General features: G+C 39.6%; 1 protein-coding gene across 1 annotated transcript; it reads right to left on the bottom strand.

The window, feature by feature from the left end:
• Positions 1-34,684: 34,684 nt before the first annotated feature.
• LOC145122233 (uncharacterized) lies at positions 34,685-35,783 on the bottom strand. The gene is made up of 3 exons (XM_079057869.1): positions 35,667-35,783; positions 35,362-35,458; positions 34,685-35,277 (listed from the first exon to the last, which is right to left on the bottom strand). The coding sequence occupies exons 1-3, from the start codon at positions 35,781-35,783 to the stop codon at positions 34,685-34,687; spliced, it is 807 nt and encodes a 268-aa protein (XP_078913995.1).
• Positions 35,784-72,089: the final 36,306 nt, after the last annotated feature.

The raw sequence follows: 72,089 nt of genomic DNA, 5'->3' as shown, positions 1-72,089 counted from the left end.
CTAATAGCCACCATATAAAAGAATCCCATGGCTCAAGAAATCGGGCACTAATGTGTGAGTGTGAGGGCTAGACGATTTCAAGGAGTGTTCAAGTTTCTCTCAAGTTATTCCAAGTGTATTTGGTGTTGTGTGAACCATTTGAGGTGTCACACTTGGGGCACTAGGCACTCAAGCTTCATGAAGACATTCTACATCAAAGAGGTATGTATTCTATCTTGTTATATTTATTATTTTGTATGCTAGATTAGGATAATACCTTGGATGTTCATAATTGTATGTATAATAGAGAAAACATAGATCCAAGGTATTTAGGGTTGCATGTACACTTAGGAGTGTTAGAATGCTCATAACCCAACAAAGAAGACATAAAAACATTGTTATTTGAATTAAGTTAAAACAAATGTAGTTATACCCATTACAAAAAAAAGTCAACAACCTTCACAAAATGCAAAAATATGTATTACTCAGTTTAGACTTCGAGAATGTTTATGACTTTTGTTTCACTAAAAATTGGGTTCATGACATTGCATCTGATTTCTTTTGTTTCTATTGATAATTTGTTGAATATTAGGGTTTCAGAACTCTTGAAAACCAAAAAAACATTGAAAACGAACCTCATGGATTGTCGAGCTTCATTCAGTGACAGTTCTTAACACACTTCCCTATACCAAGTTCTGCAAAATATCAATACATAAAGAATCAAATTTTTATATTATTTTTGATTATGAGAAGCTAACAAAATAATTATACTTATTAGACATTATACTTTTGAAATCTAGCTGAATATGACATATGTACCTGTGAGACGATGTTAGTATTCCACATCCAGAGCAGCAACCATTTATTAGTGAGAAAATTACATTCACGGGAGCAAGGGATCTGTTAAGATTAAAAAAAATATATTAAACCAAAAACGACCATTAAATTAGTAAAAAAAATCACTTACTTTCAATTGTCCTATTTGAACTTCAACATATCAAAATGTAGTTGTACCTATCGCAAAAATCATGTTTTTGAGCATTATCTTGAAATTCAAGCTCTGCATCTTAACTTGATTCATGTGTTTTTTTTTTTCAAATGCCAGTTCTAAACTCTTGTATAGTAGTGAAAAAATAGACAGTTGCAGGAACGATGAATATAGACATAGATTTGAGACCTCCAACAAATATACAATTAAAACACATCATTTTGAAGACCGTGAAATTGGAAAAACACTAACGCTTAAGTGGTAACTGTAAGACTTTGATTATAAAACTAACGCTTGATTCACCCTTCTATGGTTACCCTTTTTATCAACATCTTCACTGCCACTTTCCATATCCTTGCCAAAACTGTTATAATGAAAAACATTAATTTTGTTATCCAATATGTTCACTTCAGTAAACATTAGTATGGTATAATTTTGACTCACAAACAAATCATAATAATTTAAATGGGCCAAAAACAACTAAACCAAATGAAGAAAACACACTTCTCTTCACTCTACAACTTCAAGACTTCAAAAACGGCCCAGAAGACAAACAAAGCTAAAATATCAAAGACGGGCATAAACAAAGCACTATTTCTGCCAAAAAAAACAGAGAAGTTCATTGTTGCTAACTTAGGACATTTTTAATATATATATATATATATATATATATATATATATATATATATATATATAAGGAAAAGGAAAAGGAAGGGGGTTTTAATCACTTACAGCCTTCTGCACGGATTCGTTTGTGGCTCTTGGGGAGGACTTCCTTGAAACCTGAGCAACAACATTGGCTGAGAAGAATGCTTCGTCTTTGTGACCAGCTAGAGAACCAACAAGATCATTAGCCCAGATGTTCCTTCCATCAACAACTCCAGCAAAAAGGTATTTCCCTGATGGGAAGCTGCTCTTGATCAAGTGAAGAGTCTTTTCACCACGGATCAAATCAAAAGTGAAACCAACAACTCCAGGCAATGAAGTTAGGGTTTTGAATGCTTTAGCTGGAATATCAGCAAAGTAGGTGGCAACAATAACATTAAGACCAGAGCAGGTTGATTCTAGCTCAGAGTAAGCCTTGGTGAAAGCTTCCAATTGGTACCCCTCAAGATCCTTCACAAGGGTAGCCTCGTCAACCTGGATCCATGTAGCACCTGCTTCCTTTAACTCAACAATCACTTCCCTGCAGGGGTAATTATTGTTGTAATGAAACTGGGATTCTACTTTATTGTAAAGAACATGAAAATGATTAGGAAAAAGAAGCATACTTGTAGATTGGAAGGATTTTATCAAGAAGAGACAGAAGATCAAAGGTTTTCTCGACACCCTTTGTAGGTTTTGACAGCAATAAGTAGCTGACTGGGCCAACAAAGATCGGGACAGTTTCAACTCCAAGCTGCATTACAAACAACCAACCAACATATTAACAAAAAAAGATTACTAAATCCTGTTTAAAAGAATCCGGAAAGAGCATATCAAGAACACATACAGCCTTAGCATCCTTGTATTCGGTCACAACCTTGTTAGAAGCATAAGAGAACTGCACATCCAAAAGCCTTGTATTCAGTCACAGCCTTAGCCTTGTGAGAAGCATCAGTATTAATAATTCTTTCTTGCATTCTTCTATTAATGACTCATATACTGCCTTCACTCCCTGTTTAATAAAATGTTGAGAAAAAATCAATATTTTTAGAAAACAGGACCAAAGGGTTGTTTCTTTTTTACACACTAAGCTCATTAAGTGAAAGAAACACAACCCTTAAATCTTTAAGAAAGATCAGGGAGTAAACCTGAGTTGAGGTTCTCTTTCATATGTTCCCAGTTATGCATTCCACAGTACTTTTGTAAGCCAAATCTTCATGCATACCATCTTGTGTATACCTTCTAAACAAACCCTAGACAATGCCATGCATAACACCAAGCAAAAAAGATTACCGATTTTATATGTTATACAAAAAATATTAACCTCAATTCAGATTGTCTTTCAGTTTACGTAATTATCTGTGTAGTTCAGATAGACTGTTCAACATATAATAGAAACATATTACCTTCTCTTGAGCATTTCCACAAACACTTAATGTGCACTTTACTTTAGCATATTAACAGTTTCTAGACTATTTTTTTCAACCGAGATGCAGCCAACTAAGCTGAAACACCGACATGTACGGATAACCAGTTCGGGTTTCGCCTTGATTTTGGAGTTTTTGTTGGGCGTGTTTGATGAACTTGTTAGAATAAACCTATATATGTGAAAAGATGATGAATAAATAAGTAAATACCCAAAATAAATGACGATGAAGATGAGAAACACATGGATTGCAGTTACCTTCCCCTGCTACAACCAAGAAACTTGTCGACCTCTTTCACCATTTTCCCTCAATACAAGCTACAATAAATAACGACTCACAGCCTTGCTCCCAGAAAAAATATAATCGTATAGTGTAGTTTGTACTATGTAGTGATTGTGTGCGACATATCAAAGCAAAAAGAAAACGTAAAGTACTCTAATAAGAGAAGGAAGAAGATACATAACAATATAAGAACAAGTGTGGTGTGGACTTACAAGTATGGTTGTAGAGGGTTGAATAGGAGGCTGAGATCGATCCCGAGTGATGAAAGAAGTTCAGCTACCCAGGAAGATGCTAAGACCGAAGAAGAACTCTTTTATGAAGTTCAGCATCACGAGCGATTACAAGAAAGGCGCGGGTGTTTAAGCCCTTTAGGGTTTATATTTTCCTGTGTGTACTAAAGATTTTGCAAGAAAGGCGAGGTGAGTGACCGAAATCCTCAACCTCTGTGCACACAGCACGTTCATCCGACTCCAGCGTATTAGCGACAGATTGTTATTACGATTTAAGTGAGATATGCGAAGGGAGATCTTTATGAAATCGCAGGTTGGGTTTTAGGTTAGAGAGAGAGAAAGGAAGACGAAGACCCTAGGCTTCTTTCTTGATAATTGGAAGCAGAGAGGGTTTTAATTTTTCAAGGCGGGGTTTTAGTTTTTGGGATTTCATTTCCCGCTTAAAACGCGTGTTTTATTAAAAAAAAAATATAAAGCGACAGTGTTACATGACGCACATTTTATGATGGGCGTCCTCCGTATTTCTTTTTTTTTTCTTTTCTGACACTAATTTCAGGGCACGCACAAATGCGTGTCCTCTATCATTCAAATTTTAGAAGAGATGACATTATTTTTAGGGCGCACGCTTTTGCGTATCGTAAATCACTGTGTGTCATTGTTTGCGCGTCGTAAAAGGCTGTTTTTCTAGTAGTGATTGAAACAATAGTTGTCCCATGCTCCAAGCATGTACACTATGTTTTCTGAACACTAGTCATGCCATACACCAAGTATACACACTATGTTTGTCTATGATCTTTACTTTGTGGAAGAGATCGATTGAACATAATTCCAATGATTCTCATTTCACAATCCTAAATCCTTACCGCAAATGCAAGAATTCCAAATTCCTGCCATTTACCGAAATCTGTTAGATTTTAAACTTATATGCACTGATCCTCTTGTAATGATTATGCACAAAGTCGCAAAGACTTGTCACCAGTCATTACAGAGTATTCCAATGGAGATCAACTCCATGGAAACAAAGTCTCATATTCAAAGTACACTGCTTTGAACATCCTTCTTGCATTAAGTTTTCCTAATCTTACACAGATTGAATAACATCCACCTATCGAAACATTTCCATATTCCCATTTTGACTATCACTTCTGAACAAGAGTTGCCTCTTTTCAGAATATGTCAATATGGTCCTTCCAAAATTAACAATATACTTCCAACTGTCCATGAGAAACCAATCTTTGGTAAACCTTAGAGTTTCCTCGACAATTGCTTAATCATTTTAGTCATATCCAATTCTAGACTTCTCCCCTCTTAATGCCCTAAGCATTTGGAAAATTTAGAAAGGATGAATATTATAGCACATGCAATCAATCCTATATCTGAAGCATATGGGATACGATTCATGATGTCTCACATAAAGACATGATACTAGACTAGTCTTTTTGCTATAATATTTCTATTTGTCATGTTCTCATCATTCAGATTATGAAAAGGAATGCCGTAATCATAATCGAATTTTAGAACACAAATAATGTTCCCATATATAGAATTTTTCTTATGTTGAACCATTCCAACATAACATTCATATATATACTTGACTAAATTTGATTAAAATCTCACGATCTAATCTTTTAGATTTGAAATGAAGTATAATTTCCTCTCCCTTAATTATAGCAAAACAACTTTTCCCAATTGAACTTTTGTTTTTCTATAATTAACATTGCTAACTTACAACACTTATCATAATTATCATGCTCCCACTAACATGATAATTGTTAGCATAACACTTATGCTCCCACTAGCTTTGACATGTACTCAGAAATCAGCTGGACTTCTAGAAATCAATACTTTATTGACTTTGTTACCAAAGTTTAGATTTCTGATACGAAATGCTTTGATAAAACTTTATCAACATCATACACCTTTTACTTAGATAGCTCACATGTGTGTCTAAACAATTTTAGAACTATGAAAAGAGATGCCGTAATCATAGTCTCAATTGTTTAGACCTTTGCCATTTCTCACAAGTCCATGTTAGGGTGCCGGTTAAAACCACACGCTCCACTAACGACTTTGAGAATGCAAATATCACAATTGCTACCTACTTAAAATCTACTTAGTGAAAGTGTTTCCTCACCATCATTTTCATGAATCGGAGAGAAACCTTATGACACTTAGATTTTATGGTGTATGAGTTCCTATCCATGTGAATTTGTCGAAACCATAATCACAAGACAAGGTTAATGACAAATCCAAACTCATATGGACTGAACTTGTGCAACCCTAACTTCTTGCCACGTGGAAGCACAAGGGCCTGCCATTGCTTCCAAGTTGTTATGCAACCAATTGAGAATTCTCAGAACTCATATGCAAAGCCAACTTTAACTAGAATAGGCACAGAAATAGGAATATGTCAACACGATAGGTTATAAAGCTCAAGTCGTGTGCTAGTGATAAACTACAGGTTTTATTCTTGATTAGACTCTTTCACGATCTTTTAGACTCCCACTGTCCTTTTGACATATAAGACTCTCTTGCCAAGACCCATTCCTTGACAAACAAATATTCAAGAGATAGTGCGGATTCTTATCAAGACAAACACATCACACAATTGGCCTAAGTTGGTCTCTGTTTTATCCAAAACATCACAACTTACCAATTTCAAATGTACAAGAGTAGGACACATTTTACTCTTACATTTGACAAGTGTTAATAAACCTTCTTTAAGATGTGTCACTCAAATTACTATCTTGGAGTATGACTCTAAGACTTGTTTTGGAACGAAGTATGTATTACCTTCTTGATTTAACCATTTCAATAATTCATGACTCCTCTTCTTATCCATAAGAATGCACTAAGATGTCCCTAGAGGATGAATTATGATATGGTCTCACAGTCATTAAGATGATAATAAAACATGATACTGAAGTACTCTCCCATCTTTTCAGATTTGAGAAACTTTTATCTTTCTGCCAAATTTAATTCTTCTCATTCGTTCTGCCATACATCGAAACTTTTCCAATGCTTAAGAATTATACTTAAACTTGTAAGTATAACCATATTTACTAAACTTTAGTAAATCATGACGAATAGTCTTATCGATCTTTTGTGGTGGACTTGACCAGTGCACTAGAATGTGTACTCGATCCCTTAGTCCTTCACTTGACTCACATATACATGTGAACAAGGAATTAGTCTTAATTTTCCAAAGGTGAAGATTTTCATTCATCATACTAAACAACTTGCATGATTCCAAGTTTCGGTCCAATTGAAACTTGGGTGATGAGAATCTTTCCTTATTTGGTAAATTTAGACACTACCACAAATGAAAGAATCAAATTCAGATTTCCATTATTGCTAGAAACATACAAACATCAATTTTCCATAAATGTCATTGCAAGGAGATATAAAATAAAATAAAATTTTATTTATTTATTAAAAAATACGGAAAACATTTTCCTTACAATGCAACTTTAAATGAAAACTATGCTATTACACATTTCCTAGCAATCTATCATAACTCCTAAGTAGTAGCTCAAGAATATGATCTTCGAACCATGCGATTGAAATCTATCTTCGCGATCAGATTCAACATACTCTTCCTTTAAGCTTCCTTCCCTTTGCTTGATCCTGCCAAACATCAAAATGTAACCGCGTCACATTTTGTATTAAGAATCATCAATTAGGAACTTAACAGAGTTAGATAGTGGACTTACCTGAAGCAGAATCAAACTTTTTGATTTGACCTTCTCTCAGATCTTTCAGGTAGTTAGGGCAGCTTCGCAACCAATGCCCCTTCCTTTGGCAATAGAACCATATGGACTCTTTGGTAATAGTACATGGGACTATATCAGACTTAGCCTTTCTCTTTACCATTTGGTCAACCGATTTGACTATGACCGGTCCCTTTCTATTGGGAAGAGAATGCTTTTCTGGATATCCAATGTTACCATTGTCAATGTCCATGGAGGTTTGAGAAGTTGATCTTCTAATCAAATTTGCTTTACCAGTCCTCCAAATTATTGCTGATTCAGCAGCACCAAGCAAATAGATAAGATCATTAAGGGTCATGTCATAGTCTGTTTCATAGTAGTCCCAAAGGAACTCACTATGTGACTTATAAAGTGATTGAACAACCAACTTTCTCAAGACTTTGACACCCAACTCTTCCGGCTTGTCAATATGTGACTTTATCTCCAAGATGTGAGCACACATAGACTTTGCTTGCCAATAGGGCTTTAGTGACCTTGAACTTTTCAAAAAACTTGTGGGTTAGGGAGAATAATTGGAGGAGGTGAAGTATGATTTCCATGAACCAACCATGGGACATCATCTTCATTAGGAAAGCTTGTTCCTAGGGATTTGGGAAGATCATAGTTGTCTGAACCAGACATCTACAATAGGAGATATTCAAGTTAGTTGTTTTAAGTCCTTAATATAACACCCAATATGAAATATTAAGGATAGGACCCAACACAATAGTTTTATAACTTGGAAGAGGGATGCCTTAATCCAAGCTATAAAATATTTGAAGGTAGGCGAATGACGATTCACCAATTTCCACCATGAAAAACGAAATAATTTATTAGGTTTTAATTGGTTTTTGAAACTCCTAGATCTTTTGAGATTCATTGAACTTTTCAATGGCATGTTTCAATCTCGATTGTGCCCTCTCAAGTTTTGTGACTGGGATGCCGAGGATCACAAAACAAGGTGTGAATAACCATGTAAATATACTTGGTACCCTTAATATTTATCACTTAATCGATGTACCGGTTGACCACACGCGCTCCACCGATCCTATAATAAACATTAAGTTACCCTTTGCCTACCTTGTTAAATCCAAGTTAGCGTGCCGGTTAACCACACGCGCTCCACTAACGACTTAAGCAAGGTGCAAAGTGTAATTTCATGGGTTAGCACCAAATTCATATTTTCCTAAGTAACTAAGATTGAGAATTTATAAGTGTTTAGTTACTTAGTATTTATCATTATACTTTTAATGAAGGGATAATTATAGTCCTTGTCCTACCCATTCGGCTAACGACCCTCCACCAGTAAAGGAAGCTGGGTGAGAGTGGACACCCATTAAACTGCCATTTTATAGGCAGTAACCTTATACCCCCCTTATAGACCGGCTTCGTGAATGAGGCCTACTAACGGTAAGACTGACTTTGTTCTTACACATACATATATATATATATATATATATATATATATATATATATATATATATATATATATATATATTATTAACTTATAATACTATAAAGTATAAGGGTTGAATTTTAACTTTTAAAACTCTAGGGTTTGGAATTAAGTGTGTGTGAGACTTTACAAATTCCAAAACTTGAGGGCAAGTTTTGAACTATTCAAAAACTTTTGGATTTTCATAAATTATGAGTTTAATTAAGGTTTTAAAAAAACCTTTAATGAAGAGACTCTTGAACATCCATAACTTGAGGACACGTTATGGAGTTCATAAAATAAAAAAACTCTTCAATTTTGTAACCTATGCATTTTAATGAATCTTTAAAAGAAATGTCTTTTGGTGATCCATAATTTGAGGACAAATTATGGACTCCATTAAAATACATTTTGATCATGAATTAACTAACAACCAATTTGCAAATAATTCCTATGATCTACCAAAACTCATAAGTGAATGAACAATCATATCAACAATTTCAAGAATTACATAAACACACATAAAACTTGAAATTTTGATAACAACCTTGAAATTGGTTTACCATAATCATTATTACATCAAAAACAAGTTTTATAAGTCCAAAACAGTTTAAGGTAATGATTCTAGACCAATTCCAGCTTAAAAACACGAAAATCTGCAAACTGGAAGACCAACTCGTCGAGTTCTATAAGGAACTCGTCGAGTTCATGCTTTAACACATGAACTCATCGAGTTTTTGGCCAGAACTCATCGAGTTTTTAGTCTGGGCAGATTCTGGGTTTTTGAAAAATAAGTTGCATCAAGTATAAATGAAAACAAGCCTAGGCTCCGATACCATTGATGGGCTTTGAGCATTCTAACACTCCTATGGTGTACATGCAACCCTATAAACCTTGGATCTATGTTTTCTCTATTATACATGCAAATATTCAATATTCCAAGGTTTCATCCTAACTAGCATAATATGGAGCAACTATACTACAAAAGCCTAGTTAGATGACATACCTTTTGATGGAGCTTATGGTCTTGAACCTTTAAGAGCTTAGCCCCAATAGTGTGGAAGCCTCAAGTGGAATCACAAATCACCAAAAAAACACCTTGGAAAACTTGAGAGAATAGAAAGCACTTCTAGAAATCGGCCCACTCTTGTATCCTCACACACTAGTCCCATTTCATGTGCCAAAGACTTCTTTATATAGTATGGAGGATTAGGGTTCCATCAATGTAAACCCTAATACCCATGACCTTTCATTTCCATAGGATCCATGGGTTAAACACTCCATGGACTATCCATGAAATCTTAGCCCAACCTAAATGAACTTGGCCCATTCCATATATATATATATATATATATATATATATATATATATATATATATATATATATATATATATAAGAGTCCATATTTAATTAGTTCCTTTTTGATCACTAAATTAATTCTTGATCAATACTAATTAAATAATATGATTCCATATTAATATATTAGAACTTATAATATATTAATATAAATCATAAACATACTATTCTCAAAAGACTATCCATATAAATTGTTCTGGTGAAGTGCAACCCAAATGGACCATGCCAAGTCGGGTAAAGTACATACCAATTATAGTTATGGGCTTAGACACTAATCCAACACTAGTAGCCTACTCTTTCAAGCTTCTTCTTGCATATTGGTGTTTGTGAACCAATAAAGGCATCACACTTGAGCTGCTCAAGTTTTCAAAGGTCAAGAACTACAAGTCCTGCTAAGAGGTAAGTCATCTAACTAGTTGTATCATTCAATTGTTCAAATGTATGCTAGCTAGGACAATGCTTTGGAAAATTGAACATATGCATGTATAATTAGAGAAAACATAGAACCAAAGCATTTAGGGTTGCATGTGCACCATATGAGTGTTAAAGTGCTCAAAACCCAACAGTGGTATCAGAGCCTAGGATTGTTTTCTATTATATTTGATGCTTACTAGTTTTTCAAAGCTGAAAAAGTCGAAATTTTGGCCTCTGACTGGTGAACTCGTCGAGTCCATGAACAGACTCGACGAGTCCACTCAGTAACAGAGCAACTCGACGAGTCAGTTCATGCACTCGACGAGTTGAAGGCTCTCTTTACAGAATTTCAAGTTTCTTGGCCTGGTTTGGATTGGGAACACTACCACAAACTGTTTTGCATCATTGTAAATGTTTTTTATGATATGGTAGTGCTTGTACTCATCCAACCACAAGATAATTGTCAAAGTTTTAAAAAATAATTGCTTTATATTTTATAAACAAAGTTGCTTGCAAATTCTTGACTTAGAATTATCATGTTTATGAGTTTGGTTAGATCATCCATGAATTATGTGATAATTTTTTGTAACATCCCAAAAATACAGTCCAAAAAATTTCGTTTTATATCAGTAATAAAACCATAGTCATCAGATACCGTATAAAAATCATAAACAATGTATCTCAGAATTTTATAACAACTGTCAAGTATATCAGAGTATAAACATCCCAGGCTGAGCAAATGGTGTGTGCACTGCAACCTTCCCGAGCTCCTCTTTTGAAAACTGAAGTACCTGAAACCAAACTGAAAACTATAAGCATGAAGCTTAGCTAGTCTCCCCAAACTACCACATACCATACAATAGCTCATATAGCACATACTGGGCCTTGCCCACTGCATCGGGCCCCGCCCGGCATCGGACCGAAGTCCGGACTAGCTTGGGCCCCGCCCACTGCATCGGGCCCCACCCGACATCGGACCTAAGTCCGGAATGACTTGGGCCCCGCCCACTGCATCGGGCCCCGCCCGATATCGGACCGGAGTCCGGAATAATCTGGGCCCCGCCCGGCATCTGACTGAAGTCCGGAATAACTTGAACATAACATAAACATATAACATAATCACATATACTGCATCGGGCTTGCCCGTCATCGAACCGAAGCCCGGAACATATAACACATAACACTAACATGCATGAATCACAAAGACATCAAGCATACATAACTACTTCTCGGGACCACCCCGACATCAGACCGAAGTCCAGAATAAACTGAACATATAAACTGCATCGGGCTAACCCCGACATCGGGCTTACCCCGACATACTGTAACTACATAAACGGGCCGACATTGGTTCCTTAGACCCATTCCTACTGGAGGAAAACTCACCTCACACAGCTGAAGTACCGCTGATAAAACCCTAGCTGCTGGATGACAGATTCCCGAATCTGTCAACATCAAAATAACACCCAATTAATAATTGGGTTTCATCACATATACTCATTAGTCCATGCTTGGGTAAAGGCTACTTTACCCCTAACTTAGCTTGATTCAAGCCCAAGACCCAATCCAACGGCCCAAAAGTCTAATAGAGAACCTAAGCCCATCACATGGCCCAATTTTCCAAATTGGGCCCAAACCCTTACATGGTCTTACCTTAAGGCCCATTTGTTCAGTCCAGTCCAACATATCTCATTCTAAGGGCCCAATATCATACAACCATCTAGGCCCAAACTATGGCCCAATTTTCCAAATTGGGCCCAAACCCTCATATGGGACTTACCCCAAAGCCCATCTAAATATTCTAGTCCATAAAATTATTCTTGGATGGCCCATTTTGGCCCAATTACCACAGCCCAATAGGAAAGCTCAACTCAAGGTCCAAGTGAAATTAGGGTTTCACATAAAATGATAATTAGGGTTAAGTGTTTCTCACTTATCCCATTAAGGACTTAATCCATTAAGTCCTTTACTCTACTAGATAATGATATGGAATAGTTTGGGCTTAATACACCATCCAGTCCCAATGGCCCAAAAGTGGGTCCCAATAAGACCAAGGCCCACATATCTAAAATTAGGGTTTTCTAAACCCTAATTAGGGTTTCCACCCAAACATGGCCCAATAGGCCCAAAACTAATCTTTAAGCCCATTAGGGTTTTGCTAGGTCCATTAGGGTTTTGCTAGTGGGGCACCACCCACTACCACCTCGGGTAGTGGTGGTCAACGGCGACTCACGGCGGCGGCCACCACCTCACGGTGGTGGTTATGGTTCTTTTCATTACATCTTTTGCTAATTACAATTACAAGCTTTTAATCCACAATTAAACACACAAACACTAACCACTCTAACACACACACACAACCACCCTAGTGGTGGCCGGCGGTGGCTCGTGGTGGCGGTGGCTTTCTTGATCTGTCCGGCCAACAAACCCAATCATACATCACTGAAATAACACACACCCCCCCTATGCTCGGAAAAGTAACACAGCCACCACATGGTGGCGCTTGGCGACGGTAGAACCCCGGAGAGACGGTGGCAGCAACGACTTTTGCGATAACAGCCACCACCTCACGGTGGTGGCGACGTTTTCTCATGGACATCAGCCCGGAACAGGACAACATACGCGAGTGCCCGCCAGAATGCATCTAACCACCTCCACCCTTGCGGTGGCAGGCGGCGGGATGAATAGAAGAGGGATACGGAGGGAAACGCTCTAGAACAGCTACAACCGTCGTGATGGTTGATTCGGGAACCCCTCAACAGTGGCGGCGGCACCGGGGATTGAAGAAACGAAGGTGGCGGCAGCCCATTAGATGAAACAGTCGCATGGCGGCGGCTGTGTGCTCTAATGGTCGGAGATGGCGGCTATGATATGCCTCCTAACGCTACCGACTGAACAGCAGCGTCACACTATGGTCTCCGTCTTCGGCGGTGACGAGAAGGATCTATCCCATAAAGGGGGGGTTTAGGGTTAGGGTTGACCGATAATGAGGTTATATACCCCGTTATAAGCATCTATCCCATAATTACATTAACATCCCCTCCATCCTAATTCCTTTCAAATTCAGTCAATATTTTACCCTTTGAACCCCATCTTCTGAAATCCTTACAAATAAGGTCCGGAATTTACCAACCAGCCCCTAAGCTTCAAAAATATCTTCTATTGAATCCCAATAATTCACCAATTAGTCTCCGCCTTCATAATTATTTATGAAACTAACCCGAAACTTACATTTAACCCCCGACTTCTAAAAATATTTACAAAATAAATCCCGGATAATCCAATTTATAACATTTGGCTCCCAGAACCAACATCTCACTGATCATTATGAATTTTAAGGCTACTACTCTTTCATAAATTTTATCAATTTATTTATTTAATAAACGAGGTGTTACAACTCTCCCCCACTTAAATTAGATTTCGTCCTCGAAATCATTCCTTACCATTCCTTACACGCCAAACCACTCATATAACATGGCCACAATCCTGTGCACACCCTAGTCTTCCCCAGGGTAACCGTAACCATCCTTCGCAAGGCCCTAAATTCTGCAGATGAACGAATTCCTTGCAACAAGATCACATCTACTCCGTCTGAAATCTGTTGTCTCGAGATGGTCTGAATCCCTGACAGACCACTCCTACGAAATCATTATAGATGAACCCCACGGTGGGTGACTTAGCATTACTCATCAATCTGTTACGCTTACCTACATGAGATCCTCAAATATCATTACTGCTGGAGACCCAAAACTGTCTGAAACACTGAGTTACCTGAAACACCGAACTGCCTGAAACACTGAATTGCCTGAAACATTGAACTGCCTGAAACACTGAACTGCCTGAAACACTGAATTGCCTGAAACACTGAACTGCCTGAGACACTGAACTGCCTGAAACAGCATGCTGCTGCATGGCTGCTTTCCAACATCTATCGAGGCCTTCCCGGTATCAATTCATTCGTCAGTCATCTGAAATACCGGGTTTCGGCCCGGCTGCGGAGCCAAAGGACTCCCACTTAGTCGCCTCACACGACTTTCGGATGAAATCCTCTTCTGTCAATAATTTCCACTAGTTATCTTGCCACTGTGGCTCTAACAACTTTCTGATCTCACAGATTGGTTCCATGCGTCGAATCCTGACGTCACCAATCCCAAGGCTAAAAGTGATTGCTACATGACCATTGGTAGCCTTATGTCATGAATGACCTTAAGCAATCCCCTGCTTCCTTGCTCTCATAGTTGTAGTGGCGCTTCTACAGTCTTATCATTGGCTTAACCAGGTCTAATCCGTCTAGGTAATTCCGAAATCCAATCCGTGGATTTCCATATCCTCACTGATGCACCCGAACTGGTGGGTACTACTGTTCCTTCCGCGTCCTAACAACGCACTCACGCTATCTACCAACCTAGTGAATGCTACGGCTACACCCGCAGACTTACAACACTCTATCACTATCTGGTTGCTAGTGAAGGCTACGACTACACCCGCAGACTTACAACACTCTAACACTATCTGGCTGCTAGTAAACGCTACGGCTACACCCGCAGACTTACAACACTCTAACACTATCTGACTGTGAAACATCCCAAAAATACAGTCTAAAAATTTCGTTTTAAATCAGTAATAAAACCATAGTCATCATACGTCATAGAAAAATGACAACAATGTATCTCAGAATAATATAACAACTGTCATGTATATCAGAGCATAAACATCCCAGGCTGAACAAATGGTGTATGCACTGCAATCTTCCCGAGCTCCTCTTTTGAAAACTGAGTACCTGAAACCAAAACTGAAAACTGTAAGCACGAAGCTTAGTGAGTCTCCCCAAACTACCGCATACCATATAATAACACATACTGGGCCTTGCCCACTGCATCGGGCCTCGCTTGGCATCAGACCGAAATCCGGACTAACTTGGGCCCTGCCCACTGCATCGGGCCCCGCCCGACATCGGACCGAAGTCCAGAATAACTTGGGCCCCGCCCGGCATCGGACCGAAGTCCGGAATGTACTGAACATAACAAAGCATAAACATTTAACATGATCATATATATTGCATCGGGCTTGCCCAGCATCGGACCGACGCCCGGAACATATAACACATAACACAAACATGCATGAATCACAAAGACATCAAGAATACATAACTACTTCTTGGGATTTCCCTGGCATCGGACCGAAGTCCGGAACACATAACATATAACATGTAAGCTAAATGACTGCATCGGGCCCCGCCCGGCATCGGACCGTAGTCCGGAAACATACAATCTACATCAGGATAACCATGGTATCCTACACTACTAAATGGGCCGGCATTGGTGCCTTAGACACGTTCCTACTGAAGGGAAACTCACCTCACACTGCTGAAGTCCCGCTGACCAAACCATAGCTGTTGGATGACAGATTCCCGATCTGTCAATATCAAAATAACACCCAATTAATAATTGGGTTCCAACTCATAACCATAAGTCCATACTTGGGTAAAAGACTACTTTACCCCTATATTAGCTTGACTCAAGCCCAAGGCCCAATCCAAAGGCCCAAAAGTCTAATAATGGACCAAAGCCCATTGCCCAACCTCCACATGGTCTTGCCTTAATGCCCAATAATTCATTCTTGGTCCAACACTTGACATTCTCATGGTCCAACATCTCATAATCATCAAGGCCCAAACTATGGCCTTTCTATGGCCCAATTTTCTAAATTGGGCCCAAACTCTCATATGGGCCTTACTCTAAAGCCCATCTAAATATTCTAGTCCATATAATCATTCTTGAATGGCCCATTATTAGCCCAATTACCAAAACCCAATAGAAAGGCCCAACTTAAGGCCCAAGTGAAATTAGGGTTTCACATAAAATGACGATTAGGGTTAAGTGTTTCTCACTTAACCCATCAAGGACTTATTCCATTAAGTCCTTTACTCTACTAGATAAATGATATTGAATAATTTAGGCTTAATTCACAATCCAATCCCAAAGGCCCAAAGGTGGGTTCCAATAAGTCCAAGGCCCAAATGCTCACAATTAGGGTTTTCACCCAAACATGGCCCAATAGGCCCAAAATTAATCTTTAAGCCCCTTAGGGTTTTGCTAGGCCCATTAGGGTTTGCTTGTGGGGCACCACCCACTACCACCTAGGGTAGTGGTGGTCAATGGCGGCTCACGACGGCGGCCACCACCTTACGGTGGTGGTTATTATTATCTTTTTCATTATTCAATGCTAATTACAGTTACAAAGCTTTAATCCGAGATAACACACACAACTACTCTAACACACACACAGCCACCCTAGTGGTGCCCGAAGGTGGCTCGTGGCGGCAGCCACCACCTTACGGTGGTGGCGGTGGCTTTTCCGTGAATCCCCGCTAAACAAAACACATGTACAAGCTCATAACAATCGGAAACAGCAATAACACATGAACACACACCCATAATTACACCCACAGCTACCTCCCACAGTGGCTGGTAGAGGCGGAATAGGGCAGAAACGGCAACCACGACGGTGTAGCGGCGTTAATAGCGACAGACAACATGGCCAGCCGCCATGGTGGTTCTTCTCAGTTGCCGGCCAACAACCCAGCACGCAATAGATCTGAAAACGGCCTCCCGCCAGGTGGCGTACGACGAGCGGCAGCAGCAACAACCTTGGCAGCCGGCGACGGATACTACAACAGTGTGAGAAGGCAGCAACTGGAGTAGGCGTCGGAACCGCAGCAACGAAACACCGGGACAACAGCCCTTGCCCGTCATCGCCGGCAACAGAACAGTAGCAGTAGCGGCGCCAAATGCCGGAGATAGCGGGGGTAGGCGTTATCGGCTTATTACGCTTCATCTCCGCCGACACAAGTCCTCCATGCCGGTTCTCGCTGCTGTCGGTGACAAGGCTGATCGATGGCGCAAGGTGGTCGAAAGACGGATAGGTGGATGGTGGCGACGACGCCTGAGGCAAGGAAGGGGGTGGGGAGGGTGACGGCTGCCTCTCTTATTAGGGTTAGGGTTTCACAAGGGTTTTATACCCGCCTCCAAATAACAACTTTCCCATAATTACAGTTCTGATCCCTCCCCATGGAATCTTTTCAACTTACATCCAAAACATACCAAACAGACCCTGCCCTCAGAAATCTTTACAAACTGAATCCAAAACTTACCTTTTAAACCCTGATCCCGTAAATTTCTTTCATAATAGATCCCTAAATTACCAATAACCCTTAAGCCTTCAAATCTTTTCAATTTAAGTCCAATAATTACCAAACGCATCCTGACTTTTGTAATTATGACTTTTAACTCCTTGAAACTAACGCCTTGCTCAATTATTATTCATTTTAGGTCTTCTATACATTTATTTATTTATTTTATAAACGGGGTGTTACAGACTGCTAGTGAATGCTACGGCTACACCCGCAGACTTACAACACTCTAACACTATCTGGATGCTAGTGAATGCTATGGCTACACCCGCAGACTTATAACACTCTAACACTATCTGACTGCTAGTGAATGCTACGACTACACCCGCAGACTTACAACACTCTAACACTATCTGGCTGCTAGTGAATGCTACGGCTACACCCGCATACTTACAACACTCTAACACTATCTGGCTGCTAGTGAACGCTACGACTACACCCGCAGACTTACAACACTCTCCATACTGGGTTGAACACACACTTGACCTAACATTCAACTGAACTCATGTCCTGACTGGAATCCCCAATCTGATTCCCTAAGGACTGCTATCACGTGACCCTGCTGCATCAGTACCGCACCTATGCCCGTGATCGAAGAGTCACATTAGACCACGAAATCATCTACACCCTCTGGCAGGGTGAGAACTAGTGTCTCGCACAATCACTGTCTAAGAGTCTCGAAGGTTGCCTTTTCCTCAGGCCCCCAGTGAAAGGCCACTGACTTCTTGTTCAGTCGAGTCAAAGGAACTGCAATCTTGGAAAAGTCTCAAATAAATCTCCGGTAACTACCTACTAACCCAGGAAGCTCAGAATCTCAGTTGGAGACCTCGGAATCTCCCACTGCATCACGACCTCTATCTTGGCCGGATCAACTAGTACACCCTTCTGGTTGACAGGGTGCCCAAGGAATTGCACCTCATGCAACCAGAACTCACATTTGGAGAACCTTGCAAAAATTCTCTCCCTCCTCAAAGTCTCTAGCACCTCCCTCGGGTGCTTCTCGTGCTGCTCCTCAGTCTTGGAATAACCAATATGACGTTGTACTCTCCCAATCCCGCAATTTGGGAAATGCTCTATCACTATTCGCTAATGCTTCTCGGTATGCAATTGGCATATGACATCTCTTGAAAATATAATTCAGACACAAACCAAGGATAACTCAGGGTTACACTTACTCAAACCCTTGGAACGAAAGACTCCATCGTGCAGTTTCCCGCATGTGCTACACTGAATCTAACCCTGCTGGTCCCTCAAAGTTGATCCGAAATCTAGGGTCTCCTTCCGAGACCCCTCAATATAAGAGACTGATATGGTTCCCTCTTACCAATGTGCTCCAAGTCCATATCCCGTTCTCAAGCTCTAGAAGTCATATCATTCAGGATCTTGCACCCCGATACTCACGATCTCCCTGTTATCATTCTATAGTATGTTCTGATATCTTACCTTACTCACTTCCTCTTCTGCTGAATATTGTGGTACCATATAAGCTCTTTCCCGAGACATGGCAGTGATCCCTACCACAGTCTCAGTCGTCTGGTGGAGATCTAACAACTCTCGCGCCAACTGCTGCGCCTCAATCAACTGGGCACACTCTGCCCAGAATCTGGTCTAAAAGTCATCCAATGACATAGCATCAACTGCTTCATCACTTAACTCACTACCAACCTCTTCCTATCAATCTCGAGCTTTGTCCCTCAGGAGACAAGAAGTAAGTCGGATCTTGTCTCCTTTCGAGACAACGTCTGGTAAGAAAAGTGTTGGTGACATCTGCCAACCACCTGCTGCTAACAATAAGGTCCCTAACCCCCATGACAATATGAAGCCTCACAAACTCTGAATTCCCGAAACATCAACGTACGGGTCCCTATCATGACTGCTATCTCAGTGCAGATTGCACTCGACCTCTCATCACAAATCTCTATAATGCCCTCCTTGATCATACTAAGGATCACAACAGTCTGGTCAATGATATTACGCGTAATCATAGATGGAATGAACTCCCTCATCTGATCATTGAGCTGTCCGGCTACAAAGTCCGAGCCTGATCCCTCGTCGACACCAGAACTACCATCTGGACTACCACGTAGCGTCACTATACTCGGTAATATACCATCACTAACATCACACTACTCATCAAAACTCGAGGGATCTCACACACTACAAGTTCCCTGGTCTTATCTCAGCCTTCCTTGATTCGAGTACGGATCCTCTGCTTTCAATAGTACGGGCCCATACTACCTTCCACATCTATCCGTACTTTCCTCAAGAACTGCCTTGACTCCACCAGGTCCCTTCTACTGCTACTGCTCTCTGCTACTCTCATCCTAGGCTTGCCCTAGGGTAATCACCAACTCACTCTCCGCCATCAGCTGCATAAGAAATCCCTGCTTTCTTCCCCTAACTAGCTCGTGAATATTTTTACATATTACTAAGACTATATAATTATTCGAATGAGAGATCCTACCCTACAACGGTTGGACTCAAACAAGAGCTGCGCAATAGATCTAGACCTAACCTTCTGAAATTATTTAATCCTCGCAATATGTAACGTAACATATTCATTTACTAGTTAGTAAAAGATAACTAAGACTCCTAAAAGCACAAAGCAAGCAACATTCGGGCATCGAGTAAACATAATCAATCATACCTCTCTCGGCCTGTCCCTGACTAATCTATACTAGCATGCAGTTTTCGCAAAGCTGAAACACATAAAGCAGGCACATAAGGCATCCTCCCTAGATCCTTAGTCCTAATCTAACATGCTGTTCTACTAAAGCTGATAATCATACCATAACTTGTATGGGTAATTTGGGAGTACTTACTTGAGCTCGGCTGATTGCATGCACCACACCCTTTTCTCTTTTCAAAGTTCTTTTCTTTCTAAAAATTCTTTTCGCTATTTTTCTAAAACTCTTTTCTTTTCTCAAAACTCCTCTTTGCAAAAATTGATTTTCGTTTTGAAAATTTCTATACCAATTCCTTAGTTTGAGTTCAGACACACCCGAAAGTGTGCCCGAATCCCTCAAACCAAGGCTCTGATACCAACTTGTAACATCCCAAAAATACAGTCCAAAAAATTTCGTTTTAAATCATTAATAAAACCATAGTCATCAGATACCGTATAAAAATCATAAACAATGTATCTCAGAATCTTATAACAACTGTCAAGTATATCAGAGTATAAACATCCCAGGCTGAGCAAATGGTGTGTGCATTGCAACCTTCCCGAGCTCCTCTTTTGAAAACTGAAGTACTTGAAACCAAACTGAAAATTGTAAGCACGAAGCTTAGTGAGTCTCCCCAAACTACCACATACCATACAATAACTCATATAGCACATACTAGGCCTTGCCCACTGCATCGGGCCCAGCCCGGCATCGGACCTAAGTCCGGAATGACTTGGGCCCCACCCACTACATCGGGCCCCGCCCGGTATCCGACTGGAGTCCGGAATAATCTAGGCCCCGCCCACTGCATCGGGCCCCGCCCGGCATCGGACCGAAGTCCGGAATAACTTGAACATAACATAAACATATAACATACTCACATATACTGCATCGGGCTTGACCGTCATCGGACCGAAGCCCGGAACATATAACACATAACACTAACATGCATGAATCACAAAGAAATCAAGCATACATAACTACTTCTCGGGACCACCCCGACATCGGACCGAAGTTCGGAATAAACTGAACATATAAACTGCATCGGGCTAACCCCGACATCGGGCTTACCCCGGCATACTGTAACTACATAAACTGGTCGACATTGGTGCCTTAGACCCGTTCCTACTGGCGGAAAACTCACCTCACACAGCTGAAGTCCCGCTGATAAAACCCTAGCTGCTGGATGACAGATTCCCGAATCTGTCAACATCAAAATAACACCCAATTAATAATTGGGTTCCAACACATATACTCATAATTCCATGCTTGGGTAAAGGCTAATTTACCCCTAACTTAGCTTGATTCAAGCCCAAGACACAATCCAACGGCCCAAAAGTCTAATAATGAACCTAAGCCCATCATATTGCCCAATTTTCCAAATTGCGCCCAAACCTTTACATAGTATTCCCTTAAGGCCCATTTGTTCAGTCCAGTCCAACATATCATATTCTATGGGCCCAATATCATACAACCATCTAGGCCCAAACTATGGCCCAATTTTCCAAATTGGGCCCAAACCCTCATATGGGCCTTACCCTAAAGCCCATCTAAATATTCTAATCCATAAAATTATTCTTGGATGGCCCATTTTGGCCCAATTACCAAAGCCTTATAGGAAACCCAACTCAAGGTCCAAGTGAAATGAGGGTTTCACATAAAATGACAATTAGGGTTAAGTGTTTCTCACTTAACCCATTAAGGACTTAATCCATTAAGTCCTTTACTCTACTAGATAAGGAATATGGAGTAGTTTGGGCTTAATACACCATCCAGTCCCAATGGCCCAAAAGTGGGTCCCAATAAGACCAAGGCCCACGTATCTAAAATTAGGGTTTTCTAAACCCTAATTAGGGTTTCCACCCAAACATGGCCCAATAGGCCCAAAACTAATCTTTAAGCCCATTAGGGTTTTGCTAGGTCCATTAGAGTTTTGCTAGTGGGGCACCACCCACTACCACCTCGGGTAGTGGTGGTCAACGGCGACTCACGGCGACGGCCACCACCTCACGGTGGTGGTTATGGTTTTTTTCATTACATATTTTGCTAATTAAAATTACAAGCTTTTAATCCATAATTAAACACACACACACACACACAGACTAACTACTCTAACACACACACACACACAACCAACCAAGTGGTGGCCGGCGGTGGCTCGTGGCGGTAGCCACCACCTCACGGTGGTGGTGGTGGCTTTCGTGATCTGTCCGGACAATAAACCCAATCATACATCACTGAAATAACACAGACCCACCCCTATGCTCGAAAAAGTAACACAGCCACCACCTGGTGGCGCTTGGCGACGACAGAACCCCGGAGAGACGGCAACAACAACGACTTTTGCGATAACAGCCACCACCTCACGGTGGTGGCGACGTTTTCTCATGGACATCAGCCCGGAACAGGACAACATACGCGAGTGCCCGCCAGAATGCATCTAACCACCTCCACCCTTGTTGTGGCAGGCTGCGGGATGAATATAGGAGGGATACGGAGGGCAACGCTCTAGAACAACTACAACCGTCATGATGGTTGAATTGGGAACCCCTCAACAGTGGGGGCGACACCGGGGATTGAAGAAACGAAGGTGGCGGCAGCCCATTAGATGAAACAGTCGCATGGCGGCGGCTGTGGGATCTAATGGCCAGAGATGGCGGCTACGATCCGCCTCCTAACGCTACCGACTGAACAACAGCGTCACACTATGGTCTCCGTCTTCGGCGGTGACGAGAAGGCACCATGGTTCGCCGATGACTTGGCTGATCGGAGAAACGAGGAGGTAGAGTGGCGATAGAGAACCGGCGGAGGGAGGTGGGTGACGGCTGCAACATAAAGGGGGGTTTAGGGTTAGGGTTAACCAAAAATGAGGTTATATACCCCGGTATAAGCATCTATCCCATAATTACCTTAACAGCCCCTCCATCCTAATTCCTTTCAAATCCAGTCAATATTTTACCCTTTGAACCCCATCTTCTGAAATCCTTACAAATAAGGTTCGGAATTCACCAACCAGCCCCTAAGTTTCCAAAATCTCTTCAATCGAGTCCCAATAATTCACCAATTAGTCCCTGCCTTCATAATTATTTACGAAACTAACCCGAAACTTACATTTTAACCCCCGACTTCTAAAAATATTTACAAAATAAATCCCGGATAATCCAATTTATAACATTTGGCTCCCAGAACCAACATCTCACTGATCATTATGAATTTTAAGGCTACTACTCTTTCATAAATTTTATCTATTTATTTATTTAATAAACGGGGTGTTACATTTTTGTTGTTAGAAAATGATCTAAATGCATTTTAATGACCTCCATAACTTGTCCTCAAGTTATGGAAAATGAAAGGTCTCATACATTAAAATCCGATTAAACTCATAAGTTATGTATGTGAAGAGTTTTGACAAGTTTCAAAACTTGCCCTCAAGTTTTGGAATTTGTAAAGTCACACTAATGAAACTTTAATTCCAAACCCTAGAGTTTTAAAAGTTAAAATTCAACCCTTATACTTTATAATATTATAAGTTTAATAATATATATGTGTAAGACAAGTCGGTCTTACCGTTAGTAGGCCTCATTCACGAAGTCGGTCTATAAGGGGGGTATAAGGTTACTGGCTATAAAATGGTGGTTTAATGGGTGTCCACTCTCACCCAACGCTTCCTTGACTGGTGGAGGGTCGTTAGCCGAACGGGTACGATAGGATATTAATTCTCCCTCATTAAAAGTATAATGATTAAATATAAAGTAACTAAACTTTTATTAAAATTCCCAATCTTAGTTACTTTAGGAAAATGTGAAAATAGTGCTAATCCATGAAATTACACTTTGCACCTTGTTAAGTCGTTAGTGGAGCGTGTATGGTTAACCGGCACACTAATCTGGGACTGACAATGTGTGGCAAAGGGTAGCTTGATGTTAATCATAGATCAATGGAATGTGTGTGATTAACCAGCACAATGATTAGGTGATTTGTAACATTGGGTGTACCAAGCTAATTTGCATGCTTATTCACACCTTGTTTGTGATCCTTGGCATCCTAGTCACAAACTTGAAGGGCACAATCGAGATTTAAACTTGCCATTGAGAAGTTCAATGAATCTCAAAGGATCTAGGAATTTCAATCCAATTAAAACTTAATAACCTGTTTCGTTTTTCATGGTGGAAATTGGTAAATCATCATTTACCTACCTTCAAATATTTTACAATTGGATTATGACATCCCTCTTCGCAATTGTAGAATATTGTGTTGGGTCCTAGCCTTAATATTTCATTTGGGTGTAATATTAAGGATTATCATCTAACCTAAACTTTGTTCTTCTTCTTTTCAGATGTCTATCCCAAACAATGCTTCCAACCCAATCCCTTCAGGCTTTATCTCCCTCATGAACCTATGTGGGAGGGTCATTTTCGATGGCTCGAACTTCAATGACTGGATTCGAAACATCAGAATGGCTATTTGCTATGAGGACAAAGAATATGTCCTAGATAAAGAGCTCAAAGAGATTGATGTCACCACTGCTACTCCCGAACAAATCGTTGAACACACTACTCATAAGAGGGATGCGACAAAGGTGTCATGTCTAATGATTGCTACCATGACTGCTGAGCTGCAGAAGTCCTATGAGGACTACTATCCTTTTGAAATGTATCAAGATTTGATGGAAAGATACCATCAAAGTGCTCGGCAGGAGAGGTATGAGATCATTGCCTCCATGATCACAATCAAAATGAAGGATGGTGAACCCATCACGGCCCACTTGCAAAAGATGCAGAGATTTGTGGACCGCTTGCTTAAATTGAATGTTAGTTGGCCATAAATATTATTCTACACTCTTTACCTTCTTGTTATGATCAGTTTCGTATGACCTATCATATGAACAAGGAGGAGGTCACTCTTAGCAAGCTTCAAGGCCTTCTTAGGACTGCAGAAAGCAACCTGAAAGGCAAGTCGGTTGTGTCTACTCCTACTACTACTTCTGCCCCTGTTATGGCAATCACACATGGGAAGGGAAAGAAGAGGAAGGCTCCCTACAAGAGCCGCAAGGGAAAGTCTCTTGATGGATCCTCTTCACGTGGGACCAAAGCTGGTTCTGCTAATCCCTCTTCCAATCCGAAGGAAGCAGTGTGCTTCCACTGTCATGAAAAAGGGCACTGGAAACGAAGTTTCCCCAAGTACTTGCAGGACATAAACGATGGCAAGATCAAACCCTCCTTTGCAGGTACTTACACTATTCAATCTAATAACTCATCACATGCTAATTCTTGGGTCCTTGATACAGGTTGTGGTATTCACATTTGTTCTGATTTGCAGGGACTAAAAAGAAGTAGGGATGTGGAGCACGAGAAGATAAACTTAATAATGGGAAATAGGAAAGTTTCGTATGTGAACAAGATTGGATTTTATTCTTTATTGCTTAGTAATGGTTTAAATTTAGATTTGAATAATTGTTGTTACTCGGCCGATATGGCGAGAAATGTTATTTCCTTTCATAGTTTGAATAAACAAGGTTTTACATTTTCCTTTAATAATGAAAATGGTGGTATTTATGCTTATTGTAATGGTGCATTTTATTTTGAAGCATTACCTTGCAATGGTATATATGAAACTGTGATGATTGTAGATAACTTAGGAAATAATGTGTTGAATATTGATTCTTCCAATGATTTGGATAAGGCATGCTTGTGGTATTGTCGTCTTGGACATGTTAACAAGAAGCGCATAGCCCAACTCCAAAAGGATGGAGTTTTGGAGTCATTCGAATTAAAGTCGGATGACACTTGCGAATCTTGTTTACTTGGAAAGATGACCACGTCACTCTTCACTGGTATTTGTGAAAGGGGTGAAGGTCTGTTGGATCTCATACACTCTGATGTGTGTGGACCATTCAGAACCGCCACAAGGGATGCTAACCGCTTCTATGTGACTTTTACTGATGATTATTGTAGTTATGGGTATATTTACTTAATCTTGCATAAGTTAGAGACTTTTGAAAAGTTCAAGGAGTTTAAGCAAGAATTGGAGAATCAATTGGGCAGGAAGATAAAGATGATACGATCCGATGGAGGAGAAGAATATCTTAGTATCGAGTTCCTTGACTATCTTAAGGAATGTGGAATTGTTTCACAATTGACACCACGTAGGACACCACAACTTAATGGTGTGGATGAGAGGCGCAATAGAACCTTGCTAGACATGGTTCGTTCCATGATGAGTCAAGCTTCGTTACCTATCTCATTAAGGGGGTATGCCTTTGAGACTGCCGCCCATATCCTTAATCTAGTCCCTACCAAAAAGGTTTCTAAAACACCTCACGAGATGTGGACAGGGAAAGTTCCCACAATAGACCACATCAAATTTTGGGGTTGCGAGGCTTTTGTGAGAAAAGAAAATCACGACAAGCTCGAACCTCGGAGTGAGAGATGTATTTTCATCGGCTACCCACAGAAATCCTTTGGATATCTCTTCTATAGATCGAGTGACAATGTTGTCTTTGTTCCAGGGAGAGGAGTCTTTCGCGAGAGAGAACTCATAGGCCAAGGAAACAGTGGGAGGCAAATTGACCTTGAAGAGCTTCAAGAGTCAAGCGGTGAAGGAACCCCAAACACTAGCAATCAACCTGAGGAGGAAACTTCGGTTGATCCAATTGACGAGTCCTTACCTCTGAGGCGTTCCAGTAGAGTTAGAAATACACCTGAGTTTTATGGTTTCCATATTTCTACTGAAGGTGATACATTTATCAATGATAGCACACTGGTAAATCTGGATGAACCTAATAACTACAAGGATGCCATGGAAGGCCTTGAGTCTGTAAAATGGAAAGAGCCTATGGACAGCGAGATTCAGTCCATGTATGACAATCAAGTTTGGAACTTGGTTGATAATGTACCGGGTCGTAAGACAGTCGGGTGCAAATGGAACATCATGAAGAAGACTGACATGGATGGGAAAGTACACACATATAAAGTGCGACTAGTTGCGAAGGGCTTTACTCAAACTTTGGGAGTTGACTATGATGAGACCTTCTCACCAGTAGCGAAGATTAAATCTATAAGGGTTATGTTGGTCATATCTGCATTTCATGATTATGAAATATGGCAAATGGATGTCAAAACCGCTTTCCTTAATGGAAATTTGGCTAAAGATGTTTACATGAGTTAGCCAGAGGGTTTTGTCAATGCAAAGTACCCTAATAGAGTGTGTAAGCTTGAGAAATCCATTTATGGATTGAAGCAAGCATCTCTCAAATGGAATCTTTGGTTTGATGAGAAAGTCAAAGAGTTTGGATTTTCGAGAAGCGAGGATGAGTCATGTGTATATGTCAAAGCTAGTGGGAGTATAGTGAGCTTTCTGGTATTGTATGTAGATGACATACTGCTCATAGGAAATGACATCCCAACCTTGCAGGAGGTTAAGTCCTGGCTTGGGAAGTGTTTCGCTATGAAGGACCTCGGAGAAGTTGCTTATATTCTAGGGATAAGGATAATGAGAGACAGGAGTAAAAGACTAATAGGACTTAGTCAAAGTATCTACTTGGACAAGGTGTTGAAGCGTTTCAGCATGGAGAACTCCAAGAAAGGTAACCTATCTATCCTAAGAAATACCAAACTGAGTAAGACTCAGAGTCCGAGTATAGAGGCTGAGATAGCAGAGATGAGTCGAATACCATATGCTTCCGCAGTTGGCTCGATCATATATGCTATGACTTGTACTCGCCATGATGCAGCCTTTGCTTTGAGCATGGTCAACAAATATCAAGGGAATCCTAGTAAAGCTCATTAGACTTCAGTTAAGAACATTCTTAAGTACCTGTGGAGGATTAAGGACTGGGTCCTTACCCTTGGAGGGAGTGATGACTTGAGAGTGACAGCATATAGCAATGCCAGCTTTCAAACCGACCGAGATAATTTCCACTCTCAGTCGGGCTGGGTGTTTACCCTGAATGGGGGAGCAGTGACATGGAAAAGTTCCAAGCAGGAGACTTTAGCTGATTCAACGTGTGAATCAGAGTACATAGCAGTAAGAGAAGCATCGAAGGAGGCAATATGGTTGAAAAACTTCATCGGAGACCTTGGAGTCATTCCATCCATAAAGGAGCCTATGGAGATTTTCTGCGATAATGAAGGGGTGGTTGCCTTAACCAAGGAACCAAGAGATCATGGTAGATCCAGACATATCGATAGAAAATACCACTTCATAAGGCATCAAGTAGAAGAAGGACACCTCGTGGTAAAGGGGATAACGTCAGAGGACAACCCAGCAGATCCCCTTACAAAGGGACTGACTAGGGTTAAGCACTTGCAGCGTGCGAGGGGCATTGGGCTAACGGACGATATTAGTTTTAGTAATTAGATCAATTGAAACTTGTAATAGCTAAATTGTAATTGACATTTGATGTTTAAATAAAAGGAGTTTTATTTATAAGTAAAGTTACTGTCTTGTGTCAATTATTTACTATTGTTTCACTTTGCATGTTTTGACTTCCAGAATAAAAAAAAATTATTCAAACCATCCACAGTCGATCATACGTCGGAAGTAAGTATGAAAGAAGAATGTCATGAGTTGGCTTGTAGATTGTCTAAGGAGTTAGACATAGCAAAAGTTTGCTACACCATTCATGAGTGCTCCTGAAATAAGATTTGAGTATTGGATTCAACCCGCGCTCACCTAAATCACTTCATGGAATTTATCACGAGTGATTGTGAGACGATAATATCATATAATCTTCAAACCAAGATATATGTGTTGTTGACTACGAGTTGGTTGTGCATTGATAACATGAAAATGCATCAGTAACTTGATGTTATAAAACGTGTCGTTATGCATGAATTGATGAGTAGTTAGTACAAGCATATGATGTCGAAGTTTATTTGTTCCTTTTATCCTAAGAGGATTAAAAGCGATATCTTGGGCCCCTCGATGATTCTATTTTGACTATGTGTCGGGCCCGGTCAGAACTAAATTGCTGTGTTCAGCTGATGTTCTATGTCAGACAAATCGGAAATCGGGAAAAAATTGCAGGACAATAAGTATGACTATGTTCCATGTGTTTGTCCACATATATGTCTTGAGAACAGAGGAGTATATGATCCCTTATCTGAAGGACACGTCACTAACTAGGTCAGAGTTCGACGACGGCTTTTGAAAGCTTACGATTGCTAAGTCGGATCCTGAAGTTACATTGGCAGTTATAGTTATTACACTTATCCAAGTGGGAGACTGTTGGATTTGGTGTCTAAGCCCATAACTATAACTGGTATGTACTTGACCCGATTGTAGCATGGTCCTTTGTGGGTCTCCTTCACCAGTGCAATTTGATAGGATGGATTTTGAGAATAAGGTTACTTATGGTTTATTAATATATTACAAGTATAATATGTTAATATGAAATCATATTATCTAATTAGTATTGATCAAGAATTAATTTGGAATTAATTTTGTGGTCAAAAGAGACTAATTAAATATACGGGGATTGATTATGTAAATCTATGATTCTTGTAGTGTGGGCCAATGATCCATGATTATGTAGATGGGCTAAACTAATCCATGGATAGTCCATGGAAGTTAAATCCATGGAGCATGAGAATGTGGAAAGTCATGGGTCATTAGGGTTTACAAAGTGTAACCCTAGCATGTGTAACACTATAAATAAGCCCCTCCTAGAGTCAAAATCGGTTGCCACTTACTTTTCAAGAGGGTGAAGTTGATTTTGTGCTAGTAGCCTACTCTCTCAAGCCTCCTCTTGCATATTGGTGTTTGTGAACCAATAGAGGCATCACACTTGAGGTTCTCAAGCTTTCAAAGGTCAAGAACTATAAGTCCTTCTAAGAGGTAAGTCATCTAACTAGTTGTATGATTCAATTGTTCAAATGTATGCTAGTTAGGACAATTCTTTGGAAAATTGAAAATATGCATGTATAATTAGAGAAAACATAGATCCAAAGCATTTAGGGTTACATGTGCACCATAGGAGTGTTATAATGCTCAAAACCCAACAAGAAGTTCTATTCTCATCACCAACTCTAATAGGACAGAAAGGCCTGAGATCAAGATCACGATTATTAAGCTGCACTAGCATCCAAATAACACTGTTCCAAGGACTAATCGAACCTCTTCTCCGAGAGAGAGAGAGAGAGAGAGCTACAACCACCATTCGGACCATAAAGAGCCTTTACAATTTTAACCCATATCAAATCCGGATTACGAAAGAATATCCAGCGCCATTTATAGAGCAAGGACCTATTAAAGGAAAACAGACTACCAACACCAAGACCCCCATCTTTTATTTGAGCTAAGACTCGGTCCCAGTGAACCTAGTGCATGCATCTCTCATCTAAATCATCACCCCAAAAGAACCTACCTCGAAGAGACTCCAAGGTGTTAACAATAGAGATCGGAACCATGAAAATAGACATCAACTAACTTCCAAGACTTCCAAGAATCGATTTGATCAAAGAAAGGCGACCTCTAGATGAAAGGCATTTTGCTTTCCAACCCGAGAGTTTTGAGCAAAAACGATCAACAACTGAAGACCAAGCAGCAATCCGAGACATGTTCTGGCCAATAGGGACTCCAAGATGGATAAAAGGACAAAAATCAGGAGCACACGCAACATTACGAGCCGCCACCTCAACCTGAGCCAAAGGAACTCCCACTCCAATCAACTTACTTTTTTGTAAGTTGATTTTTAGATCCGAAGCTAAATAAAAACACCGCAGGATACGAATGATACGGGGAACATTTGCTGGGTCCCATTTCGATAACAAAATAGCATCATCAGCATATAACAAGTGTGAGGTATCAATCCTACTAATAGAATGCCTCAAAATACGCTTGCAATATGAGCTTTCCGTAAAGCTACAAGAAGCCCTTCCATCACCAGAATGAATAAAAATGGGACAATGGGTCACCTTGTCTTAGGCCACGTTGAATTTGAAATTCATCAGTAGGGCACCCGTTAACAAGAACAAAAGCCCTAGCAGATCTGAGAAGCTCCATAATCCAATCACACCACAACTTACCAAAGCCCATAATCTGCATAGTCTCCAAAAAACTCCCATGAAACAGAATCAAAAGCCTTCTCAAAATCCACTTTAAAAATCATAAGTGGATTATTCATAGACTTACTCCAAGCAACCACCTCATTAAGAAGAAAATGACCATCCAAGATTTGTCTGCCTTTAACAAAAGCAGACTGCTCCAGACTAATAATAGAACCAATAACCTCCACCAACCTATTAGCTAATAATTTACCAATAATTTTGTATTGGCACCATATTAGACTAATAGGTCTAAAATCTCTAATATTCTTAGGGTCACGAACTTTAGGGATAACCTTAAAGAAAGAAGCATTGCAACCTTTTGGAACCGAGCAGTGACCATGGAAATGTTGAATGAAAGCCACTAAATCATCAGAAATAAGATCCCAAAATTGAAACATCCCAAAAATCATGACCAAAAATTTCATTTTTAAATCATTAATCAAGTCATAATTATAATTCATCCATCCAAAAAATTAGTCATTAGTACAAATCATAGTTTCATTTCCAAAACACTTGTTCAATTATCAGAGTAAACATCCCAGACTAAACTTCTTGGTGTGTGCAATGCGATCATCCCGAGTTCTTCCCTCCGCTACCAGAAGTACCTGAAACCAAAACTGAAAACCGTAAGCACGAAGCTTAGTGAGTTCCCCAACCTACCACATACCATACACATAACCACATACTGCAAGTACTGGGCCTCTCCCTCTACCTCGGGCCCCGCCCGGCTTCGGATAAATCCAACAACAGGCTCCGCCTGGCTTCGAGCCCCGCTCGGTGTACATATCTGTTTCTCTTAGGCCCCGCCTGTCTCTGGGCCCCGCCCGCTAAACATATACAAACATATAACATATCGCATAACATATAAACTATAACTACTCTACTACATTCCTGTATTAAGGCCTCGCCTATCTTGGGCCTCGCCCCTGTCCTGCTACTGATGAGTCATGGAACCCCGTCCACGCTCCTGCTAGTAGTGAGATACGGGCCCCCGCCCACACTCACCTCCCTACTAACTCGGGCCTCGCCCCTACTCTGCTACTAATGAGATACGGAACCCCATCCATACTCGGCTAGTGATGAGATACGGGACCTCGCCCGACTCACCTCACTACCAGGCACATACAAGTATCACAAAGACAACAAGTATCACTACACATACACTACTGCCTCGGGTACCACCCGACATCATACCGAAATCTGGAACCTATAACTGCATCGGGCTAACCCCGGTAACGGATCTAAATCCGAACATATCCCAATAAGTGCCTAGGGCTAACCCCCGGGTCTTCCTACTACACATAACCATAAGCATAAACATAATGGGCTGGCATTGTAGCCGTAGACCCATGCACATAGTGAGGAGACTCACCTCACACTGCTGAAGACCTGCTGATACCCTTCTTGCTGCTAGCTGGAAATCCCTCGGACTGCTGATCCTTCGGCTCCCCGAACTATCAATACCCAAAGTAACAATTAGACCACAATAATCCAAAAGTCAATCCAGGTCAACTTGTTCAAAGTCAACGGTCAAAGTCAACTTCCAGTTGACTTGACTCGCCGAGTTGTTCTACCAACTCTTCGATTCCATACTCCTCCGATCCATTACAACCCCCGACTTAACTCGTCGATTCTAGCAAGAACTCGACGGGCTCTCCTTCAACCATTCTATCGGGACCATTCTCAACCGACTCGCCGAGTTGTATGAACAACTCGTCGAGTTCATCATCCACATATGAATGTGTCTATACTGTGACTCGCCGAGTTGTATGAACAACTCGTCGAGTCCATCTTCATAACTAAGGAGATTGCCTTGGACTTGCCGAGTTCCTTCCTGGCACTCGTCGAGTACGATGAATTTCATGACCATCATGGACTCAGATTGACTGAGTCCCTTTCCAAACTCAACTCATACCCTTAACAAAAGGGTTTTGGGGCAAGAACTGGCCTGACTCGCCGAGTCCCATAACTGACTCACCGAGCCTCTCTATGTCCAACTCTATTAAGACGATTTCAGACAAGCACAATGCATCCAAGACCCAGATCTAGCCTCCTAGGGTCGGGATGTCACACAAAGCTGCTACCTTTGCACCCATACATGACCCTTTTTTTCTCAAAAGGCCATAATAACCACTTAATCTTTGCATGAGGAGGTATAATGGCATAAAGCTTCCACCTTTATGCCTTCACTTCTCTAAACACCTCTGGATCTGGAGGGATCTAGCTTGGGGACGTCCAAATCCCACAAGGCATCATTCTTGGTCCATAACTTCATAAAAAGGGACATAAATAGATCTAATCAAACTAGAAGTCAAGGAAGGAACTTGATTACCAAAATGAGCAGCAAATGGAGTGAATCTTCTGGATCTACTCCTTCCTCCTTGAACCTCCAACCTTCTTTTTGTTCTTCCAAGCTTTAAAATGCTTCACAACTCACAAAATGGCTCACAAACTCAAGGGAGGCTCTAGGGTTTTCGTTATGGACTTAAGAGAGTATCAAGGGGGCTGATGAAGGGTTATAATGTTCCTTAAATAGGGTGCAAGGCCCGAATTTAGGGTTTTCCCCACACCTGGCCAACTCGCCGAGTCAGTCCTCTGACTCGTCGAGTAGGTCACTTAACTCGCGACCCTATCCGCGCTCCTACTCGTCGAGTCACTCCATATACTCGATGAGTCCCTTCCTTAATTTGAGGCTTTCTTTCCTTTCTAAACCTCCTGAATTCGGGGTGTTACAAAAATCTTTTCAAGAAACCAAAAGAGAAACCATCTGGCCCAGGAGCCCGATCTGAACCACAATCCCAAACATCACTTTTAATTTCATCGCGAGAGAAAGGAGCTTGAAGAAGAAGAACTTGATCTTCCATGAGGGTATGAAACAGATTAGGATCAATAGAAGGACATCTTCCTTTTTTTCTCAAGAAAAGATTTTTATAATAATTTTGGAACTCCTTCTTAACCTTCCCAGGGTCATCCTCCCAAACACCATCAATCATGATACCCCTTATAGCAAGATGACGCCTCTTCCGATTATTAGTACCATGGAAAAAACCAGAATTCTCGTCCCCTTCAATGACCCACTGAATTTTCGCTTTCTGCGCCAAATCAATTCTAGAGAGATGATCTAAGTCCATCAATTCTTTAATAGCCGAAACTTTTTGTTCACGTAAATCAGCACTACCCCCATCAAGCATAAGAGAAGCGTCAATATCTTCAACTTTGTCTTGAAGAATTTTTCTTTTGCTAGTCAAACGGTCATGAGCGCTAGAATTCCATCATCTTAAGTTAGATTTAAGAAGTTGAAGCTTCTTCTTAAAAATAACCCAAGGATTATCGATCAAATTCTCAACTATATTGGAATTCGAAGAATTGTGAACCACTTCATCAAAACCATCGAGATCAAAGCAAGAATGAAATTTACATAAGGGAGATAGACCATAATCCACACGGTGCTCTAATAAAACAATAGGCCGATGATCAGGGATATTTTTATCCAGAACCAAATCTGTAATATGAGAAAAACGAAGCAAAAGACCTTCGGAGACCAAAAATCGATCCAGCTTGGAAAACTTAGATCCCCATTTGTCACTCCACGTATAACGGGGCCCACCCATAGGAATATCAACTAAATCGGTCTGATCAATGAATTGATTAGAAATTCTAGTGGGAATATGTTGGAACTGTGAACCAAACCTTTCAGACTCACTTCTGACTTCGTTGAAATCTCCCATAACCACACATTCTCCTGAGAAAGAAGCAATCAAGATAGAGATTTCATCCCATAGTTGTCTTTTACAATCGTCTCTTTGGGGAGCATAGACGAAAATCAGCAAGTCATCCATTCTAGAGACAACCCAAACCCCCTCCACTGCCACATACCAATAAGAGATGATAACTTTATTATGAATAAAAATATTTGGGTCCCAGACAACCAAAATACTTCCCGAAGCACCGTGAGAAGGAGAAAAAGCATGAGAGAATGCGAGGTTACCCCAAAAAGAACGAACAAGAGAAAGGTCTATTAGCTCCTTTTTCGTTTCTTGAATAGCCTGAAAGTTAACTTTAAATTTGATACAAAGAGATTTTATCCACACCCGTTTCTCTAAACAACCCGCTCCTTGGATATTAATAGATAAACAACTTATAACTATATTTTATTAAATCGCTCCTCTTGAATAGTATTTTTAACATGCTCAGAACAACTATTCATATTAAAACCAATACTCCCTCCTAGAGCAGTTCTTTTTTGGATTCAACCTCAATTGAGTCAGTGTTGAAAGAACCTTCTAAGAAAACATCATTCTCTCCATGAATCATATTTGAAAAACCAGGTGGGTGAGATAAAGAATCTTTCGTAGATGGAATGCCCGACATGCGGCTATAGCCACCTGAGAAACCAACCGGAGCATGTTTATTTGAAGATTATGTTCCAGTTTGAAGAGGCCCATAATTAGCAATATGAGCTGGAACAGTGTGAGTAGCTATCAGAATGGGTGAAGTAGCAGGTGCTGCTTGCGGTTCTTCAGCAACAGCGATCAGAACAGCAGCAGTGGCCGGAATAGTTGCAGCAGCAGCTGGTAGATCGACAGCCGGTCCAAGGGCAGCAGATGAATTAACTTGTGAAGCAGCAGGCGAACTTGAAGCACAGAATTCAGCAGGAGAATGAGAAAGAACCTTTTCCGTTGCTGAATTCCTATTTTGCCCCTGAGGTCTCTCTCTGTTATTATTATACTTTTCTCCATTACCCCAACTATTAAATCCTTTATGAATATCATTGTTGACCTCGTCTGTTTTCATTTTTTCAATAGCATCATAAATACCAAAAGGGTCCGATGAAACCTCCTCACTCCTTTCAGAGTAATAAGAGTTTTCTTCATTTTGTTAAGTATCTTGTAGTTCACTATCGACCAGATCAGGAGCAGGAAAATCATGAACAAAGGAGGGAGTCCACCCTGAAGCTTCTTTGACCCGAATCCAGTATATAGTCCCATCAACACGGACTTTGATTACCTCTGAAATGATGGTTAGAATAGATGTAAGTATGCAGATCCTATTCTTGTAAATATCTTCTCCCAGGTCATCATCTAACTGTGTTATTGTTCCCCATTTAGAGAGAATTTTTCTAAATGACTCTTTACTCCAAGCAGAAAGAGGTAATCCTTCAACATCTACCCACACTATACGTTCTGATGGAACAAAGGTTCGATCCCATGCTCTCTTTTCTAAAAGCCAATGATATATTTCTTCACTACTTATAAAGTTTTTGCATGCATTATTGGAAGTAAATTCAATCAGCACCCACAAACCTCCAACATATTTCATCTCAAAATTATCAAATCCCTCATCCAAACATAGCACCCGGAGATTGGGAAGTGTAGAAAAATATCTTGCCTTAACAAGGCATGCCCCTTGTTTTTTTCAACTATGAAGTCTCCAGAAGTAAGGTCAATGATCTCCTCGATGTTATTACTGTTTCTCATATTATTGGGTAAGCCTCAGACGACATTCGCATAGGACTTCACATTCACATTGCGATGAACTGATGTGGAAAGGCCAGCGGTTTGGGGGGTACGGGTATTATTTTCCAGGGATCGAGGGAGAGAGGTTATATCTAACCTTACGTGACTATTTCTTGGATCATGGCTGATATGATGAACCCTACGATTACCATGCACATTCATATTGTTGTGACTGACCGTCGTCCATGAGTTATCTCCCATCGTGATGAGGACGTGATTTCACCGGCGTTTGATCCCGCCGGGGACTATTTGAGAAGTTTTTTCAAAACAAAGCTTTTTTAAGGGGTTTGTTACTTAACACATAAAAGTTGATATACAGTTGTTAATTATCTTAATAAAGTCATAAAATTATTGAAAAACTCTTTTAAGTTTTTTTTAAATAAGTTTAATTAGATTTTAATTTATTTTAACAGTCTCCAGATGTTAAAAGACAAACAATCTTCTTTCAGACTGCAGACGTTTGATCTACTCTTTTCTACTGCAAATGTTTGCAGATATGGTCCGCAGACTGCAAACATTTTGTCTTAGAAAAAACAAACAAGTACTGACTCTCACACTAAAATGCAGACACACTTTCTCACGTCTTTCCGGGAAACTAACTTAGACATAAGAGAATATTTCTAGTTTTCTCCAACCACTTAAAATGCTCCTTACTTTTTTCTTGGGTGATATAATGATCAATCCTACTCAAGGATTAGCAAAGCCAATAGCAGAATAAGCACACAGCAAGCTAAGTGTAGCATCATTACCAAAGGAGCTAATTTGGGTTAAGGTCGGAATATAAACTATATTGGATTCTAATATAGAATTATAAACTTTTATACTAAAGCCTATTATGACATAGAGACAAAATTTATAGTTTACGTGACAAAGATGGATAAGGGGTTTGCACATGGAGAAAAGGAAAACCAAAGTTTTAACCTCTTTCTTTTAATCCAAAGAAAATATTAAGTAATTGATCAAAATTAGAATTATTTGGCGATTGAGGTGGCGAAGCATCAAGTTATGGTGGACCTTCACCTAATTTTGCTTTTTTACGTGGGTATGCCATCATCGTGCCGGTCTCCATTCAACACTTTTTCATTATTTATTAGTTTTTAATTATTTATACCGGTCTCCATTCAACACTTTTTCATTATTTATTAGTTTTTAATTATTTATAGTTATAATTTGATTTCACCTTATATCATTTAAAATAATAATTTAGAAGGCCATTCTAACCATATAATAAAAGTTTTTAATTATTTATACCGGTCTCCATTCAACACTTTTTCATTATTTATTAGTTTTTAATTATTTATAGTTATAATTTGATTTCACCTTATATCATTTAAAATAATAATTTAGAAGGCCATTCTAACCATATAATAAAATTTAAACGTTTTAATCATAATATAATATTTATTCATTTTAATCCTCATATTTTATAACAATTTATTTTATATTTTAGTTATATTAGTCATTTTTTATTACTTAATCTATTTGATTAAATATATACCCCTCCCACCCAAAATTATAGTTCATCTTTCATTTTTGGTTTGTCCCAAAATAATAGTCCATTTCTAAAAATAAATAACATTTTTACCAAAATACTCTCTCATTATTACTTAACCAATTAAGCATTTAATGGAACATTAAATGCAAAGTAAGGATAAAACTGTCATTTTATTAAATAAAGTTAGTGGTAATTAATGATTTTCTTAATATGTATGTTTTTTGTCTGTGGACAATAATATTGGGACGGAGAGAGTAATAGATTTGGATATTTTATAACAATTTATATTATAAAAAATAATTACTAAAGTTTTCACAATGATATAAAATACCAAAGATTAAAAAGTATTACTGGAACATATTTCATCCGTCCCATATTAATAGTCAATGTTTCCTTTTTGGTTTGTTCCAAAATAATAGTCTACTACTAAAAATAAATATTCATTTTACCAAAATATGCTCATTATTAGTTAACCTACCATGAAATTAAATGCAACAAAAAGATGAAATTAAATGCAACAAAATGATACAGTTGTCATTTTATTTAATAAAGTTAGTGGTAATTAATGTTTTCTTAACCTGTATGTTTTTTTGTCTGTGGACAATAATTTTGAGACGAAGGGAGTATTATTTAATCGATTTTTATATTAAATAATTAATATCATTTAATCTTATTTTAAATATATATATAAACTTAAAAAATAAAAAATCATATGAAGATAATTTGTAGAATATATAAAAAAAAGTTAGTTAATTTTTATAATTTATTAAAAGTCAAAGAGAAAACATATATTACATTAGGAAAAATAAACTTTCATTCACATCTTATTTTAACAAGGTATTTTCAAAAATCAACTTTTCACAGCTTATAATAAGTTATAATAATTATGTGTTTATATATAGAAAAAGGTGACCCGGTTACTAATCGCAACTTCTATTTTAGGTAGCTTAATCGTCCATTTAACTATATAACTTAAATGTTAATTTAGAAAAAAATTTGTTGTTTAAGTATAAAGTTGGTTGAAATTCAAAATTTGCCTAGTTTAGATACAATTTATCTCAAAAAGATAAGTAAAACATTAATAAAAAGGCCGACACAATTATTTAACAGGATCCCACTTGAACATAAAAACACACACACGTACAAAAAAGGTTAGCATAAGACATGGTTGTCTAGTTAATGACACAATGACACAATTTAAAATTGTTATTTGTGTCAAAAGTCTTACAAAGTAACTTTTAGGGCCATTTTGTTAAATGTTTGACAACATGATTTCTTCCCTTCCATTTGCTTTTCTTTTCTTTTTGTTTCCTTACAATTATTAGGTCTGTGCTTTTCAAACTCAAAATTCATCGTCATAAACAACTTAAGTTATTGGATTCTAATCTACATATATTATGCTTTTTGTTGGTATTGCGTTTGCTCGTTGTCATTTTAAACAAGGAAAATGGATATTAGATTCATAAAGTTTTTATGTTATTTGGATGTTGACGTCTAAATGTTCTCATCACATCATATAAGATAACATCTATTATTTATAAACTATGTGGTTTTGAATGAATGATGGTATAATATGAATGTTATAATATATGGCGCCCAAATGAAATACCAAAGAATCATTTTTGGGTGAGTTACTCCAAACAATCACCAGTTTTGTTTCCGCAAGATATTTTACATGGGAGCGTTGAAGGGGGCAAAGTGGACAGCTGCATAAGGTATATATATATATATATATATATATATATATATAAGGACCATTTTTCTCGTCATTGGCCTTTGAGGATATTTAATTTCTCAGGATCAACTCTAATGTGATCACATCAGTGTCTCCATTTGTAGCGGTTACTAGATCGATAACAAAGCTTTAATATTAAAGGAAAAACAATGGAAAACTCTAAGATTTTATAAGAAGTTATAGCGTGAGCTCTAACGTATTCTTGTTTTCATTTGTCTCTTGTAATATTGTTGAAGAGTATGGTTCTAAAAACCTTGTCATGGTTTTGCCATGCCTCCAAGGCGTCACGTCTTAACAAAATGTCGTTTTAAGTCATATATATATATATATATATATATATATATATATATATATATAGAAAATACATATAAAATTATTGATTATATATAAAATTGCCACCTAAACAAACATCGTGGCTCGCCACAACTCATAAGGCTTGAGGTTTGATATTGTCGTCACGCCACGCCTCACGTTATTTAGAACCTTGAATTATTGTCATTGGTTCGGTTGGTCTTTTTAGGTAATTGGACTTTATATAGGTGTATGTGGGGTTACGTTGGGCGTAATCTGGCCAACTTGAAACCATAGTTTTTAGGGTTTAACCCCTATAAAAGCTCATTAAGTCCCATGAGCTTGGCCTCTTACCAGCCTCCATATCTCCTAAACCCTAAATTTCGATCATTAGCCATCATTTTGTGTCTTTTAGCTATTGAGAAGAAAATTTGGTGTTTTATTACTCATTTTGAAGGGATAGAAGAAGATTGAAGGTTCATTGCTTGGTGTCTTTTAGCTGAACGGATTAAGTGCTTAATAGAGTTGTTAAGGAATCTGGGGAGTACATTGGGCGTACCTAGCTAATACGATGCACGTACTGACCCCGGAGTGGGTACGCTAAGCGTACCAGCTGAGTAAGCCTCGCGTACCAGCTGAGTACGCCTCGCGTACTCAGCAAATGGGCCAAATGGACTTAGCATTCTTGGTTTGGGCCATGGAGGGGATTTCTTCAGTTGGGACTTGTTGGACCATTAGACCTTTGTTTTGGGCCTTTGGCAAGTACCGTGGGGTTCCTCTGGTTATGGGTCGATAATGGACTTTGGGCCCAATTTAGAAAATTGGGCCATATTTGGGCCGTGGAGGATTATTTTGGAAATTGGGCTTTTTGGACATTTGAATTGGGCTTTGGCCTTTGGCCAATTTAGTAATGAGTATAAGGTCTTCTACCTTAGGTTGGACTCCTTGTGTGAGTCGGGATCCAAATATTAATTGGATGTTATTTGTGATTATAGCGTGGGGATTATTTTAACGGGCCAACAGTCAGAGATTTATCTGTGAGATTCAGCGGTGTGAGGTGAGTTTCCTCGCTGTGCTTAGCGGGTCAAAGGCACCAATGTCAACCCATTTTTTGATATGTTAGTATGCTAGTTGTATGCGTTACTCTTGCATGTGTTATGTGTATATGTTTACCGGGCGGGGCTCGATGTCGAGCGGGGCCCGATAACTGTACTGTATGCTATTATCTTTGTGATTATCACATGTGTTTGTATCTTTATATGATTATATGTTTATATGTATACCAGGCGGAGCTCGATGCCAGGCGGGGCCTGATGACTGACAGATCTGTATACCGAGCGGGGCTCGACACCGGGCGGGGCACATTATGTGTTTATTTATGTATGTATGGTATGTGGTATTCCGGGGAACTCACTAAGCTTTGTGCTTACGGTTTTCAGTTTCATGTTTCAGGTACTTCTGGTTTGAAAGGGAAGAGCTCGGGGTGATTACAGTGCACACACATTTTGTCCCTCATTTGATGTTTACTATGATATTGTGATGTTTTGATAAAATTGTTACATTTGGGGTCTTTTGATGATGTCTTAAACACTGTTTTATTAAATAAATATGAAATTTTTGAGTCTTATTTTTGTGACGTTACAAGTTGATATCAGAGCCTTGGTTTGAGGGATTCAGACATACTCTCGGGTGTGTATGAACTCAAACTGAGGATTTGGTAATGTTTTTCAAAAAGAAATGTATTTTTTAGAAAAGAGTTTTCTTAGACAAGAAAGGGTGTGGTGCATGCAATCGACCGAGCTCAAGTAAGTTTTCCTAAAATACTCATACATGTTATCTGATATGATTTGATCTGTGAATATTTGAATCGTATGCAAGTTAGGGCTAAGGATCGGCTCCATATTTGCATGATAGAATGCTAGGAGAAATGCCTTTGTATGCCTATTATATGAGCTTGTAGACTTGCATGCTAGTACTGACCAGTCAGTGATAGGATGACCAAATAGAGTGATGTTTGGTTCTGATTACTTGATGCTTGAATGCTGCTTGCTTTGTGCTTTTAGGAGTTCTTACTAGCTTCAGCTAACTAGTAAGAGAATATGATAATTTACATATTATGGGGACTATATTATTTTAGAAGGTTAGGTTCTAACTCTATTGCGCATCTCTTGTTTGAGTCCAACCGTTGTAGTGTGAGACCTCTCATTCGAAGAATTATCTGTTTTTGGTGATATGTAACTGTATTTGTGAGCTAGTTAGAGGAAGTTAGCGGGAGTTCCTTCTGCAGCTGATGGCAAAGAGTGGTGTGGAGTTGCTCTAGGAAAACCTAGGAAGAGATTTAGTGACGGGAGCCTTATCTTGATAAGGGTTGTTTGTATGGATATAAAGTGACTTGGCTGATTCAAGGCAATCCTTGAGGAAAGTACGGATAGATGTGGACCGTAGTATGGGCCCGTACTACTGGAAGCAGAGGATCCGTACTCAGGTCAAGGAGAGTTGCGATGAATCCAGGAAGCTTGTAGAGTTTGCGATCCCTTGATATATTCTGATGGTTTATATGGTCATTAGGACTTCGTGGTGATACATTTTGGGCTCACCAATGCTCCGTCCGTGTTCATGGATCTGATGAACCGCGTGTGCAGGATGATGCTGGATCAGTTTGAGATTGTATTCATTGATGATATCTTGGTCTATTTCATAACTCAGGAGCAACATGAGGAGCAATAGAGGGAAGTGCTGGAGACGTTGAGAAGGGAGAGACTTTTCACAAAGTTCTCCAAGTGTGAGTTCTGGTTGTGCGAGGTGCATTTTCTGGGGAATATTGTCAACCAGAATGGTATTCTGGTCGATCCGGCCAAGGTCGAGGCGGTGATTCAGTGGGAGGTTCCGAGGTCTCCATCTGAGATTCGGAGTTTCCTTGGTCTCGTGGGTTATTATCGGAGGTTTATCCAGGATTTCTCCAAGATAGTTGTTCATTTGACTCAGTTGACAGAGAAGACGGTTACATTTTGCTGGGGGCCTGAGCGGTAAGAAGCTTTTGATACCTTGAGACAGCGGTTGTGTGAGTCACCGATTCTGACCCTGCCATATAGTATTGAGGATTTTGTGGTTTATTGTGATGCGTCGATCACGGGTTTGGGAGCAGTGTTGATGCAGAGGGGTCGCATGATCGCTTACGCTTCGAGGCAGCTGAAGCCTCATGAGGCGAATTATCCGACGTATGACTTGGAGCTGGGGGGGGGAGTGGTTTTCGCCCTCAATATTTGGCGACATTACCTCTATGGGGTCCGTTGTACCATTTACATGGATCACAAGAGCCTGAGGTACCTATTGGATCAGCCAAATCTGAATATGAGGAAGCGTCAATGGTTGGATGTGGTGAAGGATTATGCTTGTGAGATTCTTTATCACCCGGGGAAGGCCAATGTGGTGGCCAATGCTCTCAGTCGCAATGCGGTCGCGACTCCAATCGGAGACATATGTTTGAGGATGACCGTGATTACTCCGCTTTTGGAGCGGATTTGTGAGGCTCAGGTCGAGTCTATGAAGGAAGAGCACCAGAGGAGTGAGCGTGTGGGTCAGGTGGCTTCCTTCGATTACGATAGTCGTGGGTTATTGACTCTGCATCGACGATTTTGGGTTCCGTATTGGGGTGGTGTGCGTTAGCATCTGATGGAAGAGGCGCACAAGTCTAGGTTTTCCATTCATCCCGGGGTGACTAAGATGTATAGGTATCTTTGTCCTGAGTATTGGTGGCCCTGCATGAAGCGAGATGTGGTTTGGTATGTGGAGCGGTGCTTGACTTGCTGGAAAGTCTAGGCCGAGCATCAGCGACCTCACCGCAAGATGCAGGTGTTGGAGATTCCCGTATGGAAATGGGAGGATATCACCATGGATTTCATCACGAAGTTACCCCGGACTACGCGCCGAGTGGATTCGTTTTGGGTCATCGTGGATCGTTTGACCAAGAGCGTGCATTTTATTCCGATTCAGGAGAGTATTTCTACATATAAGTTGGCTGAGGTTTACATCAATGAGGTTGTGGCGTGGCATGGGGTGCCGGTTTCCGTGGTTTCCGACAGGGATGTCAGGTTTACTTCCAGGTTTTGGAAGAGGTTCCATGATGAGTTCGGTACTCGTCTCCATTTCAGCACAACATTCTGTAACATCCGGATTCCCAGGTATCTTATTTTAAGTATTTACCTTGAGTTTTAGGGAGGGACTCGGCGAGTAGGCGCTCAGACTCGCCGAGTAGGATCGCGAATTCTTGTCTGGATTAATGAGGGACTCGACGAGTCGATACGTGGACTCGACGAGTCCGCGCTGTAAAGTGAAACCCTAAATCTCAGGGCCTAAGCCCTATTTAAAGGCCTTTATGGCCTCCATTTGCGGCTGCCAGTCCAGAGAGAGATACCCTAGTGATTGTGAGCGAGTTGTGAGAGAGTTTGAGCCTTTTTGATCATTTTTGGTGTGATTTTGCAAAGGAGAAAGTGTTTCCAGCAAGGGGAGGTCAAGAGGATTGCATTTCAGTGGGTTTTCGGCTTGGATCTTCAAGTTTGAGGTAGCTATTTGATCCTATCCTTCTGTTTTGCTTAAGGGCATTGAATTTAGGGTTTTCTATACCCTTTTATGGCTTGTTTAGTTGTGTATAGTGTCCCATTGAGTGCTAAACTCTAGATCTGGACCTTTTGAGGTCCAGAGAGCCTGAACCATGCTGCTTTTTGTGGTTCTATGGAGGAATTGGACATAGGTTGCCATGTTAAAAGGGATTTCACCAAAATAAGCCTTGGGAGCATTACATGTGTAGCAAGATTCGACCTTTACGTGTTTATTGGTCATGGGGAAGTCAGATCTATAGATTAGAGAAGCATATCTGACCTCAAGAGGTCAGATGAGTGTTGTCATGGGAGGAACTCGCCGAGCCCATAAGGCACTCGACGAGTCGAGTCGGGTTGCCCCGCGACTCGCGACCTGTGATGACCCGTGGAGTATAGGGTTGACTCAGCGAGTCAAGTGAGGACCAGGGGCGAAGAGGACATGCATGTACTCGCCGAGTCACTCTAGTGCACTGGGCGAGTCCGGTCAATGTTGACCGTTGACTTTTGTTGACTTTTAGGGTCTAGTCAGTGTTTGGACTTAGGAGCCATTAGAGGGGTAGAATGGTCTTTTACCCTTCTTAGAGAACTTATAGAGAGGGGTTGGCCTAGCCTTTAGAAGTTGTATTAATTAGAGTAATTATTATGTGATTAGGCGAAGGCTAGTGCAGTATTTCAGAGCTCGAGGTTTACCGAGTTACCCGAGGTGAGTCTTCTCACTATACTTTACCTAGAGTGGTAATTAGAGTTATGTGACAGAGTATCTTGTATGATATTTATGTGATTGTGATACACTGCATTATTTCTATGTGATTCATGCCGTGTATGTTCTAGAGTTACAGAGTTAGAACCGGAAGGTTCACAGAGTTAGGACCAGAGGGTCCACAGAGTTAGGACCTGAGGGTCCACAGAGTTATAGCCTCGTGTGGCTAATATATGTTATATGTGGTATTTTGGGGAAATCACTAAGCATTTATGCTTACAGTGTTTTGTGTTATGTGTTTCAGGTACCAGTGAGGATCGCGGGAAGGCGCCGGCATGATCAGTACACACTATTGGAGTTTTACACATTTTGATCTTGGGATTTGTTTTTATGGAGTTGATATGTGATACATTGAGATTTTGAGAATATTTATGAATGAAATTATATTTTTAAAAGTGAAAATTTGTTTTGAAATTTAGGGTGTTACACATTCCATCCGCAAACCGATGGTCAAAGCGAGCGGACTATTCAGACCCTAGAGGATATGCTGCGGGCATGTGTTTTGGACTTTGGTGGGAGTTGGGATACGTATCTTCCGTTAGCGGAATTTTTGTATAACAACGGTTATCATGCCAGCATTGATCGACCTCCTTTCAAGATGATCTACGGGAGGAAATGTAGGACCCCGATTTGTTGGGGCGAGGTCGGTCAGCGGTTTATGGGGAGTACCGAGGTGGTACTCAAGACCACTGAGCTAATTCAGCAGGTTTGGAGTAGGCTCAAGACAGCTCAGAGTCGGTAGAAGAGTTATGCTGACAGGCACCGATCAGACTTAGAGTTCCAGGTGGGGGATATGGTTCTCCTGAAGATGTCACCTTGGAAAAGTTTCATCCGATTCAGGAAGAAGGGCAAGCTGGGCAATGCTAATTATTTAATCTTTGTAATTAATTGTTGGACTATGAGATTAATGTTGGATTATTGAGTTGGGCCTTTATTGAGTGGGCCGTTATATGTTTGGGCGGACTGAAGACGTACGATGGGCGTAAGCTTGGCATACGCGGGGCGTAGTGGCAGCAATGGATGCAGGGGGTTGAAGCACATACGCGCAGCGTACCAAGAGGTACGTGCAGTGTACGCGAGCTGACTCAAAACCCTAATTTTTAGGGTTTAGGCCATATAAATACATCGTTATGTCCCAAACCCCAACCTCCTTACCAGCCTCCTTGACTCAGAAACCCTAGAAACCTAACCTTCTTCATTTTTGTGTGATCTTGATCTTGTGAAGTCCATTTTAGTGGCTTGGAGCTTGGAAGGAGAAAGAAGAAGTTGGTGAAGAAGAACTTGTGTAGCTTGAGCTTAAAGATCTAAGACATCACCATCATTTAGCACTCATTTGAGGTAAAAATCTTAAAACTTGCCTCATGAATGCTTAGATCTCTTGTAATGGGGTTTTGGACCTTTTTGGTCCCAAGAATGGAACTTTATGATTCCAAATCCGTTTTTAGGCTTAGGGTTGCCACCCTTAGTGCTATTTGAGTCCCAAAGACAGAAAAGTTATCATCTTGAAGGTCTTAATGTGGCCATGCATGAGTATTAGTCATTTCTATGGAAGTAGGTTGCCATATTTCAAGTTGGGGTCCATTTGGAGGTTTGCAAGCCACCAAGTAATCGACTTATATGGTTAAGACACTTTATTGGACTCAGATCTGTGTTTGGAGCTTAAGGTCTTAAGGTATTAAGCCTTTTTGGAGATTATGGTTTAACAGGGTAGTACACTGGGTGTACAAGCCGGTACGCGCAGCGTACAAGCCATGCAGCTCGTACGCTTAGCGTACAGAGGAGTATGCCCTGCGTACTCACTGGATTTGGGCATTGCGTCATTTGGGCCTCGGTTTGGGACATTCCATGGACTTTGCTATTTTGGGCCATGGTGGGCCATCAGAAATCAGTTAGTTTGGGCTAAGAATATATTGGGATTAAGAGAAGGCCCATTTGAGGAGTTGGGCCCAATTTAGAAAATTGGGCCATTGGTGGGCCACTAGTGGGCTTGGAAAAGCAATCTAGGTTTGGGCCTTTCATGTTATGGTTTTTCGGCTCTTTCTCCCTCATGAACTTACGTGGGAGGGTCATCTTTGATGGACCAAACTTCAGTGAATGGATTCGAAACATTCACATGGCCATTCGATACGAGGAAAAAGAATATATCCTCGATAAAGAGCTAAAGAAGATTGATGAAAACCCTGCCACTCCTGAACAGATTGTTGAATATAAGGCTCATGAGAGGGACGCGACAAAGGTGTCGTGTATCATGATTGCTACCATGACTGCTGAGCTTCAAAAGTCCTATGAGGACTTTTGGCCCTATGAGATGCACCAAGACTTGATGGAAAGGTACCATCAAAGTGCTCGACAAGATAGGTATGAAATCATTTCCTCCATGATTACAACAAAAATGAAGGATGTAGAGTCCATCATAGCCCACTTGCAAAGATGCAAAGGTTTGTGGACCGCTTGCTGAAAATTAATGTCAACTTCGATGAAGAGTTGGCCATTGACATTATCCTACACTCTTTGCCTTCTTGTTATGATCAGTTTCGTATGACTTATCATATGAACAAGGAGGAGGTCACTCTAAGCAAGCTTCAAGGCCTTCTGAGAACTACTGAAAGTAGTTTGAAAGGCAAGTCTGTTGTACCAACTCATACTGTTGCTGCCCCTGTCTTGGCAATTGGACATGGGATGGGAAAGAAGAGGAAGGCTCTTTCTAAGAGCCACAAGGGAAAGTCCCATGATGGATCCTCTTCTAGTGGGACCAAAGTCGGTTCTTCTAAAACCTCTTCCAATCCAAAGGAAGCAGAGTGCTTCCATTGTCATGAAAAAAGGCATTGGAAACGAAGCTGCCCCAAATACTTGCAGGACATAGAGGATGGGAAGATCAAACCCACCTTCGCAGGTATTTACACTATTCTATCTAATAACTCATCACATGCTAATTCTTGGGTCCTTGATACAAGATGTGGTTTTCACATTTGTTCTGATTTGCAGGGTCTAAAAGGAAGTAGGGATGTGGAGCATGGGAAGATGAACTTGATCATGGGGAATAGGAAAGTGTCGCCTGTCACCAAGATTCGAGTTTATTCTTTATTGCTTAGCAGTGGGTTAAATTAAGAGTTGAATAATTTTTGCTACTCGTCTGATATGGCGATAAACATTATTTATTTTCATGGTTTGTATAAACAAGGTTTTACTTTTTCATTTAATAATGAGATTGGTGGTATTAATGCTTATTATAATGGTAAATTTTATTTTGAAGCATTGCCTTGTAATGGTATATATGAAACTGTGATGGTTGTAGATAACTTAGGTGAAAGAACCCTTTTCTAAACTTTCATATTTCTGAAAGACCCAAACTTTCATACTTGACAATATAGTTACTCCAAAACATGCTACATGCATATTTATAAAATAATATTTTACATTGATAAAGTGATTACAAAAGATTGGATACAAACCGACTATGTTTTAATATTTTACATAACTACCTAGGATATTGTAAATTTATACAAACATAAACCGAAATACCAAAAGTAATATTACAACTATTCTAAACCTTCCAACAGTATATGACTATACTGGTTACTTATTCCCTGCAAATTTGTTAAACATTGAGAGGGTAAGCGGTGACGCTTAGTGAGTTCAATAATAGATACAATATAACGTTATGTCATATATATACTTCAATATGGCAGAAGCAAAGAGGAACAAGGAACAACAAAGGCATAATGCGAAAAGCTTTCCATATCAATCAATGAGACGTAACAATTTCCATACTTTGATATACAATCAATAAAGCTTTGGCCCAAATGGCACAGAAGACATACAACTTCGGATTAACCTTTTGGTAGATTTCAGGCTTATAGCCCTGTCTAACCTTTTGCCAATACCATAGAATATAAATCATTCTCTTATGGAGACATGTTGTACATGGACAGAGGCTACATACCAGTACCAATATGAATCTAAGTCCTTTCACTGATCACATGGTCAAAGGTATTTCTTTTGCTTTTAAAAAGAATAACGAATAAAAATAACACGAAAAATACTCAGGAATATCATACTACCGAAGCCAAAGTGATGCCTATGTCATACACTTCATGGTCAACGGTTCATACCAATACCCAAGTGATGCCTATGTCATACACTTCGTGGTCAGAGGTACAACCTTGCTATAAAAATAACAGAAATAATAACTCGAGATGATAACATGGAAAAGCACATAGCACATATAACACATAACATACAATTGTTCCTATATATTAAACTCACCTTGAAATAACCGGGGGTCAAAATAATAATTTGTGCAGCATTTTGGCTCTAAATATGACTTTATTCGTCGAAAACCGGGAGATTTATTGAAAAACCGGGCCTTGCGAAGGTAGAGCTTCAAACCGAAAAGATAAAATTTTCGGGCTTCTCGGGAACTTCGGAACGTATTTCGGGTGCTAAAAATGATCTCGAGGCTTCGGGGATATCAAAATAATAAAAATATGGATTTAGGGGTGAAAAATTGCAAAAATCCCATTTTACCGGGGAGGGTTCGCAAGTCTCCTATTTATAGGAGTGAGGTCCGAAGGTCGGCCGAGAAGAGGGGAGTCAGCGAGGCACGTGGCAGGCAGCAGCGAAGGCCAGGTGGTGACCGCGGAGCGAAACAGCTGGCTCGGATGCGAGAGTCACGGAAGCAAGCTCGGATGCGAGGCGCGTCGGACGCGTATTGGACCCCTGTTCGGACGAATCAGAAGGCGACTCGTCGTCAGCTGGGTCTTCGGCTCGGACACGTGGCGCGCATGACTCACCGAAATCGGATGACGTGTCCTATTCCGGATCTTATCCATGCGAAAATTCTCGGAAATTGTGCCCAAACTTGTAAAATCCATAACTTTCTCATACGGGCTCCGTTTTTGACGTTCTTTATATGCACGCGTAGGGAAAATTATGCTCTACAACTTTTGTTTAGACTTCGTCGGAAAATTTTGAATTTATTTTAATATTATTATTTTTAACAGACCGGGACTGGTAAATCCGTTAAAAATTCATAACTTCTTCATCCGACGTCCGTTTTCGTCAGACTTTTTACCGTTGTACTACTAATGACGAGACCTTCGATTCTCGTTTAGGTTGTGTCGGCTAAAAATCACTCGATCTAAAATTCAAGTTTTTAGCTGTCTGCTACTAAGCTGAAACTTAGAAAAATCATAACTTCCTCATACGAAGTCAGATTTTGGCGTTCTTTTTATCAAAATTCTCGGTTTAACGAATACTACGACTTTTATTTAGATCACTAAGGCTAAAAAAGTAGTTTATCAAAAACTCACTTTTTACGTCATTCGGCGCCGTGCCGGTTTTGTCGCGGATCTTCGACTGGTCATAACTTCTTCGTTATAACTCAGATTTCGATGAGGTTTTCGCCTAAATGTTTCTAACGAGATTCTTTACAACTTTAAATAATAAAATTTTACTTATTTCAAATTTTATATTTTCGCTAAATTTCACTATTTGGCTTTTAATTGGAATCTCATAAGACTTCCAATAATTTATGAGTGATTCTAAACATAGTTTTACTTTATTTCTAGTAAAAACTATTTGATAGAACTCAACACTCAATTTCACATAATATTTCATAATATTATTAACTTTTCAAATTACATAACACGATTTCAAAACGTGTATGTTACAAATACCTCCTCCTTTTGAGGATTTCGTCCCCGAAATCACAACGATTTAGACAAATGAGGATATTTCGCTCTTATATCATTCTTATTTTCCCTAAGTATAATTTGAATCTTATCAGTGGTGTCTTGAATCATTTGAGGACCACCAAGGATTTTATGTCCTACATTATGCCAACATAATGGTGTTCACAGTTACTACCGAACTCTAAGACACATGCACGAAGCATATCTTCTACTGTTTGGATTGTTCTCTCCGTCTAACCATCTGTCTGGGGATGATAAGCTGCGTTGGGAGCAACTCGAGATCCCAATTCACTTTTCATACTTGCCTAAAAGTGAGAAGTGAAGCGAGTATCACGATCGGAAATAATCTTTAGTGGCACACCATGTCTCGCGATGATTTCGTCTAAGTAAACTTGTGCGTATTTCTCCATTAGAACCGTTGTACGTATGGCGAGAAAATATGCACTCTTAATCAACCAGTCGATAATTATCCAAATGCTATCATTCACAGTTTTCTTCTCCTCTTTCAAGGTATTAACTGTATAAGCCGGATAAGTAGAATATCCCTTCGATATAAATTTACGAGTTTTTAAGAAAGAAATTTATTATTTTCACGGTAGACACAAATAGAATTCCTTTCGATAGGGATGCATATCATCTCTTCGTAGCACAACAATTCTGCGTAGTTCTTTGAAAATCGATTCATGTCGAGAATAATATCAAAGTTGGGAAAGAAAATAGGAATTAGGTTAGCAGGAAGATTCTATCTTTCAATTCCTATGGCACTATCTCTATAGACTTTATCAGCAAGTAATGATATATTTCCTATGTTATCTATATGAAATGATTGGACAATTGCGTAACAAGCAATTTGAAAAGAATATACGAATTTATAAGGCACGAAAGAATCTGAGGCATCACAATCAAATAAGATGTGAGCAGATCTAAAGTTTACGAGAAATTACTAGTAACAACATTCGATTCCTAACTTACTTCCTCTGTGGTAATCTAAAATGTACGATTTTTAACTTTTGGTTTGCCAAACGATTGTCAAACTCTTCAATTTTCTTAATTATTAGCGGTGCTCAAACCTGCACCCGCTCATCATTCTCTATTGGGCCTTCGATCCTAATCTTTGAGTGAAAACTCAATTCTCATTGCAGACTCCTGCTCCTTCTTGGTTTATAGACTAAACCCAAGATAAGGTCTTTACTTTTGCTATAACAACAGCTCGAATGGTCTTATTCTAATGACCTTTGATTTTATAACGCACAAGACACATAACGAACCAAACTCTTGTATTAGAATCAGATCGAATAAATCAAGCTGATGGAATAGAGAAAACAAAAAGAGTTTGATCAACACGTGGATGCTTCGGAACAGAAAGAATAGTACCACGTATCTCTAATTCGTGCTTTCGGACATACACATCAATTTTGTCAAATGACAGAATATTTCGATTGATTACTAAATCACGGATTTCATACTGTAATCCTTCCATGAATAACTAAATCCTTCATCGCCTTCATAACAGGTAACATCTCTAGTTAATGGTTGCTCAATTCTTTAATGAAGATTGTTATATTTCTATCGACCATCTTGACCATCTCCTTCTTGAATGAAGTTTCGTCATTACTCAATACATGGCTTTCTAAATCGGTCAACTTTATCCTTGTATATTTATATTAATCGGACTCCACTCTTTATGACATTAAGATTTGAACGATAATTATCTTCTTAGTCATTACCGAATCGAAGGTAACGACACACATGAATAAAACAGAATCATTTACTAGCTTCTTGGTAACCTTGTGACTTTCCCTGATCCAAGTGTGAGTCTTGTGCTTCCAGTAGTATAGGCCTCTACTACTATTCACACTTACTCATACTCGTCCCAAGTATTGTCTCGTAGTTCCCAAGTCACCATTCAAAAGTTTTCACAAAGCAACTTTTCACACCTGAGTGTGTTCAAACAAGTACCTATAATAATTTCTCCTAGACTCAACTAGGGTTTTCGCGTTTCTATCAAACATATTTAGATTTCCTATACTCGTCTTCTAAGATTCTTCTCATGCATATGTTTGATTTAGTATATCCTAATACCTTTCCATAGGTCGATAGGAATTTTACTTCCATTTCTTCATATAAATTCTTTCTCGGGTAGTGTCTACTCTACAGGACATACTACACCCAAAATTTACTCTAGCAGTGTAGAGACAAACGGTTTTTAACTACTTGCATCATCTTCTAACTCATGCAAACCATCATGCATATTTGATGGTTTCGTTATCCTTTCATGACATCGTCATTCCTGTATCTGAGTAAGTCTTCTTCTCATGGTTGTATCTTTTAAGTCTACTTCATAGGAGTCTATCCTAGGAAGTCTACATTATAGCTGCATCTCAGCAAGCTCTACTAGCTTCAACTTGGTTCTCTGTCATTCCTAACTACAACATTTCTTCTCATACAATAATATGAGTGTATATCTTCTTCAACTAAGTACTCTACCTTACTCTAACAAGTAAGCCACTCAGCCTTTTCACAACCAAATAACCTATTTCACTATCCCAATCTTGTATGTTAAAGTCGGCTTAACACACAATGGAAATTCCATAAGGATGTGATAGAAGTCAATCATCACTCAGTATTATTAAATACTAAGTCTGAGCATCCTGTATAGGGTTACTACTCGAACTACATACTACATCCCAAAGTCTTGGCCTATTGAGTCTAAAAACTTCATTAGCCTTTCCTTTGATCTTCATTTAATTTTTCTAAATCTTGTACCACATTAATTTCAATGCTGTCGAAGTATTTATCACCATCCTCGGTTCTTCCGACTCTATAAACAATCACTGCTTTAATCTGGACAGCGGTGGAACAACTTCATGAATTTGTACTAACACATTTATCTTGCTCAAATGTGTTTCAGACGCACATCATTCTTCCAAAGATGTTATTATATCATCTTACATACTTTAAATGTATAATACCACTCTATTGGTATTAATACCCTATTTACGATAACACTTCATATTTATTATTTTACGATATCCCGCAATCGTTTATTTATAAACTTATCGATGTCAACTATCATAAGTCTCTTTATCACTTCAAAAAGTTTCATGTAAATTCTAATACAGAAATTCTTAGAATTCTGAACATATAATTTTCTCATCTAAACCAAGGTCGGTAACAGACCTTAAACTTTATCAAGTAATAGCAATATAGCTAAGCAACTCAAGGCATGCTATATTTATTTGTCATTTAGGACATCTTAGAATATATAAGGCATATCCCCTCTTAATATTCTAGTGCTTGTGTCCATTAGGTATTCAACCTAAAGTATACCAGATACCTATTGTATCATCACTTAACAATTCATGTTTAAATCTAGAAATTCTGAAAATTCCTAGTTCACATAAACTAATTCTCTAAAATTTTTGAAGTAACTTAATATCTTAGAATACTAGGGTTTATCACTACCCAATACCCCACTTAAGTATTTCCTATGGTTTGTATCAATATATTTACAATGATTCAGTTCATATATTAAACTTCCAATAGTTTATGTCTAAATACCAATCCATGGAATTTAGTTCACTTAAACCACTGCTCTGATACCATGATTGAAAGAACCCCTTTCTAAGCTTTCATATTTCTGAAAGACCCAAACTTTCATACTTGACAATATAGTTACTCCAAAACATGCTACATGCATATTTATAAAATAATATTTTACATTGATAAAGTGATTACAAAAGATTGGATACAAACCGACTATGTTTTAATATTTTACATAACTACCCAGGATATTGTAAATTTATACAAACATAAACCGAAATACCAAAAGTAATATTACAACTATTCTAAACCTTCCAACAGTATATGACTATACTGGTTACTTATTCCCTGCAAATTTGTTAAACATTGAGAGGGTAAACGGTGACGCTTAGTGAGTTCAATAATATATACAATATAACGTTATGTCATATATATACTTCAATATGGCAGAAGCAAAGAGGAACAAGGAACAACAAAGGCATAATGCGAAAAGCTTTCCATATCAATCAATGAGACGTAACAATTTCCATACTTGATATACAATCAATAAAGCTTTGGCCCAAATGGCACAAAAGACATACAACTTCGGATTAACCTTTTGGTAGATTTCAGGCTTATAGCCCTGTCTAACCTTTTGCCAATACCATAGAATATAAATCATTCTCTTATGGAGACATGTTGTACATGGCCAGAGGCTACATACCAGTACCAATATGAATCTAAGTCCTTTCACTGATCACATGGTCAAAGGTATTTCTTTTGCTTTTAAAAAGAATAACGAATAAAAATAACACGAAAAATACTCAGGAATATCATACTACCGAAGCCAAAGTGATGCCTATGTCATACACTTCATGGTCAACGGTTCATACCAATACCCAAGTGATGCCTATGTCATACACTTCGTGGTCAGAGGTACAACCTTGCTATAAAAATAACAGAAATAATAACTCGAGATGATAACATGGAAAAGCACATAGCACATATAACACATAACATACAATTGTTCCTATATATTAAACTCACCTTGAAATAACCGGGGGTCAAAATAATAATTTGTGCAGCATTTTGGCTATAAATATGACTTTATTCGTCGAAAACCGGGAGATTTATTGAAAAACCGGGCCTTGCGAAGGTAGAGCTTCAAACCGAAAAGATAAATTTTTCGGGCTTCTCGGGAACTTCGGAACGTATTTCGGGTGCTAAAAATGATCTCGAGGCTTCGGGGATATCAAAATAATAAAAATATGGATTTAGGGGTGAAAAATTGCAAAAATCCCATTTTACCAGGGAGGGTTCGCAAGTCTCCTATTTATAGGAGTGAGGTCCGAAGGTCGGCCGAGAAGAGGGGAGTCAGCGAGGCACGTGGCAGGCAGCAGCGAAGGCCAGGTGGTGACCGCGGAGCGAAACAACTGGCTCGGATGCGAGAGTCACGGAAGCAAGCTCGGATGCGAGGCGCGTCGGACGCGTATTGGACCCCTGTTCGGACGAATCAGAAGGCGACTCGTCGTCAGCTGGGTCTTCGGCTCGGACACGTGGCGCGCATGACTCACCGAAATCGGATGACGTGTCCTATTCCGGATCTTATCCATGCGAAAATTCTCGGAAATTGTGCCCAAACTTGTAAAATCCATAACTTTCTCATACGGGCTCCGTTTTTTACGTTCTTTATATGCACGCGTAGGGAAAATTATGGTCTACAACTTTCGTTTAGACTTTGTCGGAAAATTTTGACTTTATTTTAATATTATTATTTTTAACAGACCGGGACTGGTAAATCCGTTAAAAATTCATAACTTCTTCATCCGACGTCCGTTTTCGTCAGACTTTTTACCGTTGTACTACTAATGACGAGACCTTCGATTCTCGTTTAGGTTGTGTCGGATAAAAATCACTCGATCTAAAATTCAATTTTTTAGTTGTCTGCTACTAAGCTGAAACTTAAAAAATCATAACTTCCTCATACGAAGTCAGATTTGGCGTTCTTTTTATCAAAATTCTCTGTTTAACGAATACTACGACTTTCATTTAGATCGCTAAGGCTAAAAAAGTAGTTTATCAAAAACTCACTTTTTACGTCATTCGGCGCCGTGCCGGTTTTGTCGCGGATCTTCGACTGGTCATAACTTCTTCGTTATAACTCGGATTTCGATGAGGTTTTCGCCTAAATGTTTCTAACGAGATTCTTTACAACTTTAAATAATAAAATTTTACATATTTCAAATTTTATATTTTCGCTAAATTTCACTATTTGGCTTTTAATTGGAATCTCATAAGACTTCCAATAATTTATGAGTGATTCTAAACATAGTTTTACTTTATTTCTAGTAAAAACTATCTGATAGAACTCAACATTCAATTTCACATAATATTTCATAATATTATTAACTTTTCAAATTAGATAACACGATTTCAAAACGTGTATGTTACATTAGGAAATAATGTGTTGCATATCGATTCATCTAATGGTTTGGATAAAGCATGCTTGTGGCATTGTCGTCTTGAACATGTCAACAAGAAGCGCATAGCCCAACTCCAAAAGGATGGAGTGTTGGAGTAATTTGACTTAAAGTCAGATAACACATGCGAATCTTGTTTTCTTGGAAAGATGACCAAGTCACCCTTCACTGGTTCTTGTGCAAGGGGTGAAGGATTGTTGGATCTCATACACACTGATGTGTGTGGACCCTCCAGATCCGCCCCAAGGGATGCTAACCGCTTCTATGCGACTTTTACCGATGATTATAGTAGATATGGGTATATCTACTTAATCAAGCATAAGTCAGAAACCTTTCAAAAGTTCAAAGAGTTTAAGCAAGAAGTGGAGAATCAATTGGGCAGGAAGATAAAGATGCTCCGATCCGATTGAGGTGGTGGGTATTTTAGTACCGAGTTCCACGAATATCTTAAGGAATGTGGAATTATTTCACAATTGACGCCACCTAGGACACCGTAGCTTAATGGTGTGGATGAGAGGTACAATCGGACCTTGTTGGACGTGGTTCGTTCCATGATGAGTCGAGCTTCGCTGCCTATCTCGTTCTGGGGGTATGCCTTAGAGACTGTCGCCCATATCCTTAATCTAGTCCCCACTAAAAAGGTTACCAAAACACCTCACGAAATGTGGACATGGAAGGTTCCCTCGTTAGCACATATCAAGGTTTGGGGTTGCGAGGCTTTCGTAAGACGAGAGACTCACGACAAGCTCGAACCTCGTAGTGAGCGTTGTATTTTCATCAGCTACCCATAAAAATCCTTTGGATATCTCTTCTATAGACCGAGTGACAATGTTGTCTTCGTTGCTAGGAGAGGGGTTTTCCGTGAAAGATAACTCATATGCCAAGAGGACAGTGGGAGGCAAATTGACCTTGAAGAGCTTCAAGAGTTAAGTGATGAAGGAACCTCAAACACTAGCGCTCAACCTGAGGAGGAAACTCCAGTTGAACCAGTTGACGAGTCCTTACGTCTGAGACGTTCCAGTAGAGTTAGAATGGCACCTGAGTTTTATGGTTTCCATATTACTACAGATGCTGATACATTTATCAATGATAGTACACTGGTAAATTTGGATGAACCTATCAACTACAAGGAAACCATGGCAGGCCTTGAGTCTACAAATTGGAAAGAGGCGATGGAGAACGAGTTTCAGTTCATGTATGACAATCAATTTTGGAACTTGGTTGACAATGTATCAGGTCGTAAGACAGTAGGGTGCAAATGGATCTTCAAGATGAAGGCCGACATGGATGGGAAAGTACACACTTATAGGGCGCGATTTGTTGCGAAGGGCTTTACTCAAACTCATGGAGTTGACTATGATGAGACCTTCTCACCAGTAGCGAAGATAAAATCTATAAGGGTTATACTAGCCATAGCTACATTTCATGATTATGAAATATGGAAAATGGATGTCAAAACCGCTTTCCTAAATGGGAAGTTGGCTGAAGATGTTTACATGAGTCAGCCAGAGGGTTTTGTCAATGCAAAGTATCCTAATAGAGTGTGTAAGCTTGAGAAATCCATTTATGGATTGAAACAAGCATCTCGCAGATAGAATCTTTTTTTCGATGAGAAAGTCACAGAGTTTGGTTTTTCGAGAAGCGAGGATGAGTCCTGCGTATATGTCAAAGCTAGTGGGAGTATAGTTAGCTTTGTTGTATTGTGTGTAGATGACATACTGCTCATAGGAAACGACATCCTAACCTTGCAAGAGCTTAAGTCTTGACTTGGGAAGTGTTTTGATATGAAGGACCTTGGGGAAGCTGCTTACATTCTAGGGATAAGGATATTGAGAAATAGGAGTAAAAGACTAATAGGACTTAGTCAAAGCACCTACTTGGACAAGGAGTTGAAACGTTTCAGCATGGAGAACTCCAAGAAAGGAGAATTACCTATCCTGAGCAATACCAAACTGAGTAAGACTTAGAGTCCGAGTACCGATGCTGAGATAGCAGAAATGACTCGAATACCATATGCTTCTACAGTTGGCTCGATCATGTATACTATGACATGTACTCACCCTAATGTGGCTTTTGCTTTGAGCATGGTCAGCAGGTATCAAGGGAATCCTGGTAGAGCTCACTGGATTGCAGTAAAGAACATTCTCAAGTACCTTCGAAGGACGAAGGACTGGGTCCTTACCCTCAGTGGGAGTGATGACTTGAGAGTGACAGGGTATAGTGACACCAACTTTTAGACCGACAGAGATAATTTCCGCTCTCAGTCTGGCTGGGTATTTACATTAAATGGAGGAGTAGTAACTTGGAAAAGTTCCAAATAAGAGACTGTAGCTGATTCAACTTGCGAATCAGAGTACATAGCAGCGAGCGAAGCATTGAAGGAGGCGATATGGCTATGGAACTTCATCAGAGACCTTGGAGTTGTACCAGCTGTAAAGGAGCCTATGGAGATTTTCTGTGACAACGAGGGTGTGGTCGCCTTAACCAAGGAACCAAGGGGTCATGGCAGATCCAGACACATCGACAGAAAATATCACTTCATAAGACATCGAGTAGAAGAAGGATTCCTCGTAGTGAAGGGGGTATCGTCAGAGCAGAACCCATCAGATCCCCTCACGAAGGGACTGAGTAGGGTTAAGCACTTGCAGCACGCTAGGATTATGGGACTGAAGGACGATATTAGTTTTAATGATTAGATAGATATTTAGAAACTTGTAATAGCTAAAATGTAACTGACATACGATGATTGAATAAAAGGAGTTTTATTTATAAGTAAAGTTACTATCTTGTGTCAATTGTTTACTATTGTTTCACTTTTGCATGTTTTGACTTCCAGAATAATAAGATTATTCAAACTATCCACAGTCGATCATACTTTGGAAGTAGGTTATGAGACTAGACTGTCATGAATGGGTTTGTAAGATTGTCTAAGGTGTTAGACATAGCAAAAGGTTGCTACAAACATTCATGAGTGCTCTTGAAATTTTTGGATAAGGTGTCTAAGTCCATAACTATTTCTGATATGTACTTGACTCGACGCGGCATGGTCCATTTGGGTTGCATGGCATCATGTATTTGGATAGACTAAATGAGAGAAATAACACTTGTGGTTTATTAATATATTATAAGTTCTAATATATTAATAGTATTATTTAATTAGTATTGATCAAGAATTAATCTAGGATTAATTAAGTGATCAAAAGATGACTAATTAAATATATGGGTTGATTATGTAAATCATCCATAACTTGTATAGTGGGCTAAAAGGCTTCATGGATAATCAAGTTGGGTTAAACCCATTGGATGCTCCATGAAGGCTCCATGGGAGTTACAAACCCATGGGTCATGGAAATGAAGAGTCATGCCACATTAGGGTTTACATGGTGTAACCCTAGATGTGACACACTATATAAAGAACATGTCATACACCAAAATCGGCTACACAAGAAGTTGCAAGAGGGCTAGGCCGATTTTCAAGTGTTCTACATATCTCTCAAAGTTATTCCCAAGCATTTGGTGTTGTGTGAAACATTTGAGGCATCACACTTGGGGTGCTAGGCTTTCAAGGTTTCAAGGAATCATAACAACTACAAGGTATGTAATTCTAGCTATCTTTTATATTATAAAGTTTCCCATGTAAGCTAGATAGGTTTATGAACCTTGGAAAAAGTATTTTGCATGTATTTTAGACAAACATAGATCCAAGGTTTTCTAGGGTTGCATGTACACTTAGGAGTGTTAGAATTGCTCAAAACCCTTCAGTGGTATCAGAGCCTAGGCTTGTTTGTTGATACTTGATGCAAAATAGTGAAAAAAGTCGATTTTATTGCTGTCTGCATGATGAACTCGCCGAGCCCATGGGGGGACTCGCCGAGTTCATGACCAAATTCATCCTACTCGTCGAGTAGGTTCGTGCACTCGACGAGTAGGAGCCTCAGAATGCAGTTTTTCGACTTTTGCTGCTGGAAATGGACTAGAAACATTACCCTAAACTGTTTTGGTGTTATTAAACTTGTTTTAGATGGTGTAATGGTTGTTCTAATCCATTTACAATGGTTAATATCAAAATTCCATGATTTTATGTGTTCTTGAAATTTTGATATTCATATTCATGTTCTTATGAGTTTAGATGATCATAGGAATTATGTGTAACTTCTTGCTAGTTTTAATTCTTGATCATTATGTGTTTTAATGGAATCCATGATTTGTCCTCAAGTTATGGATTACCAAAAGTTTATCTTTTAATGTCCATTAAAGAAACACATAGGTTACATAAAATGAAGAGTCACTCATTTTAATGAACCAATTAATCTCATAAGTTATGAATTGAAGAGTTTTGGAAAGTTACAAAACTTGCCCTCATGTTTTGGAACATGTAAAGTCATCTTATTAACTTTAGTTCCAACCCCTAGAATTTTAAAAGTTAAAATTCAACCCTTATACTTTATAATATTATAAGTTTAGTAATATATATATATATATATATATATATATATATATATATATATATATATATATATATATATATATAAGAATCAAGTCGTTTACCGTTAGTAGGCCTCATTCACGAAGCCGGTCTATAAGGGGGGTATAAGGTTGTTGCCTATAAAATGGCAGCTTAATGGGTGTCCACTCTCACCCACCGCTTCCTTGACTGGTGGAGGGTCGTTAGCCGAACGGGTACGACAGTGACTTACAATTCTAATTAAAAAGTATAATGATTATTATAAAGTAACTAAATGTTTTATAAATTCCCAATCTTAGTTACTTTAGGAAAATGTGAATAAGGTGCTAATCCATGAAATTACACTTTGCACTTTGTTTAAGTCGTTGGTGGAGCGTGTGTGGTTTACCGGCACACTAACTTGGACTTAACAAGGTAGGCAAAGGGTGACTTAAGGTTTTTCATAAGGTCGGTGGAGCGCGTGTGGTTTACCGGCACATCGATTAAGTGAAAAACATTAAGGGTACCAAGTAATTTGCATGGTTACTTCACACCTTGTTTTGTGATCCTCGGTATCCCAGTCACAAAACATGAAGGGCACACTCGAGATTGAAACATGCCATTGAAAAGTTCAATGAATCTCAAAAGAATCTAGGAGTTTCTAAAAACCAAATAAAACCTAATAATTTATATTTCGTTTTCATGGTGGAAATTGGTGAATCGTCATTCACCTACCTTTCAAATATGTTATAGCTTGGATTACCGCATCCATCTTCTAAGTTATAATTTATTGTGATTGGATCCTAGCCTTAATATTACATTTAAGTGTTTTATTAAGGACTATCTCTATATCTAAACTAAACTTGTTTTCTTCTTTTCAGATGTCTTCCAACAATGCTGCTCCTGGCTCAAACCCTACTGTCTCCTTCTTTCTCATGAACCTTTGTGGGAGAGTCATCTTTGATGGATCCAACTTTACTGACTGGATCAGAAACATCAGGATGGTCACTCGATACGAGAACAAGGAATATGTTCTTGACAAGGAGCTTAAGGTACCTGAGCCAACTGCTACTCCTGAGGAGTTTGCTGAATATGAGGCACATGAAAGAGATGCTACAAAAGTGGCATGCATCATGATGGCCACTATGACAGTCGAGCTCCAAAAGTCCTATGAGGACTACTATCCTTTTGAGATGCTCCAGGATTTGATGGACCGCCACCATCAGAGTGCTCGTCAAGAGCGATATGAAATCATCTCCTCTATGATCACAACCCGAATGAAAGATGGTGAACCCATCACGGGCCACATGCAGAAAATGCAAAGGTTTGTAGATCGTTTGATGAAGTTGAATGTGAACTTCCCAGAGGAGTTAGCAATAGATATTATTTTGCACTCCTTACCTTCGTGTTATGATCAATTCCGCATGACATACCACATGAACAAGGAGGAAGTTACACTTAGCAAACTTCAGGGACTCCTAAAGACCGTAGAATCAGGTCTTAAAGGTAAGTCGGTTGTGACCACTCCTACTACTACTCCAAACTCAGCACCTGTCTTGGCAATCGGGAAAGGTAGAGGGAAGAAGAGGAAGAACCCAACGAAGGGTACCAAGGGTAAGACCCTTGATGGCTCCTCTTCTAGCAGAACCAAGAAAGGTTTCGTTACACCTTCTTCTGATCCCAAAGAGGCTGAATGCTTCTATTGCCACGAAAAGGCGCACTGGAAGCGGAACTGCCCAAAGTACCAGCAAGATTTGAAGGATGGGAAAGTGAAACCCAACCATGCAGGTATTTACACTATATTATCTAATAACTCACCCTATTATAACTCTTGGGTCTTTGATACCGGTTGCGGTATTCATATTTGTTCTGATTTGCAGGGACTAAGAAGAAGTGAGAATGTGGAGCATGGAAAGATAAACTTGATCATGAGGAATAGGAAAGTTTCACCTGTCACCAAGATTGGAGTTTATACTTTGTTGCTAAGTAGTGGGTTTACTTTAGATTTGAATAAATGTTGTTATTCGCCAGAAATGGCAAGAAATGTTATTTCCTTTCATGCTTTGTACAAACAAGGTTTTACCTTTTCTTTTGATAATGAAATTGGTGGAATAAATGCTTTCTTTAATAATGTGTTTTATTTTAAAGCATTACCTTGTGATGGTTTGTATGAAGCTGTGTCTGTTGTAGATAATTTAGGAAATAATGTGTTGTGTATTGATTCTACTAATGATAATAACTTGGATAAGGCATCATTATGGCATTGTCATCTTGGACATGTAAGCAAGAAATGCATAGGCCAACTCCAAAAGGATGGAGTTTTGGAATCATTTGACCTAAAGTCAGATGATAGTTGTGAATCATGCTTACTTGGATAAATGACAAAGTCACCCTTCACAGGTTCTTGTGCTAGGGGTGAAGGTTTGTTGGATCTAGTGCACACGGATGTGTGCGGACCCTTCAAAACTGCCACAAGGGATGCTAATCGTTATTATGTGACTTTTACAGATAATTATAGTAGATATGGATATGTCTACTTAATCAAGCATAAGTCAGAGACTTTCGAAAGGTTTAAAGAGTTTAAACAGGAAGTCGAGAATCAATTGGGCAGGAACATTAAGATGCTTCGATCCGATCGCGGTGGTGAGTATCTTAGTACTAAGTTCCTCGACTATCTGAGGGAATGTGGGGTTGTCTCACAATTGACACCTCCCAGGACACCACAGTTGAATGGTGTAACTGAGAGGCGTAATCGAACCTTGTTGGACATGGTTCGTTCCATGATGAGTCGAGCTACGCTACCAATCTCATTTTGGGGGTATGCCTTAGAGACTGCCGCCCATATCCTTAATCTGGTCCCTACAAAGAAGGTTGCCAAAACACCTCACGAGATGTGGACTGGAAAAGCTCCTAGTCTAGCCCACATCAAGATTTGGGGTTGCGAGGCTTTCGTGAGACGCGAGACTCACGACAAGCTCAAACCTCGAAGTGAGAGGTGTATTTTTCATCGGCTACCCACATAAATCCTTTGGTTACCTCTTCAATAAACCTAGTGAGAATGTGGTATTTGTAGCAAGGAGGGGTGTCTTTCGAGAAAGAGAGTTCATAAGCCAAGGAAACAGTGGGAGGCAAATTGACCTTGAAAAAATTCAAGAGTCAAGTGGTGAAGGAACCTCAAACCCTAGCAGTCAACCTGAGGAGGAAACTTCTGTTGATCCAATTGTACCTCCAATTGTTCCTCTGAGGCGTTCCACAAGGGTTAGGAATGTACCTGAGCATTACTATGGATTCCATATTACTGCGGAAGGTGAGACACTCATCAGTGATGAGACATTGGTAAGTCTGGATGAACCTAACAGCCATGCGGAAGCCATGGCAGGCCCCGAGTCTGCTAAATGGAAAGAGTCAATGGACAGCGAGATACAGTCCATGTATGACAATCAGGTATGGGACTTGGTTGACAATGTACCAGGTCGTAAGACAGTAGGGTGCAAATGGATCTTCAAGAAAAAGACCGACATGGATGGTAATGTACACACTTATAAGGCACGATTGGTTGCAAAGGGCTTTTCTCAAACTCCAGGAGTTGATTATGATGAGACCTTTTCATCAGTAGCCAAGATTAAGTCTATTAGGGTGTTGTTAGCCATTGTTGCAATTCATGACTATGAAATATGGCAAATGGATGTCAAAACCGCTTTCCTTAATGGAAAATTGGTTGAGGATGTTTATATGAATCAGCCAGAGGGTTTTGTAAGTACAGAATACCCTAATAGAGTGTGTAAGCTCGAGAAATCCATTTATGGATTAAAGCAAGCACCTCACAGATGGAATCTTTTCTTTGATGAGAAAGTCAAAGAGTTTGGCTTTTCGAGGAGTGAAGATGAATCTTGTGTATATGTCAAGGCTAGTGGGAGTATAGTTAGATTTTTGGTACTATATATGGATGGCATACTACTCATAGGAAATGACATCCTGACCTTGGAGGAAGTGAAGTCCTGGCTCGGGAAGTGTTTCGCTATAAAAGACCTAGGAGAAGCTGCCTATATTCTAGGGATAAGGATTCTAAGAGATCGGAGTAAAAGACTAATTGGGCTTAGTCAGAGTACATACTTGGAGAAGGTGCTGAAGAGGTTCAACATGCAAGATTCCAAGAAAGGAGAGTTACCCATCCAGAGTAACGCTAGACTGAGTAAGACTCAGAGCCCAAGTACCGAGGTTGAGATAGCAGAAATGAGTCGAGTACCTTATGCTTCTGCAATAGGCTCGATCATGTATGCTATGACCTGCACTCGTCTTGACGTAGCCTTTGCTTTGAGCATGGTTAGCAGGTACCAGGGAACCCTGGTAAGGCCCACTGGACTGCGGTAAAGAACATTCTCAAGTACCTGCGAAGGACTAAGGACTGGGTCCTTACCCTTGGTGGGAGTGATGACTTGAGAGTTATAGGGTATAGTGATGCTAGCTTCCAGACTGATAGGGATAATTTCCGCTCTCAGTCGGGCTGGGTCTTTACCTTAAACGGAGGAGCTATCTCTTGGAAAAGTTCCAAGCAGGAGACAGTGGCTGATTCAACTTGTGAATCAGAGTATATAGCGGCAAGCGAGGCAGCAAAGGAGGTGATATGGCTGAAGAACTTCATTGGAGATCTTGGAGTTGTACCAGCTATTAAGGAGCCTATGGAAATCTTCTGTGATAGTGAAAGTGTTGTTGCCTTAGCAAAGGAACCAAGGGATCACGGGAGATCCAGACACATTGACAGAAAATACCATTTCATCAGACATCGTATAGAAGAAGGACTCCTCGTGGCAAAGAGGGTATAATTGGATGAGAACCTGACAGATCCCCTCACAAAGGGACTGGGTAGGGTTAAGCATCTCCAGCATGCAAGGAGCATAGGGCTGAAGGATGATATTAGTTTTAGTAGTTAGATAATTTTGAAATATGTAAAGTGTAATTGACATTTGATGATGAATAAAAGTTGTGTTTTATATGAGTAAAGTGTTGCTATCTTTTGTCAATCGTTTACTATTATTTCTTTTGCATGTTTTGACTTCCAGAATATTTATGTTGTGTTTACATATTATTTAAATTATCCACAGTCAGTCATATGTTGGAAGTAGATATGAAGTAAGACTGTCATGGGTTGGTTGTAGAGGTCTAAGATGTTGGACATGGCCTCAACACTCATGAGTGCTCATAAGTTCTTAGTATTGGATTCAACCCACGCTCGCTGGTATCACTTCATGGAATTTATCTCGAGTGATCGCGAGACGGTAATATCATATAAGTCTTCAAACCTAGAGATATGACTTGTTGACTATGAGTTAGTTATGCATTGATCGTGCGAAAACGCATTGGTAACTCGATGTTATAAAACGTGCGTTTGTGTGTGATTTAACAAGTAGTAGAACAAGCATATGAGTCGAAGTTTATCTGTTCCTTCTTGGATTAGAAGCGATATCTGGGCCCCTCGATGATTTTGTTTTGACCCATGTACCGGGCCCGGTCAGAACTAAGTTGATGTGTTCAATTAAGTTCTATGTCAAACAAATCGGTAATCGGGAAACAAACTGCTGGACAAAAGTAAGACATTGTTCCATGTATTTGTCCGGCTGATATCTAGAACAGAGGATTATATGATCACTTATCTGAAATGGCGTACGATCATCTTCTCAGTTCCGAGAAACCTTGAAAATAGCTACGATTGCTGATCGGTTCCTGAAGTCATACTTGCAGTTATAGTTATTAGACTTATCCAAGTAGGAGACTGTTGGATAAGGTGTCTAAGTCCATAACTATTTTTGGTATGTACTTGACCCGACCCGGCATGGTCCATTTGGGTTGCATGGCATCATGCATTTGGATAGACTAAATGAGAGAAATAACACTTGTGGTTTATTAATATATTATAAGTTCTAATATATTAATAGTATTATTTAATTAGTATTGATCAAGAATTAATCTAGGATTAATTAAGTGATCAAAAGATGACTAATTAAATATATGGGTTGATTATGTAAATCATCCATAACTTGTATAGTGGGCTTAAAGGCTTCATGGATAATCAAGTTGGGTTAAACCCATTGGATGATCCATGAAGGCTCCATGGGAGTTACAAACCCATGGGTCATGGAAATGAAGAGTCATGCTACATTAGGGTTTACATGGTGTAACCCTAGATGTGACACACTATATAAAGAACATGTCATACACCAAAATCGGCTACACAAGAAGTTGCAAGAGGGCTAGGCCGATTTTCAAGTGTTCTACATATCTCTCAAAGTTATTCCAAAGCATTTGGTGTTGTGTGAAACATTTGAGGCATCACACTTGGGGTGCTAGGCTCTCAAGGTTTCAAGGAATCATAACAACTACAAGGTATGTAATTCTAGCTATCTTTTATATTATAAAGTTTCCCATGTAAGCTAGATAGGTTTATGAACCTTGGAAAAAGTATTTTGCATGTATTTTAGACAAACATAGATCCAAGGTTTTCTAGGGTTGCATGTACACTTAGGAGTGTTATAATTGCTCAAAACCCTTCAGAAATAAGATTTGAGTATTGGACTAAACCCACGCTCACATGAATCACTTCATGGAATTTATCACAAGTGATTGTGAGACGATAATATCGTATAGTCTTCAAACCAAGATATATGAGTTGTTGATTACAAATTGATTATACACTGATAATACGAAAACGCATCAGTATCTTGATGTTATAAAACGTATTGTTGTGTATGATTTAACGAGTAGTTAGTACAAACATATAAGTCGAAGTTTATCTGTTCCTTTTATCCTAAGAGGATTAAAAGAGATATCTTGGGCGTTTCGATGATTTTGTTTTGACTTATGTGTCGGGCCCGGTCAAGACTCAATTGATGTGTTCAATTATGTTCTATGTCAAACAAATCAGAAATCGGGAAACAAACTATTGGACAATGAGTATGATTTTATTCCATGTCTTTGTCCACACGATATCTTGAAGAACAGAGGATTATATGATCCCTTATCTAATGGACGCGTCAGAGTTCGATAGCGGCTTTTAAGAGCTACGATTGCTAATCAGATTTTGAAGTCGTGCTTACAATTATAGTTATTAGACTTATCCAAGTGGGAGACTGTTGGATTAGGTGTCTAAGCCCATAACTATAATTGGTATGTACTTGACCCGATAGTAGCATGGTCCATTTTGGGTTGCCTTCACCAATACAATTTGATAGGATGGATATTTGAGAAATAGGTTATTTGTGATTTATTAATATATTATAAGAATAATATATTAATTGAGAAATCATTTTATTTAATTGGTATTGATCAAGAATTAATTTGGAATTAATTTAGTGATCAAAAGAGACTGGTTAAATTAACAGGGGCTGATTATGTAAATCAGTGATACATATAATTTGGGCGAATGATCCATGATTAATTGGTAATGGACTAAATTCATATGAAGGTCCATGAAGTGTTATTGGATTAAAAACGCAAGTGTATGAATTAGGGTTTACAAGTGACCCTTGATATTTTACATTATAAATGTGTTCCCTTAGCTCCAAAATCGGTACACAAGTATTCGAAAAAGAAGCTAGCCGATTTTGGTGTCTCCTAAACCTCTCTCATATTCCTCTAATTGTTCTTGGTGTTTGTGACTTGATTGAGGCATCACACTTGAGGTGCTAAGCTCTTATAAGGCCAAGTGCTAGAAGCTACAACAAGAGGTAATCATCGAACTAGTTCTATGATTCATATATCAAAGTTGCATGCTAGTTAGGCTTCATGCTTTGGAAAATGAATACTGCATGTGTAACTAGAGAAAAACTTAGATCCAAAGCATTAGGGTTGTATGTGCACCATAGGGATGTTAGAGTACATAAAACCCAACAATGTGTATGGTATGTGTTAGTTTGGGGAGACTCACTAAACTTCGTGCTTACAGTTTTCAGTTTTGGTTTCAGGTACTTCTAGCAGCAAAGGGAAGAGCTCAGGATGACTGCAGTGCACACACCATGATGTTTAGCCTGGGATGTTTTACTCCGATGTTTTGATATGGATACTATGATTTATGAACATGATTGGATGTTTTGATGAAATGTTTTTAATAACTATTGTTTGATTTAACAAGTAAAAATGAAACTTTTGGTCATGATTTTTGGGATGTTTCAAGTTGGTATCAGAGCCTTTGATTGAGGGATTCGGGCACACTCTCGGGTGTGTCTGGACTCAAACTGAGGACTTGGAATAAAAACTGTAAAAAGAAAACCATTTTTATAAAAAGGATTTTGAAAAGAGAAAAGGGTGTGGTGCATGCAATCAGCCGAGCTCAAGTAAGTTGTCCCAAATTACCCATACAAGTTTGTTATGATATGATATGATTATGAGAACTGAATGCTAGATTAGGGCTAAGGATATAGGAAGGATGCCTTGTATGCCTGTTATATGTATATCAGAACTGCATGCTAGATTAGGGCTAAGGATCTAGGAAGGATGCCTTATATACCTACTGTATGAGCTTAATGAATTGCATGCTAGTACTGATTAGTTAGTAATATGATGGCCTGGTTAGGATATGTTTGGTTTTGATTACTCAATGCTCGAATTCTGCTTGCTTCGTGCTTTTAGAAGTTCTAGTTATCTTTAACTAACTAGTAAACGAATATGTTAAGTTACATATTATGAGGACTAAATAATTTCAGAAGGTTAGGTTTAGCTCTATTTTTCAGCTCTTGTTTGAGTCTAAACGTTGTAGGGTAGGACCTCTCATTCAAAGAATTATCTGGTCTTAGTGATATGTAATAGTATTCGCGAGCTAGTTAGGGAGAGATAGTAGGGACTTCTTATGCAGCTGATGGCGGAGAATGGGTCAGAGATTACCCTAGGGCAAGCCTAGGATGAGATTAGCGCGGAGAGCAGTAGTATTAGAAGGGACTTGGTGGAGTCAAGGCAATTCTTGAGGAAAGTACTCATAAATGTGGAAGATAGTATGAGCCCGTACTACTGAAAGAAGAGGATCCATACTCGAGTCAAGGAAAGCTGAGATGAATCCAGGGAACTTATACTGTGGGTGATCCCTCGAGTTATGATGAGTATTCTGATGTTTGTTATGGTGTATTTTCAGTATGGTGACGCTACGCACTAGACCAGTTGGCAGCTCTGGCGCCGGCGAGGCATCAGGCTCGGGCTCTGGAGTCGGGCAGCTCGATGACCAGATTGGAGAGTTTATTTCATCTGAGATTACGCGCAGTATTATGGACCAGACTCCTGTGATCTTAGGTACGGTCAAGGAGGGCATTTTGGAGATTCTTGACGAGAGGTTGGGTGCATTCCGCACCGAGATGGCGGCCATCATAGGGGAGCGCACGATGACATTCATGGAGTTCCGAGCTTATGGAGCTCTAGACTATCATGGGGCTCGGGACACCATTGCTAGCAACAGGTGGTTGGCTGATGTCGCCAACGCCTTCCGTACTAGCCGATGTCCCGAGGGGGACAAGGTCCAACTTGCGTCCTGTCTCCTGAAGGACAGAGCACGTGACTGGTGGGAGGAGGTTGGACATGCTATTGGAGATGATGTCGCGCTTGATGCGATGACCTGAAATAATTTCTCGGCCAGGTTTAGGGCCGAGTTTGCACCTGTGATCAAGGTACAATAGCTTGTGAGGGAGTTCGAGGATCTCCAACAGACTACTAAGATGGTGATTGAGATCACCGCCATGTTCAGGGAGAGAGCCCTTCTTGTTCCGCAGTATGTGGCGGACGAGGAGATGTAAAAGGCCCGATACCATGAGATGCTGCAGAGTGATATCCGCCAGTTTGTGAACCGATCCAGCTGCAAGACGCTGGAAAATATGATAGCGAGGGCTTGGGAAAGGGAGCTGGATTTGGAGATGGAGAAGAAGAGGAAACCATAGGGGGTTCAGTCAGGGAGTTCAGGAAAAAAGCCTAAGGTATCAGATCACAGATCGAGGAGCCAGCAGAGTCGCAACCGCTGTGGCAAGTGCGGCAAGTTACACGAGGGGGCGTGCAGGGCATGTAGTTCGGGCTGCTTTAAGTGCGGCCGAATTGGTCATGTCAGCAGGGACTGTACTGCTACCACCACCACCACGACAGTATCTGATCTAATTTGCTTTCAGTGCAATAAGA

Source organism: Lactuca virosa, chromosome 6 (genome assembly GCF_052849685.1).
Source record: "Lactuca virosa cultivar CGN04683 chromosome 6, Lactuca_virosa_CGN04683_v6, whole genome shotgun sequence".
In the NCBI taxonomy this organism is placed as follows: domain Eukaryota; kingdom Viridiplantae; phylum Streptophyta; class Magnoliopsida; order Asterales; family Asteraceae; genus Lactuca; species Lactuca virosa.
Note: the sequence above shows the minus strand (reverse complement) of the source record. Positions and strands in the feature narration are given on the sequence as shown.

Excerpts from the sequence above, each read along its gene's own strand:
- LOC145122233 (XM_079057869.1), bottom strand. The coding sequence starts at position 35,783 with ATGTCGGGCATTCCATCTACGAAAGATTCTTTATCTCACCCACCTGGT. Across the intron at positions 35,459-35,666 it reads TCAACACTGACTCAATTGAG|GCTATTCAAGAAACGAAAAA; the intron begins GTTGAATCCAAA and ends GTTAACTTTCAG. Across the intron at positions 35,278-35,361 it reads TGCTTTTTCTCCTTCTCACG|TGGAGGGGGTTTGGGTTGTC; the intron begins GTGCTTCGGGAA and ends GGTATGTGGCAG.